We start from the raw sequence: 72,089 nt of genomic DNA, 5'->3' as shown, positions 1-72,089 counted from the left end.
TATTTGACAGAGAGAAATCACAAGTAGATGGAGAGGCAGGCAGAGAGAGAGAGGAGGAAGCAGGCTCCCCGCTGAGCAGAGAGCCCGATGCGGGACTCGATCCCAGGACCCTGAGATCATGACCTGAGCCGAAGGCAAGGCAGCGGCTTAACCCACTGAGCCACCCAGGCGCCCCTGGATAATTTTCTTAAGCTCTGGTCCAGCCCATGTCTTTTCTTCTCTTTTCCATCAGATTTTCTTTTCTTTTTTCTTTCTTTCTTTTTTTTTTTAAAGATTTTATTTATTCATTTGACGGAGATCACAAGTAGTCAGAAAGGCAGGCAGACAGAGAGAGAGGGAAGCAGGCTCCCCACCAAGCAGAGAGCCTGATGCGGAGCTCGATCCCAGGACCCTGAGACCATGACCTGAGCCGAAGGCAGAGGCTTTAACCCACTGAGCCACGCACGCACACCTCCATCAGATTTTCTAACACTTCTGCAGCTTTGAATCATTCCTAAGAGGCTTGAGAGTTTTCGTTTGTAAAACTGGGGTTTTTAATTCTATTTGGAATCTAAAGGGTCAACCTATGTTTTGGCAAACAGCAAGCCAACAACATTTGGGCTGGGCATTTTGGAGCCTGCTTGCCCCAAGGCGCTGGAGATCATGGAGATCTGGGGTCGTTGGGAAGCCAGCCTAAGATGATCTGGCTGGCATACGACTGGTCATTCCATTGAATTGATGACCTTTGGAAATTTCTGAGCAGTAGTAGGTGGCGGTACGACTTTGGTTTTATACTGATAACTGACGACTAACCGGATTTCACACAATGCTGCCGTCCTAATGTTTTGGCAGCTAAAAAGGGATGCTCAACATATTGAGTCCAAAATACACTACATGAAAATATCTCCTCTCCTTCACAGCTCCTGTTTCCATGCCATAGCATATTCAAATTTCATGCCTTACCACCAGCCCATACTTGGAGAAGATCCACAAGATCCAAACGTGCCATCGTAACATCTCTGAGATGGGCGAAAGTGTTGATAACATGCCAGAATCCGTTCCAGAAACAACTAGCATAGAATACACCTCTTAAGCTCTGAGTTGATGAATCTGGATTACACTTTACAGGGTTCAGAACAAGGTCAGAAGATAGGGTTGGGTAAGAGTAGCATGTCCTTGAAAGTAAGTGGATGTTGATGACAGACTGAAAGCAGAATGAGAAAGGCAGACAGAAGAGTCAGTTGGTAATACCCAGAGGCACGCAAGCATGTTACATGCATCTGGGAAGAGCCTGCTGTCTAGGTTTCTTTCATACAACAGACTTGCCAGGCAAGGTTCCTGGGCTTTGTCTTTGTGTGAATTCTAAGGAGGTGCTGTATTACATTATTTATAATCAGGTTTAAAAGAAATTCCTCATAATTGAAATATAAAATGATGACATAAACCTCTTATGACCTTAAAAACTGTATACAGTTAAATCACGTTTCCGTCTTGCTTTGAGCCATGGTCATATCTTCTATTCTCTACAGTTCAAGAGCCATTGATATAGAGTGGGTAGCAATTAGGATTTAACAGAAATACTGTTTTGGGACATAGTCCACAAGGTCTTATGTTAGATTCTTATCGTCCCTCCAAATTTTTGCATCTTATATTTTAACAAGCCCTTCCCAAGCCACTTAAGTTTAAACTCTGATGTGTCCTTTAAGGTTTGGCTTTAATGATAAAATCACATCTTGGGCACTTGTGCACTCTGCTTTTGGGAGTAGAGATGGTTCAGTCTTTCCGGAAGGTAATTTGGCATTACAAATAAATAAGTACTTCAACACCATAGTTGGACTTCTAGAAATTTAACCTGTGAAAATGATAGGAGATGAATGTAAAAATGAATTGACAAAGATGTTTGTTGCAGAGTTATTAATACAGGTGAAAAACTGCAAATAATACTGAATGGCCAAAAATAGAGGCGTTGATTAAAGCAATTAGAATAACGTCACAATTACTTATTGTGCAGTGAGTTATTACATAGCCCTTAAAATCAGATGAGAAAACGTGCATAATATATTGTTCAATGGAAACAAATTATACCAAAGAACGTGATAATGATCACAATTTTGTTTGAAATTGTGTTTATGTACTGAAAAAAGATTGAAGGTACGATCATCAAAATGTAAACCATAATTATCTTTGAATAAAGGAATAATGGGTGAATGGCTTCCTCTTTGGCTTCCTTGAGACATTATAATCTTTCTACAATGAAAGGAATCATTCCTTCACCAAAGGGCAAATGTGAGGTCAATGGTAGGGAAGACCCACGAGAAGCCAAACAGCAAAGGTCTAAATAAGATTTCATGCATGAATGCCCTAATATTCTGCACAGGGGAGAGTGGGTGCGTTTCCTCTATTGTTCAACACCTTACATTAGTTTCCCCTATTGTTCAACACCTTACATTAGTGAGGTACTTGTATTGCGATTGACGAGCCAACATTGATACATTATTAGGAACTGAAGTCTGTAGTTTACATTAAGGTCTGTCTCACTGTGTTACACATCCTGTGGGTGCTGACAAGTGTCTGTACCATTACAGCATCATTCGGAATAATTTCAATGTCCTAAAGATCCCCTGTGTCCCACCTCTTTATCCTTCTGTCTCTTCCCCCAAACCCCTGCCCACCACTGACCTCTCTACTGTCTCCGTTGTTTTACCTTTTCCACAATGACATGGAGTTGGAATCGTACAGTTTATAGCCTTTCCAACTGGCTCTGTTCACTAAGCGACATGCATTTAGGTCTCTACATGTCTTTTCATGGCTTGATAAAGCTTTTTTTTTTTTTTTTTTTAAATATGTGACCAGATTTCCACTTTAGGGATTTACCATAGGGTTTGTTTAGGCATACATCTATTGAAGGGCATCTTGGTTGCTTCTAGCACTTTTATTTGTTTTTATAGCTTTATTGAGATATAATTAATAGACAATAAACTGCACACATTGCAAGTCTACCATTGGATGAGTTTTCATGTACTTACATGCCAGCAAGACATTGCCAAGATCAAGGTAATGAATGTATCTACTGCCCCGAAGTTTCCCCACTCCCTTTTATAATTCCTTCTGCACACCCTTACCTGCCGCCTCATCCTCAAGCAAACACCCTGATTTATGTCACTTGAGATTGGTTTGCATTTTCTCAGAGTCGATATAAGTGGAATCATTCAGTATGAACCCATTTTGTTTGACTTCTTTTATGAAGCACGATGGGGAGACATTTTCTCCTGGATTCTGTACAAGTTTAAATTTCAAGAGGTTGGCAAGTCTTCTGAGGGTGTCAACTAATAATATGTAGCCAGAGATTTGTCCTAATGTCAACTAGCCCCTCATTAAATAGCTCCTTATATTTGTCTTCAGTTACGCTGAAAACAAAACTGTTCTTTCCTTCAGAGTCATGTGCAAATGAGTCTCTACTCTCTTTGGTACAGACACGAAGCATTTTCACAATCTGATACAATAAACCTTCCAAGTCTAATGAACCCTTGCCACATTTTGATATGACTGACAGGTTTTTTTTTTTTAATATTTTATGTATTTGACAGAGAGAAGGAGAGAGAGCACATACAAGCAGAGGGAGTGGGAGAGGGAGAAGCAGGATCCCTGCTGAGCAGGGACCCCCCATGCAGGACTCGATCCTAGGATCCAGGGATCATGACCTGAGCCAAAGGTAGATTTTTAACCAATTGAGCCACCCAGATGCCCCATGACTGACACTGTCTTAACTGAGTGAAGCTTTCAGCTTCTTTAGCTCTGTACTTTGACAACGGCAAATTATGGAAAAGCATTTTCATTGTATAATTAATTGGAGAATAAAAGTAGATTATATAAATGTGTGTATTATAATTCCAATTTGATTAAAAAGACTACTGAAGGAGTGAAGACTTATATTCATCTGCAATGATAAACAGCAAAAGATTAATTATAATTTTTTCTCAATGGTGCAATGATGAGTGATATAAGTTTTCTTCCTCATCCTTTTCTGTGTTTTGCAAATTTTCTAAATGACTTGTGTATTGTTACCAGAAAAGTGTGAAAAAATTTAATGTTAAACTCCAAATTTGGGCTTTTGATTTGCAAGAAATCAGCAAGTTATTTGGAATAGTTCCCATTTCCAACTACCTCGAGCCCTAAGGCAATGAAAGTCAGTATTTATCCATCATTCATTCGCTCAGTTACTCCTCCAACAAACGTTGTGATTCAGCTCCTACGTGCTAGGCTCTGTGTTATAGACATACCTTTTCCTTGGAAAGATCCCTCTACAGTTAGTTTTCTGGCTCTATTCACTGAGTTGAATGAGTCAGTCAAGGCGAGTGCTTAAGATTTCAACAGGAAGTAGGCCTTGAAAGAGACAAGAAATGTGCTGTTCTTGGTTCTCAAATGTGAATCCATTCCAATGACAAATGTCATTCTGAGTGATCTTATGGCGCTTTCATCAGTTACTGCAAAAACAATGAAGGACTTTAAAGTACTTTAGGACCTGGAAAACGGCTGTTCTTACAGGGTGCTTGCTGGCTCCATTTTTCTAGAGCTTTTGTAAAGTTAATGTTTACTTTATGATAGTTGTAGACTCTTACGCAGTTGTAAGAAAAAAGACAAAAAGATCCCGTGTATCCCTATCTCTCCATGTATCTTCCATGTGCCTCTTCACAGTACCACCTTTCAGAACTGTAATACAGAGCACATGTTCTGGAGAATTTAATACTAGAAAAGGGAAGAGAAACAGCTTTGACTTCTCATCAAACTTCAAACATAGTGGTCACCTCTCCCTTTCTTAGCGGGATTCTGCAACATTGGCGCTTCCTCTTACACTGTCTAATAAAGGCCTCCCTCAAGATAGGTCTTTCTTTACATCTTAAAATATTTAAATATTTCCTTAAAGGGTGATGCGACAATCACCCTAAATCTAGATTATTTTCTTGGATGAAGGTAACGTAGAAATGCACAAGGACATCAGGCTGTGGGGACTCTGGAGAGAATAACTTCACCTGAGAACATTAAGTCTGTTTGTAGGAAGAAGGCTGACGGGAGGAATACTCCTGAAGGAGATCATTCAGCTGTGCCTAGTCTCAAAGGAGCCCTGACCGAGGCAGGAGGAGGGAATGCACTCTCCAGCTTCAAACAATTATGGCGGAGCACCCAAGGGGGCTGCTCCTTCCTTTGTGAGGACAGACACAGTCACACGGAAACTCTGAAGAGTTCAGTTCAGGGGAAATATTTTGGAGAGGAAGGGGAAAGTGTTTTCAAGAGGAGCCCAAGCCACCTCTCAATTCAGAAGGAGATAAAGGAGTTCCTGGGGTCTTTTCAAAAGCAAGTCAGTCAGGAGACCACCTGGAGGTTTACTTGGAGTTTATCCTTAAAAGTGCAGTGCTTCCTTGTTCTTCTACATAAATTCCTTTAATTAATAAATAAATAAAAATAATTAATAATAATAAATTATAAATAAATAAAATAATTACTAATAAAAAATAAATAATTGAGCGCTTGCTACCTATCCACTTCTCGATGCTGAGTTGGCAGAGAGGTGAGAATTTTTTTTTTTAAAGATTTTATTTGATAGATAGCGAGGAAGAGAGAGAATGCCCACAAGCCAGAGGAGGGGCAGAGAAGCAGATCCCCCTGCTGAGTGCAGAGCCTGAAGCAAGACTCAACCCCAGAACTCTGGGATCATGACCTAACCTAAGGCAGAGGCCTAACTGCTTAACCAACTGAGTCACCCTGGTGTCCCAGAGAGATGAGAATTAAGAATGACTTTTAAACATGAGATGCTTAGAAAAAGATGACAGGAAAAAAAGCGTCCCTATTAGGAAATAGATTTCTCATATTTTACTCGTCCCGAGTGCCTGTTGTCAGGAAAGCACTGCACTGTGAATCAGGAGACCGAGGCTTTGGGGCTGACTAGATGGGTGGACCTTGGTTTTTCTCAATTGAGAGCCTGGTCTAAATGATTTTTAAACTTCTTGTCCAGATCTATAATTTGTGCCGTGATATAGGTGGAGTCAAAGGAGCTCCTGGTAATTGCCTGGCACAGGCTAACCTTCAGAGAAGTGGGCTCCCCTCCACCCCATTTGGAATTTTCCATGAGATTAAGCAGAGTTCAATGTATCACTAAAACTACCCTAAGGCTTAGAGGATGGTGTCTCCCTGACTTCTCTTCAGTCTCCTCCCCACCCATGTGACCCCACACCCTCTCTCCTCCTATACGCAGCAGTCTGAGAACGTGGTGAGTGTGACCTCCTCGCAAAAAGACAAAAAGCTTAGGAGCTTCGATGCCCAGGTTTACCACTTACCATCTTTTATGGGCTGAATTGTGTCTGCACCTCCCACCCCATCACCAAATTTATATGTTAAAATCCTAACTCCAGTACCTCAGAATACAGCCCACTTTGGGAATAGGGCCATTATAGATCTAAGTAGAGGTAAGACGAAGTCCTCCTGGACTAAGGTGGCACCGAAACCAATGTACTCCAGTCGTTATAAGTAGGAGAGATTTGGATACATATGGGTTCACGAGGGGAAAGCCATGTGAAGACTAGAGTTGTGTGACCACAAGCCAAGGAACCCACCAGAAACCAGGAGAGAGTCCTGGAATAGATCCTTCTCTACTGTTTTCAGAGGGAGGCTGGCCCTGCTCCAACTTCCAGCCTCCAGAACTAGGAGAGAATCAATGCCCGTTGTCCAAGCCACTCAGTCTGTAGTACTTTGTGTGAAAGCAGTCAGTCTCGGAGGAGGCCATTGGCTTGAGGTGGCTCTAAAGGGTTGGTGGTCTGTGTAAGCAAACCAAACCCTAAGCCAGAGTGAACTCTGGGTAGAGGTTAAGAACAACCAATCACAGACAGCCAAGGGTCCCAAAGAATGCAACCACAGAAGCTATAGCCAATCAAATAATTTCCTGGCTTTGTTTCTCCATTTTCTGTGGAAAAGACTTGCCCCTACCTCCTGTTGGGGGAGGGCTCCTAATCACTTCTGAATTGGGTTCCCGATTTGAATGGATGTTTACTCAACTCTTAAAAATTTCAAATGCTTCAGTTTATCTTTCAGTTCCTCACGACAGCCATAGCAAACTAATATACCATCTGTGCAGACTTGGGCAACTCACACACATTCTGTGAGCTCAAGTTTTCTCAGTGGAAATTGAAGACAGGGAAGGTTTTTATTTAAAAAAAAATTTTTTTTAACTCTTCACCCTCCAAGTTTCCCAGTCCCCTTATGCATGAACTTTGCTTTTCAAGTACAATTTTATTTTTGCTCAGGTCTTCAGTGAGGACAAACACGTTTCCACTGAGAAGAGGGCACACCCCTCCATCTTTTCTGCATCTTCTGCTGAGTTCTGACCTGGCCTTTGAACCACCCTGCTCAGAGGGAATCCATTTCCACAGCATAAATTCAGTAGCTTTTGTGACTGTACAAATATTACTTTATTATAAGCTTCTTCTATAACAAAAGCTAGACCAAAGCCTCCATGAAATTACCTTGTTTTGCCCATTTTTCTCCTTCTACTAGAACACTTTTCAGAAATGAAAAATTCATAACAGGGAAATTTACATTCGGCAGGCAGCTGTCTGCCATGATTTGTAAGAACATATTTCTTTTCTATGGCTTATGAAATGAATTAAAAGTTTAGAGTTATTCTTTTAGGCTGTGCGTGTGTGTGTGTGTGTGTGTGTGTGTGCACTTGGCTTATTAAAAAGTAACTGACTTAGAGCAGCTGAGATGAAATGAGAAGGAGTCATTTTTTCAAAGAAAATATCAGACATTCACCATGGTTAGATGCTTTTTGACAACAGTTATAAAATAATGAGCTTCATATAAGGCACCAGATTCAGATCAAATCATTTTTGAAGATTTATTTTATTTTTCTATTTTTAATGATTGCCTTCATTTTTGTCAGCTCTTAGAATGAATAAAAATGGTTTCAAATCTGATTTATCCATAGTCTCTGTGGTTTATTTAAGCTTTGTTTGCCCATGTCTTTGTTATAACTGATAGAGATTCCTAAGTTCCCAATAGTATACCTATAAACATATCATTTAATTAATCTTGCAGAGTCTAAGAAAGAACAGTTCCAGGGTGCCTGGCTGGCTCAAAGGAGTGTGTGGCTCTTGATTTCTGGGCCATGAGTTTGAGCCCCAGGTTAGGTTTAGGTGTAGAGATTACTTAAATAAATACAACTTAATAAAAGAGAACAGTTCCTTTCGTTTCTAGATAGTAACATTGCATTATGCATGAGAATATTTTCCATGTGCCAAAGTTAGAAGCACTGATTTAGTTCCCAGAAGGAAGCATATTATAGAAAGTACTTATAATTAGGTCCTTGGATCAGGTGTGTGTATGTGCATAGGTATGAATGTGTTTGCATACAGGTGTGCATGTATATGTGTGGATTAATTTTTTTTAAGATTTTATTTACTTATTTGACACAGAGAGATCACAAGTAGGCAGAGAGGCAGGCAGAGAGATAGAGAGAGAGAGAGAAGCAGGCTCCCTGATGAGCAAAGAGCCCGATGCGGGGCTCGATCCCAGGACCCTAAGATTATGACCTGAGCTGAAGGCAGAGGCTTAACCCACTGAGCCACCCAGGTGCCCCATCCCTTATGTGTGGATTAATTAATAAATCTTGGGATAAAGATTCATGGGGGAGGATTTTTCAGTATCCTAGTGGAATTCCCTCCCCCCTCCCCCTTCTTGGTTGTCTGTTGAAATAGAAGCATTATGGGTTACTGATTAAGAAGGTAATGGCTCTCCAAACAAATAAAAAATAAAATAAAGGGTCAGACTAATGATTTGCCAGTACAGGAATCTAAAAAGCTGACCGTGGTGTCACTGGATTCTTTTATGGAAATAATAACAATTATAGTCTCACTTCGCTGAGTACCTGCTATGTGCTAAGTTCTGCTAGGCAATTAATATTTGGTTCCATATTTAACCCTTAGAATTAAACTTTGTGGATATTATCATCTTGGACTGTTGGAATGGGAAGCTGGAGCTAACAGAAGGTAACTGCTTTGTCCAAGGTCATCGAACTAGGAAGCAGCAGGGTCAAGATCAATAAAACCAATCTTGAGTTGTGCCAAAGCCATAGTTTACTAAACTAGCAGAAAAAGTTTCTCTGCATAATGTCATCCTCACAAATCTCATTCTAAATATTTTTTAAGAAGATTTTATTTATCAGAGAGAGAGAGCAGAAGCAGGAGAAGGAACAGAGGCAGAAGGAGAAGCAGGTTCCCAACTGAGCAAGGAGCCTGAAGCGGGACTTGATCCCATGACCCTGGGATCATGACCTGAGCCAAAGGCAAATGCTTAACCAACTGAGCCATCCAGGCTCCCCTCATTTTAAATTTTTTAACTTAAAATTTAAAAGGATGATTAAAAAAAATAAGTACTGCATATGCATGGTCCAAAATTAAAAATGTATGAAGAGTATAAAAAAAATAAGTCTCCTTTCCCATCCATTTACAGCCAGCTAGATAGACATGGCCTCTCTCTCTCTCTCTCCCTCCCCCAACCCCCCCCCCAACCAAACAATTCTAGCCACACCTTTATAAACTCTGGTGGATCTCTTAGTATTAAAGTCCTGAAGAGTTTACATTTTCAGCCTGTCCGATTTCTTGCAAACATATAAATGATACTTGCTTAGATTGATCAGAAGTGGGCACAAAGGGGAGGGATTCCTTTCTTTCCACACATCCATATTTTGAAGGAGGAGTACCTGGATGACCTACCCAAGTGAGTCGTTGAAATTGTAAGGGTACACATAAAAAAAAAAAATTAAATTGAAAACCTGTTCCCAGGGTGGAGGATAGAAAACAAAAGGATAAAATAAGAACTGGAAGGCAGCAAAGAGCTGAGGTGAATATAAAGCTGAGTGATGCAAAATTTGAAATTAAAAAAAAAATGCATTTGATGTATAAACACAGCCCTAACTGGCATCAGACTATCCCAAAATGCAGGCAGGAGGGAAGGGTTGCCTCCTACCGAAATACCAGAAACCACACAGCACATTCCTAACCCTTTAATTCCTCTGATTAACAATTTACACCACCAAGAAAAGAAAAGCTCTTAGATGTAGAAAGCAAAATCCTTATCAGGACTGATGCCCAGTATTTAGAAAACAATTTGGACAGGGGTTGGGGGGGGTGGGGGGGGAAATAATCTCTTTTCCCCATGATGTGGCAGCAAAGAATAGATCAAAAAGCATCAGGCAGAGGAGTCCAGCAGGGACTAGAAACGGGGAGGATTTTCACATTCAGAGACACGGAGAAAAGAGCAGGCAACTGACTGACAGGCAGAAGAAAGATGTAAATGATTTTTTCTGTATTAACCTTAGCAACAGCTCTAAAAAATTTACTGCCCCATTGGATTGTTTATTAGGCTTTGAGCCATGTTTTCTTCCTTTGAATGTTGGGGAGCCCAGGCTGGCACCCTACCTGCAAGGTTTTGCACGCCCGCCCTGTACCATTCACTCACAAACTCCCTGATCTGATTCCATTCACTCCCAGGAACACTCACTGAATCCCTCTTCTGTGCAAGAAGGTGCTAGGTGCTGAAATGCAAAATGGAAGTACGCAGAACATTCTTTTTATCAAGATGCATCCCTCTACTATAAAACAAATCCCTTTCTAATAAGGCACTCTCTACTCTCAGGTTATTTAGCTCTGTGATACCCAGCCTCTTCTCTACAGGGTTCCAGAACCTTTCTTAGAATAGCCTATGATTTTATGGCTTCCGCCAGCCACAAATAGTCTCAATCTGCCCATGAGATATCTCTTCCTGGATTCTACTCTTCAGTGTCTAGCAAAGACTTTGGCTTTTGTAAATAAGGCAATATTTAATTACAGCTATGCTCACGACATGACATCTTTTTAGCTTTTCTTGGCTTGGTTCTTAGATGTCTGATTACTTGCACCAACTTCTCAGGAATTTTTGAATTATTTTCTAACCCTTGACTTGCTATATATTATATATATATATATATATAATATTTAGAGATTTGAGATAGGCTGGAAAAATGCATAAATTTGCAAAAGGATAAAATAAGAATCACAGAATCCAGGAACATGTGGGAAAGAAAATATCAAACTAGATAAGTAGTGTGTAAATCTGTTGCTTGACATGGGGACTGCGAATTGGCTCTAAGCTTCATAACTGACCAAGGCAAGGAAAGAAACACCATTGTAAGATCCGTGGGGACTAAAAGTCCAGGCCAAGCTAATTGCTATGTGGAAGCATAGCTTTTCTGGGTATTGAGCCCTGTGAGAAATCTCTCCCCTGGGTCCTCAAAAAATGGCACTGTGAGGTGTATTAGATAACATAAAAAATGACTTGGGAAGTCCCACCTGGTGGTTTCCCATGACACACCTTCCTATTGGCAGATGGCTTGATATCAAAAGGTAACCCTAACTTAATAGAGACAAAAGTAAACTCATGCTTTGAGCCTGTTATGGGCTGAATCATGTTCCCTCAAAATTAACATGTTGAAACTCTAATCCTCAGTACCACAGAATGTGACTGTCATATGGACGTGGGGGCATTTCAAGAGGTGAAGTTAAAACAAGGCTGTTAGGGGTGGTCCCTAAGGCAAGCTGACTGGTGTTCTTACAAGAAGAGGAAATTTGGACACATGAGGAGGCATCAGGGCTCGTGAGAACAAAAGAGAGATCATGAGGAGAGGCAGCAAAAGGACAACCATTTGCAAGCCAAGGAGAGATGCTTCAGATGAAACCAACCCTATCGGCACTTTGGGCTTGGACATCCAGCCCTCAAACCTGTGAAAAGTAGATTCTATATATTGTGCCATTTTGTTATAGCCACCCTAGCAAACTAATACAGACCCCAAAGGCAAGTCCAGAGGAAAGAAATAGGGAATGGAGATAGGAGAGGCATTTGACGTTGATGAAGCTTCATGAAAGCTTTATGAAAGAAGAGGAGGGATTTAAGTGGATTTAACATGCAATAAAATACTTGCTGACCCTCCCTGTATGGTTCTCTGTACAGAACCCCTGTCTTTGAGAGCCACAGTCTTGGCCATGAGATTTGCATTTGCCAATAGAATGTGGGCAGAAATGAGCAAGGTATACTAGTTTCAAGCAGTGGCCCATTGTTGACTTCTTTATTACAAGATGAGAAGTATCAGGAGAGTAAGGAAAAGATGTTTCTTTACCCTGAGTCCTGGGGAGAAGGCAATGTGGAGAGTAACCGGAGCTGATGGGTGGTAGACATTGTTTCACAAGCCAATGAGATTTTGAGGTCTTAATTGCTACCTGACTTAGCTTAAGCTAACAGATACAAAACTGATGAGTGATGTGGCTGTCAGGCAAAGCTCATGAGCTAATTTTTCAGTCATCTTTACTTAGGTTGTATCAGGAATATTGAATTAACTTAAAGGAAACATGAATCATGGAGTCAAATGGCAAACTGAATTTTCCAGAAAAAGAGAGTATAGGCTAAAGGGAGGATTTAAAATTAAGGAAGAATTTAAGATTTCCTTCACATGAAGGAAAAATGGAAGGTACTGAAGAAATTTAGTCTGAAGAAGAGGGAAGATAAGGAAGAAAATTCTGTGGAAAACGGAGCATACCCATTTTCTGGGTGGGGTGGGGGAAGTTTCCAAGGGTTTTTGCTGGAAACATCAGTGAAGGAAATTTTCACTATTTATATTTAAATTCAAATTATATTAAATATTAAATGCGTGTTAAAAAGGAAGAATTTCCTAACTGTTAGAACTGTTTCTTAAAGGAATCTCCTTATTAGAGGTGCTTAACCAGACGCTGCTAACATCTTATAAGAAATAGGAAGGAATTTGTTGTTGCTGATAATGTGGTGGGGGTCAAATGTGTAGTGTTGGATTGGACCAGTAATTTTGAAACACTTTTAGTAGTGTGACAAATCTTATAAGGAACCCTTAACATAATAGTGGTATTTAGTAGTCTAAATTTATTTTATATAGCCAAACTAATAACACTTAATTTGTATAGAGTCATTCCCTATAATGGTGAGACTCTTCAGATGAACATAAAAAAAATGAACTGAGGTTGTTTACTCACCAACTGTTATCATGTAGCCTCTCTTTGCTTCATACTGTTCTTAGCACTGGGAAAGGCTACATGGTTGTTTCTTGCTCTCCTAAAATTTATGACAGAATAGAAGAGACAGACTTTCAGCAACTAAACCAAGAAGTAGGATAATTTTAGACAGTCATAAGTGCTCTGAAGAAAAATAGCACAATGTGGTGGAGAGTAGGTGGCTGGGTGTAGACATAGCAGAGTGAGTGGTCTGGAACGACCTCTCTCAGGAGCTAACATTTGAGCTGACCCCCAAGTGACAAGGAGGATTCTGAAGAACATTCCAGGCAGAGGGAATGACAGAAGAAAGACTATCATGGAAATGAATGTGACATGGTTGAGTACTAGAGTCATGGGTGTACTCTGTGGTGGCAGAACAAGAGGGAGAAAGAGGTGGGTAAGGCACAGATCATGGAGGACCTTACATGCCAGTTCTGCTCAAACTATCCATGGTGAAGAACTTAAAAATTAATTAGAAAAATTTTTTCAGCCACAGGCCAACATGCAGTCCAGTGGTATTGGTCTGTAGCTTATGCTGCTAGGTCATGTCCATGCAAGTCTGACAACCCCCTAACTAGACTCTTGTTCAGTGAGATGAGTCCATTGATCATGTGCTTAAACATTGTGGCAATGCTATATCGCCATGATAGTTTCCAAACGCTGACTCTCAATTTCTCTCCTTATTGTATTTATTTTGATGCAGACCAGGAACACATGGCTATGGATCTGGGGCCCTCACTTTGATTGGCGCATGGAAATGACCTTGGATTTTACTCTAAGTGCACTGGGAAGCATATACAGGGTAGGTGGGAAAAAGAAGAATCAAAGACCATTAATAGGATTGTGGTGGTTCTCTTCCCTAAGAGAAGAAGACTAATGGAGAAGAAAACTGGGTGGAGAGAGCAAAACTTTACTTTGAAATGTTAATCAAGAAATGTCTAAATCTCCAAGTAAGAAATCAAGTAGGAAGTTGAATATATGCATTAGGGGCTCACGACTGAGGTCAGGGCCAGGGTTGTAATTTGAGAGTCATGATAGCCTGCAATTAAAGCCACAGGCTTGTTGAGTTATTATGAAAGCATTGTTATGAAAGAAAAGTAATCTTAGGACCTAGGCCTGGGGCTATTATGACATGAGAGTCATTGACTCTGTCAGTGACATTATCCAAGAACTTTGAATCTAATACTTATGGAACCAGGACATCACAACACATAGAACAGAATCCCAAAGCAGCACAATGTTGACAGGAACTGGATCAGAAGGTACACAGGGATTGAATGAATGGGCTCCAAAATTCCCTTCCAACACTGAGCTATTGCAATTCTGCTATCATTCCAGTTTTACACCCACAACATGGGGTGGGGGGTGAATAGTGGTCTCCAAGAAGTCATGCCCATATCTAGAACTTGTGAACGTGATCTTGTTTGATAAGAGGGTCTTTACAGATGTAATTAACTTAGGAATGTCAAGATGAGGACATTCTGGACTATCGGGGTGGGGGGGTCTACATCCAATGACCAGTGTTCTTATAGGAGACACACAGAAGAGAGGCAGAGACATAGGAGGAGAGGTTATGTCCCTATGACAGAGATGGGAATGATTCTGCTTCAACCCAGGCAATGGTGGCAGCCACCGGGAACTGGAAGAGGCAAGAAGGTGTCTTCCCCAGAGCCTACAGAGGGAGTGCAGCCCTATCAACACACTGATTTGGCACTTTGGCCTTCGGAATTATGAGAGAAAAGAATTTCTGTTATTTTAAGGCATTCAGCTCATGGTGATTCAGGAAATGAACATACATCCATCTTTCAGCTGACTCTATTCCAACATTTCCTTTGGAACCCTGCTTTATTTTAACCTTATGGTTCTCAGCAGTGGCTGCACATTAACACGGCTTCGAGAACTTACAACAAATACAGAGATTTTGCTTCTCTGGGCTTGGGTCTCAGTTGGCATCAGAGCACAGTCAGAGATGAGAACTGCCATTTAATGAGTCACAATAGCTTAATGCCATGGGGATGACATAGATGCACACCAGGGAGGAACATCTATATGAATGTTTCTTTAACCTTACGAATTTTCTTTGGAACATTCTGCCTTTATGCCCAAATATATTCTTGGAAACCGTCTGGCATCGGAGCACGTCGGCTGTCTACACAGACACTGATGGCACGAAGTCAGGCCTGTTTCCACCACGAAGGGGTAAAGATATGCTCTAACAGCAGCCATCACTACCGATCAGGACGCTCCCCTCGCTGCCTCCAGAAGCACCAGGGTGGGGAGGGGGGAGGCATTGTGTTCTAGACCAAAGCCTGACAACATTTAACTTTAACAGGAATCAAAAGATGTCACTTGCAAGGTCTTGCTCCCCATGGTCCTACTGCCTTCCTTACAATCAGATAATTATAATTTTGAATTTCTGGTGGCAGGCTACCCTGGGTAATTAAAAAAAAAAAAAATCTACCGCCTAGATGAGCTGAGTAGGAGAATAGTGCATTCTCGTTTGGAGGGAAGAGGGCCCTTAATTGTGGAACAAAGCAATTCCTTGTACGTTGGCCCTAAATAAATGTTTCTTTATTTCTGAAGTTGTGTGACCTCCTGCAGTGGTCTTTTTAGCACGTCAGGGAGCAGTCAGGAGTGAATTGTGGTTAGCAATGCACGCTTGTCTGTAAAGGCCTTTTAGCAACAACGAGGAGCTCACTGCGTCCATTGACTCCCTGGGAAGTCTGAGGTCACAAGCTTGGCTGGGGCACATGAGCCCAGATAATGAAGATGGTTTTGCCCTTTTGAAACAAAGCCAGCAACTGTATGTACTTCATTATGCCCTTTGGGTCATGTGCTAACAAAGAGGGTTTCTCTAACACTAATCCCCCTAATGATGGCTTCTCCCAGCCCTTACACAAACCCCACAAGGCCCCGTGGTTTGGCAAGGCAGACAGAATAAAGGCAGCACGGTGTTTGGCTTTTGAACTGAGTTCAAGGCAATTAAAGTTACGGGCTAAGAAGGAAAGGAGGGGTTTAGAAATACCAGTATAATAAGGAGTATGACTGCAGTACCCTGTAAATTATCGCAATTAGGCAAAGCCTGATTTAACGGGGGAAAGATGGTGAGAAGCGCTACCCTCGTTAAATCTGGCTGTGAGAGGCTCTTGGAATGGCATTAAATTTGTTTTAGTTGTTTGAATCACATAAAATAGCCCATGCGTGTGCGAGTACACACGTGCACTCACGTGGGTTCGGTGGATTTTTTGCATTTTTTTTTTTTAAAGGGGAGAGGAACAGAACGCAAAACCAAACAGTATCAACTCCTCCACCCCCCAAACCAAAAATCCACTGAACAAGTGTTCAAGAGCTCAGGACTGGAAGAGGAGGAGAAAGGCAGGGCGGAATCGGGGAGTGGAAAGGGAGAGGAGTTCTGCTGACAAAGCCATGTGCCCTCTGGGCTGGGGGCTCGTGCTCAGTTGCCTGGGCTGCGCACTCCTGCCGGGAGCCCGCGCGCAGTTCCCCCGGGTCTGCATGACCGTGGACAGCCTGATGAGCAAGGAGTGTTGCCCGTCGCTGGGTCCCGAGCCTGACAACATCTGTGGCTCCCAGGAGGGCCGGGGCCAGTGCACGGAGGTGCAAGCCGACACCAGGCCCTGGAGCGGTCCTTACGTCCTCCGCAACCAGGACGACCGAGAAGGCTGGCCCAGGAAGTTCTTCCACCGGACCTGCCGGTGCACAGGTGAGGGAGGCGGGCAGAGCCGGCTGTGCCCTGAGCCAGGTGGGGAGGCCCCCGTTGGGAAGGGAGCCCCTTCTCAGGACGAGAGGAAACTCTTAAGACTATCAGACGAGGCTTTCCGTGGCCCTCCAAGTTTGGTTTTCACAGGCAGCAAACTGATGATGCCTTGGTTCTACGTTTCGCACCCTCTGGTCCACCAGACGAGTATTACGTGGGCCAAGCGCGGTTATGTGAACTCATGCCAACATGCCATTGGCTTGTTTGTTGGAAGGGGGAAGCTAACGAGCTTCAGAGCAAGTCCTTTCAAGATGATTCCGTGGCCTCCCCTTCTGAAATGGGTTTGCACTTGTAGAAGGGGGGAGGGTGGTGCGGGGAGCCTTGGCATCTGCAAGACAGGCGTCCAAGGCAGGGGTTCCGCGGTCCTAGCCTCAGAGTTTCTTGTGTTTGGAAGAGGTCTTGGGCAGAGTACCTCTTGCTAGTTCACGATATGCCTGGGTTGTCACTTTGCCGCAGTCGGAGGGCTGGGGTGGGACAGGGCGTCTGGGAACTGGGGAGGGAGGGTCCTGGCAAAACAATGGCTTTTTCTGCTCTTGCCTGGGTTGCATGTGGGCATTTGGACGTTGGCTCCTTGTCCCTCTTTCAGACCTTGGGCTGTCTTATTACTCGTTTCTTTGAAATCCCTGTGCCCTTTTTATGCCTGGAGCTCTTCTGAGCCTTCTCAAGTCATCTTCAGTAGGGCCTGCCTGGGTTCAGCCGCCACGCACAGGGGCTGTAAACCCTCAAATCCTGGCAGGGCATTTGACGCACAGAAAATGCCCCCACAACTTTAGCAAAGCCGTTGGCCTCTCTTCTACATATAGCAGCTGGCTGCATGCCAAGTGTTCTTTTTTTAAATTATTATTATTAGGGGCATCTGGGTGGCTCAGTTGTTAAGCATCTGCCTTTGGCTCAGGTCATGATCCCACGGTCCTGGGATCGAGTCCCACATCGGGCTCCACGCTGGGCGGGAGGCCAGCTTCTCCCTCTCTCACTCCCACTGCTCGTGTTTCCTCCCTCTCTCGCTGTCTCTCACTGTCAAATAAATAAAATCTTAAAAAAAATAAATTATTGGGACGCCTGGGTGGCGCAGTTGGTTGGACGACTGCCTTCGGCTCAGGGCATGATCCTGGAGTCCCTGGATCGAGTCCCACATCGGGCTCCCAGCTCCATGGGGAGTCTGCTTCTCCCTCTGACCTTCTCCTCGCTCATGCTCTCTCTCACTGTCTCTCTCTCTCAAATAAATAAAATAAAATCTTAAAAAAAAAAATAAAAAAAAAATTATTATTATTATTTGCTCATGTTCTCATAGGATGCCGGTACATAGGGAATACAGATAATGGGACTATGTAGGGATATAAAAAGGTGAACTTAAGAATTGTACAAAGGACTGCATGTTGATGTAAGAATGTGTTAGTTTTTTTTAACATGCAGAAAATTCTGGCTGTATAAACACTTTGCAGTCATGTTAATTCTGCGATTCGAAGGAACTGTTTGTTTTGCATTGGGTAATCATTGTGACAGAATTTTAAATAGCATACTGAACATATACTATCCATTTTTTTCTGAGCTAATGGAGCATTGTCTTCTATAGACATTATTTCTTGGATTCTCCTGGCTTTTGTCTGAGAAGCAGCAGGTTTCATATTACCTGTGTGATTGAAACCACACTACACAGTAACTTATTTGTCTATGACTCAAAAATTATTCTAGAACACTTACTTCCAGGCCAAATCAATGATAGAGTGCTACCACTTACAAGGGTTGGGCCTCTCCATTTATGGAGTCCTGGGGTAGACGATATTAAGAAATCAGACTAACTTTTAGCTCTTCTTATCATCATCTGCTTTATATTTTGACCTGGTTAGCAAGTTTGTTTGTTTGATTTTTCCTTTTGTTTTTTAAAGGTGAGGATGGAGAGAATAGAGAATGGTCAAATAGAAGGGATAATTATAATCTCCCTTCCCAGAAGGCGCCTATAATATTTCTCCAGAAGTGACAGGAAGTTAGAGTCACAGTGACCTACTTCCTTACATGAAAAGGGATCCCCCCTGCTCGGAGGAGGATAAACACATTCCTAGGGCAAAGTAGGTCAGAAAGAGGGTTTGACCTGTATGTCCAGACTGTTAAGGATATCACATGTCTATAGGCCAGTCCAAGGAGGCAGAGCTTTCTCAGTGCCTATGGTCTCCATTGCCAGCCATTGTCAAGGCCATGGCTGCTCTTGAGACCAACTACCAGCCTATGGCTCTCCTCCTGTCCTCTATGATTTGGTCTGTGTAAACTCATTCAGAATCATAGCTTTTTCCATACCAACTCTGGTGGGCTCCACTTATATCGGCTCAATGGTCTTATTCTTTGAGTCTCAGGGCATCTGACCAAGTCGCAGTGGCCGAACTGGAAACCAATTTATTATAAACAGTAATCACAATTCTGTGATGTGTCGTGTGCCCCAAAGCAAGACATAGGATGTTCATTGAGCTTATTCTCCCCCAAAGAGTGAGTTGCTTGCCTTCCAAGGGTAGCATTTCCTGGTTTGAGAAGCAGTTTTCAGAATTTAAACCTGATCTCAAAACCTAAACCCCAAAGCTCTCCTCTATGTTATCCTCATATATATTTTTTTTTCAAATAGGGCTCCTGGGATTTTTCTAGGTCACCAAAATTTATTAAGGAAGAGATATAATGATGACCCTGAGTTTTGTTAATGCAATGGAAAAATAAACAGACATTTATCCATCAATGGGCATTAAGATTGTTTCCACATCTTGGCTCTTGGGAATTGTGTTGCCATAAACATGGGAGTGCTAACATCTCTATGAGATCCTGATTTCAGGTTTTTTTGGACAAATATCCAGAAGTGGAATTGCTAGATCATATGGTAGTTCTATTCTTAATTTTTGAGAAAGCTCCATACCGTGTTTTTCCATAGTGCCTGGGCCGTTTTGCTTTTCCACCAACAGTGCACAAAGATTCCAATTTCTCCACATTGTAGCCAAGTGGTATATACATCCAACTGAATACTACTCGGCCTTAAAGAAAAGAAGGCAGTCGTGTAGTGGGTGACAACATGCATGAACCTGAGGGGCCTTACACTGAGGAAATAAGTCAGTCACAGAAAGACAAATAGGGCATGGTTCTACTTATATGAGGTATCTAAAATCAAATTCATTAAATCAAAGAGTGGAATGCTAGTTACCTGGGGCCCAGGGAGTGAGACACAGAGAGTTAGTAATCAGTGCACAGAAAGTTTCAGGTAGGCAAAATGAACAAGTTCAAGAGAGTTAATGTTCAACGTGGCACCTAGAGTCAGCAAAGATGTATTGTACATTTAAAAACGCATGAACACAATAAATCTCATGTTAAATGTTCATACCACAATAAAATAAAATACCCCATAGTCTTCATGAACTTGAAGTTGGTAAAAGACATTAGCCTAACAAAGAGAAATAACAAAATCTGGAGGGGAACTCCCCCCCCCAACACACACACAAATGATGGGCTCAAATCCTCTAGAGAGAACTTCTCTGTTCTCTGGAGGGATAAATTGGAATCCAAAACCCACTGACCTTGATTGTCAGGAGGACCTGAATTTCAGGAGACCTTGGCATTAGCTCTTCGCCTTCTATGTCTCCCTTGCCAGCTGGCGTTTCTGAGAACATACCAGTTGCAGCTGTGTTTTTGGACTTTTGGAAAACATGCACAGCAAATAGTTTTTGAACAGTTGTCGGAGAGCTTCTTGTTTGTACAAGTGACTAAGTGCCTCCATTTTTCCAATCTCTGAAATGGGGATAATGATGAAACCGCACTTGTAAAATCTTTTTGAGCTCGGTAGATGAAAGGCTCCCTGTGAGTATAAAGTATTGTTATTAAAATAATAGAATCTCTAATTAAAAGGAATACACTATTTAGAGCTCCTTGTAAATTCACTAATCAGTGGTCCTTAAGCTTCTTTAGTCTAATAGCCTTCTGAGGTTGAGCTGTTACAGTTCATGTAGGAACGTGTACGGCTTGGCGGTTCTCATTCTCTTTTCTAACCCTAGCCCAGTCCTAAGTAGGTTTACGAATTTGTCTTTTTAAATTTAATTTTTGCCCAAGGACATACTCAGTGGTAGATAGATTGGTATCTCCAGATCCTTTCATTTTCTTTCTCTCCCCATTTTCCAGTAAGAAAATGCCATTTCTGCTAAGAGGCCATCTTGTATTTTATGATGCTGCTATTGGTAGGTTAGGGGAATAAATGGACTCAGGTCAAGTTGATGTAGGGAACCACCTGGGAATCTAAATTAGAGAAATAAGCGTTTTGTGTGCTGGGCTTTCATGTTGTTGCACTTTTCTGTTGTCTGCAGCATTTTCTTGAATACTTTGGACCATGTTTAGAAGCTCCAAAAGTAACAGGGGCTCAAACGCAGAATTTTTGGAGAGATGCTGGAAAAGGATTTTTTTTTGGGTACATTTCAGGGTCATAGGCGAGCTCACATGCAGACAAATTTTTTTTTTAATTTTTTGAGCTATAACTGATATATAAGATACAAGATATAAACTAAGACATAAGATATAAACAAATATAAACATATAAATAAATAAATATATAAGATATAAACTAAGGTATTATCTTAGCTTCATATGTACAAGTCAGTGACCCGACATTTGTATACACTGCGTAGTAAAAGTTCCTACCTAATAGTGTTGGGCATATCCCTTATACTTTCCATTACATCCCCATGACTTATTTATTTTGTAACTTAAAGTTTGTACTTCTTTTTTTTTTTTTTTAAAGATTTTATTTATTTATTTGACAGAGAGAGAAAGATCACGAGTAGGAAGAGCAGCAGGCAGAGAATGGGGAGGAAGCAGGCTCCCCGCTGAGCAGAAAGCCAGATTCGGGGCTTGATCCCAGGACCCTGAGATGATGACCTGAGCCAAAGGCAGAGGCCTAACCCACTGAGCCATCCAGGTGCCCCAAAGTTTGTACTTCTTACCCCCTTCCCCCGTTTTGGCTCCTTCCCTGTCCCAATTCTTTCTTCTTAGCCCTTCTATGTTGCTTTTTTGAGGACAAGTATTGTTTTGTAAAATGAAACGTCTTTGGTCAACGTAATTGTGAGGCAGCTCTGGTCTTCTGAGTCAGAATTAATTGTTTTGCCTTTTGTCTTCTGTGGTGCTTGGTTTATTCCTCTGTTTTCACTTCTCCCCAGAGTTAGACCTGACTGGTGGTTCATGGCACACACGTCTGTCATCTCCTGGATGAAGCCATGGTGCCTTATATCTGCATGTATCTTCTCATACCTGATGCCTTTTATTCCATTATTCATTGCTTCATTTCTCACGACCCTGACTGACGTTTATTTAGGCCTAGTGATGCTAGCCCTTCAGGTACAAAGAGGGGAAAAAACACAACATGGTTTTAAGGAGTCAACAGTGTAGTGGACAAGGAAGACAGCTGAAAACAAATATTTAAAATCCTGCTTGAAGCTCCTGGGTGGCTCAGTGGGTTAAAGCCTCTGTCTTCGGCTCAGGTCATGATCTCAGGGTCCTGGGATCGAGTCCCAAGTTGGGCTCTCTGCTCAGCAGGGAGCCTGCTTCCCCCTCTCTCTCTGCCTGCCTCCCTGCCTACTTGTGATCTCTCTCTTTCGGTTAAATAAATAAATAAAATCTTTAAAAAAATAAAATAAAATCCTGCTTCCAAGTGGTATCTAGTAAAAATAACAACACTCAATATAGAACTTATTATGTACCAGACACTGTTCTAAGCGCTTAATACGTTAACCTGCTTGTTTTTCGTGTTAACTCTGTGAGGCAGGGCTCTGATCCCAGTCTGACAGGCTTGAAAGAGTGAAATCCAAACCTACAAGCATGGAAACTTCTCTGAACAAAACAAGTGGGAGCACAGAGAGAGGCACGCGGAGCTTTGACGGCCCTTTAGGCTGTGGGTGCTAATAAATTATCTGTTGAATTATCAAAGGAGGGAGATAATTAGCTATTGATCATTTTGTTTCTAGCAACCGAAAATAATTGTGGTAAAGGAAGTGAAGGAATATTAAAACTCATGACATAAGTTACAAATTACTCAACCTTGACAAAATCCGGAGACAAGTTTTACGCATTTACATGTAGAAATGTATTGAATCGATCATTTTAAAATTGGGGTGTACAATTTCTTAGCATTTGGAAGAAGACCCTTACTCTCTTATTGTCAAGCTGTGGCTCTGTATTCACCTTCAGTCATCTGGCTCTAGGGAAATGGTGGACATTTGGGTACTTGGTATTGGTTACTTGGGTACTGGTTTTTGGGTACTGGGTTGCTCAATAAATACTTATAAATAATTTCTATTCTAGTAGCTTCCCTCTAATAATCAATGTCGATTTTAATGTTTAACTGAAACTGTTCCAAAACATGTTTCAGTCTTGGGACTAGTAGAATTTTTTCCTTTTAAGTGTTTTTTTATTACATTCTGATATGATGTTAAAACATAGAAGACTGGGGTGCCTGGGTGGCTCAGTGGGTTAAACCTCTGCCTTCAGCTCGGGTTGTGATCCCAGGGTCCTGGGATAGAGCCCCGCATCGGGCTCTGCAGGGAGCCTGCCTCTACCTCCCTCTCTGCCTGCCCCTCTGCCTATTTGTGATCTCTGTCTGTCAAATAAATAAATAAAATCTTAAAAAAAAAATAGAAGACTATAGCTGAGTTATGTGAGGACAGGTAGGATATTTTGAGTGTTTTGAGGAGCATAGAACCCAAATAAATTACCTTAAGAAAATTCTTAATCATGATATTTTTAATGACATTTTCTTTAACGATCCAAAAATCCACTGGGTTAGTAGAAAAGGAGGCCTAGACATTTTTCTTTACATGATACAAATGCTAGTCATTTTGTTTCATGTTATTGTAATATTTTCTTTGTAGAAATTCAAATAATCCTCTCTTTCCTGTGGTCATAGTATTTTTTTCCTTACCTCTGCTTTGGTATTTACCATTTATCAAAATTATTTACAGGACCGGTTTTCCTCCTAATCCACAAGGATAGGGAGAAAGAGGAAGAAGAATTTTTCTGTCTATTGGATTATCTGTCACATGCTTTATATGTTTTTGTTTTTAGTTAATTTTTCAAAAAAATTTCAGCTCTATTGAGGTACGACTATGAATAAGAATGTATAATTTTTAAGGTGCGTATCATGGTGACTTGGCTTTATGTTTCTTTTAGTCAGTCAACAAATATTCATTTTGTACAAGGCCAAGCACCGGCCTAGACAGTGGGATAAATGCTTTCTGGTTGCCCGTACCTGAGACAAGTAGATAATTACTGCTAGTGTGATGAATCCAGCGGAGGGGGTATGTGAGGGACTGGGGAGGCTCAGGGCAGGAACACCTGACCCTGACATGTAGAGTCAAGGATGACCTTGTGGACCACCCATCGTGAGGCTGAGAGCAGGAGTGGTAACCCAGGCAAAGCGGAATTTAAGGAGATGATGAGGAAAAGTGCCGTGGACTGAAGTGAGAGCCAGTAAAAGGGTCTGGGAGGAGAGGGACGGGGAGGAGGGGGAGAGAGGCAGGAGAGGAGGAGAGGGTAGGGGTAGGAAAGGAGAGGAGGAGGGGGAGGGGAGAAAGGAGAGAGGGAGGAGGGAAGCAGAGTTGGTTTCCCATGTTAATGCTTTAAGTAACCCCTCTAATCCCCTGGGAGATGAGCATTACCGACCCTGTTTGCTTCAACATTTTGCTCTAAAAATATTTGAATGTTTACTCTCTAACTTATCACCACCTAGGGAAGGAGGGGCTGGTCATGCCAAAAGCAGTAATCAAGGCTAAAAGGGGAAAAGTCCAGGACAAGCTGAAATAATTCCCACTTTAGATGCTAATCAGGAAGGAGCTTATTAGTTCATAGGGCTAGTACTCCTTCCCTGGGCTGATAAAGCAGGGACATTTGGGCCGTGGACAAGGGAGCCCTGCAGTGATTTGTACTTCCTGAGACTGTGGCAGCTAATTCACCTTTATGACCTGCCGGCCTCCATCGATTTTTGTCTTAACTCTCTCTCCTTTGTGAAATAAACCAGCTTTTGTATGTCAGATTTCCCCTCAATCCTTGGAAATCAGCCCATTTAGTTTGGTTCCACCTTGAGCTTGGCAAATGTTCTCTTCCTCTTCTAAGTCAATCAGCCACTCACTCTGTGTGGGCCCTGTTGTGTGGGCCAGAGAGAGCAGGGCTCAGCAGCATCGCCATCCCAGACTGCTGGGGAGCCCGGGGGTCGGGGTGTGGGTAGGAAACAGAAACTCATTCTCTCCAGTTCTGGAGACCTCAAGGCCCAGGTTGAGCTGTCAGCAAGGTGGGATTCTCCTGAGGCCTCTCTCCTGCTTTGTTGGCTGCTGTCTTCCCCCTCGGTCTTCACATAGTCTTCCCTCTGTAACTACTAGTGTCTAAACTGCCTCCTCTTGGAAGGACACCCATTGGACTGGATTGGGGGCCACTTAATGACCTCATTTTTAACCTCATTTTTAACCTAATTTCCTCTTTGAAGACCGTAGCTCCAAATATTGTATCTGACTGGGGCTTAGAACTTCAACCTGCAAATTTTGAAGGGACACGGTCCACCCATGACAGCTTGTGACACCTTTCCTATTGTTTTCTTGCTGGCAGTATTTCAAAGGAACTCTAGTACCCATCTTGGAGATTTCAAGAGGAGAGGAAGTGTAGGAAAATGGCTTCCTTCGCCTTCCTGCAAACACCTTCCTCTTCTCCTCCTTTCTAGCCCACACTTCAAATTCAGAAATTTCTTCCAAGCTACATAAACTGACTCCCTCTTCCATCCCCTCCCCCACTTTTTTTTTTCTTTTAAAAATAAACTAGGACATTTTGCTGGCTACAACTGTGGGGGCTGCAAGTTTGGCTGGACTGGCCACGACTGCAGTCAGAGGAAAGCCCCGGTTATTCGGAAAAATCTTCATTCCTTGACGGCTCAGGAGAGGGAGCAGTTCTTGGACGCCTTAGACCTCGCAAAGAACACAACGCACCCCGACTACGTGATCACCACCCAGCACTGGCTCGGCCTGCTGGGGCCCAATGGGACCCAGCCGCAGATCGCCAACTGCAGCATATACGATTTCTTCGTGTGGCTCCATTATTACTCTGTTAGAGATACGCTATTAGGTGGGTTATTTCCCTCAGCCGAGGGTATATTATTATAGTTTGGGACTGTGGGGGGATGGGTGGGGAAGTAATTTCGGGCAAGTTAATTAACAAGAGAACAACACCAAGAAGAGTTAGGCTTACGAAAATCAGACGATTATCCAATGCTGCCTGAAGCAAGGAGGAAGAACATTCTACCAGTACGTTGGCTGACATTTGGGAAAATATTTTCCCCTGGAGTTGGTGTGATGGGTTCAAAGTCTAAACTCTCCTCTGTGAAGCTATTAATCTTCAAAGGCAAAGTCTGGTGAAGCGGAGGCAAATTCCTTTTGATTCCAGAAGAAAACATGTCTAAATCTGGCCATGGAAGCCCTCTCTGACATTTTCCCTCAAATTAGAGGAATTAACAGAACATGTGCTAAAGCACATGAAGCTTCTTTGTGCAGAATTAGAGGGTTTGTGTGGAAAGTGCGTATCTCATTAAACATGCATGTGTTAGTCTTTAGACTTTTGCGTCATCATTCAGGGGGCCCGTAAATGGTGTCTTGCTTTTCGGATCCTTGGGTTTTTTTGGAGTTGTATTGTCACGGAAGAGCATTAGCTGCTCTGGCAATGTAGAATTCCTCCTGAATTAGCCCTTGGAACCGTTACAGTGGATGCCTGAGAAAATGGTGCCCTGCCCTTCTAGATCCCCCAGTCAGGGTCTGTGTAAGACTTGGAATGGGGCCTTGTTTGTTAAGAACTTCATTCATCTTGTAGGACCATCTATGCCCTCAGATATGTCTCAGTCAGGGATCACACAGACGTCAGCTCACTCCAGAGGGACGGGAATCCATTCCTGGGTATTCTCTGGAATCCTGAAGCTTTCTTTGGCTATACCTATTATCCCCACCTTTGGGGTCCCTTGTTGGAGCCAGGGTGAATGAAGACATCAAGCTCCCTTTGAATAGTCAGATTCTCATTGGAATTGTCTGTTCTTGTGTTTATCACTGGCTCCCCATTGCTTGATTTTGCCTCATTAGTTCATTTGGGGAACAAATGTTTGTTCTGAATTAAAAAGGACTACATAGCCACCAGCAAGTGATAGCATGTCTTTCCTCAGTGCGAGTCCTTAAAAATCTTGCCTCTCAGGTAAGCATCTGTCTTTCTTTATCGACAGATAAGGAAGCTTTTCTGGCTGTAAACCTTTATAGTTTTCCTGTCATCACTCGGAGGAATTTTTGCTTTATGAGAGGGTTGTCTCTCAGGAGGGAAGGAAGACTATAGTTTCTGGTCATACCTAGGAATTAAACTTATATTCGTGTCTGTTCAGCTGTCTGAAGTTATTATAGGTACTTTGAAAAAGAACTAAAGTTAGCTAAAGTTTCTACATAACCATCGAAAGCTTTTATGAAAGCAGAAGAAGGATGGAATGGGCAGGAAGGGGGTCATTAAATTGACCAAAGCTTTTCACTAAAATTGGCGGTTCCAGTGGCCAGCAAAATTGGTCTGAGTGTATTTTTCTCTGTTCTAGTCTTGGCGACCATGCTTGTCAGCTGGTGATTGTAACTGATTGATGGTGGAGGCAAAATCCATTGAAGTTCTTTTCAGTGACAAAAATGCCTGAATGAGGACTAAGAGCAGCCCAAGTTGCCTTATTATTAATTAATCCCTCCCTTATAAATGTGTGCATCTGCAAGGAGTAGGTTAGAAAATGTTTTTTGAAAACATATTTCATTAAGTTCTTAGTGATCTAATCCTTTGGATACTCTTATCTCATCTTAATGGAATGTTACTTAAAAATTAAGCATTTGATAGGGATTCTCAAAGTTGAAAGTGACCTAGAGGTGTCTGGATCTCTGAGGACAATCAAACTTTCGAAAGGTGGAGAATTTACCCTAGAAATGCTAGTTGCTTCTGAAATTGTTTTGTTGTTGCTGTTGTTGTTTTCAGAGCGATAAATGACAATTTTTTTTTTTTTTTTAAGTTAGAACAGCATGGATTTACTGGTTCCGAAGCTACATCCCACTGGGGTAAGATCTCACATTTAAAAAAATATTATTCCATGATCTTTAATATGTTTCCCAATTGCTTTAGGACCAGGGCGCCCATACAAGGCCATAGACTTCTCACACCAAGGACCTGCGTTTGTTACCTGGCACCGGTACCATTTGCTGTGGCTGGAAAGGGATCTCCAGGTTGGTCAAAACTCTGCATTTGGTATTTTTAGTTTTGCGTTTGGTCAAGACCCATATCAGTATTTATTTTTATTATTTTATTATATGCTTTCTTATTGTATTTGATATCATGAGATAAGTAACTAGGCATGCCCTTTGCTTTTAGCAACTTATTGGCAATGACTCCTTTGCTTTGCCCTACTGGAACTTTGCCACCGGGAGGAACGACTGTGATGTATGTACCGACCAGCTGCTTGGGGCAGCAAGACAAGATGATCCAACTCTCATTAGTCAGAACTCAAGATTCTCCAACTGGGAAATTGTCTGTGATAGGTAATGGTACACGTTTACCTGCAATGGAAATCCAGAGGCCATATTATCCTACGTCTGAGAGAAGGAAAGAGGCTGTGCATGTCTGTTTCCAGTGCCTCCTGGGTTCTTTTTACATGTTTCTGAAAATGATTTTCCTGAGGGAAGTGGGATTTAAAAAAAATTCTAAGCCCTTTTATTAAAAAACAAAACAAAACAAACAACCACCACCAACAACAAAAAACCAGAGGCCTGGAAATCACACTGGTGAATCGAATGGGCTTGGTTATCATTTCTAGATCAACTGTTTTAAAGCTAGAAATAGTTTCTACATTGGCCAAACCTTTCTTACATACTGATTGTATTCCAGGCAGTGTAATAGTACTGACAATACAAGAATGAATAAAATAGAGCTTCCCTTTTGGATATCGTTTTATACTTACAAAGGCAGATTGCTTGTAAACAAATTACAATACAATGTGAAAAGAATCATGACAGGTCTAAGTGTGAAGCCAAGAAGGGAGTCAAGAGAAGTCTCTAAGAGGCAGAGGCATACACCCCAAGCAGAGAAGTACTGAAGAACATATAAGCAAATGACCAGCCTTGCAACCCATGGGAAATTCTGTCCTCAGTGACTTTAAATTTCTTCCTTTTTTTTTTTTTTTTTTGGGGCACATATCTCAAAGAAAGGTCCCTTAAGAGGCTCTGCTGCTTTCCTTTATTATCTATCTATCTATTTATTTTTAAAGGTTTTATTTATTTAGTTGAGAGAGTGAGAGTGAGAGAGAGAGCATGAACCAGGGAAGGGGCAAAGGAAGAAGGAGAAGAAGGCTCCCAGCTGAGCAGGGAGGCTGAGGCGGGGGCTCCATTCCAGGATCCTGGGATCATGGCTTGAGCCAAAGACAGATGCTTAACCTACTGAGTCACCCCAGTGCCCCCTGTGTTCCTTTATTTATCTGTTTCTTCCAAATCATACTGGCTCCAGCTCCCCTGTCCTGTGTCTTTGTCAAGCTTCCTTGAACACACCTCTCATCTGCGTGTTCATGTGTTTGCAGGGGTGTAGGCCAATCTAGCAGGGATCCTCTCTTCTACACACTAAGTTTTTCCTACAGCCTTCTGGATAGTGCTCCCCAACATGGTGGGATTGATCACTGTAATAAAATTTTCATCATGACTGAGATTTTGATTGGTTGGTTTGGCCCAAAGTTATGACACTATTCACAAATTAAAGCATTCCATTTTCACTCTCCATACAACCCTTAGCCTGGATGACTATAACCGCCGGGTCACCCTCTGTAATGGGACCTACGAAGGTCTGTTAAGAAGAAATCAAGTGGGACTGAACAGTGCAAAATTGCCAACTTTAAAAGACATACAAGATTGTCTCTCTCTCAAGAAGTTTGACAGCCCCCCTTTCTTCCAGAACTCGACCTTCAGCTTCAGGTTGGTGCTCTGAACTCTGTTAGATGACATTTTAAAATACTTTAAGATTTTCATGCCTGTAGTTGTAATGAACTCGAAGGAAATCCGGATGTTGGGAGTCATGTATAAGGTTAAGTAATGCAGAAGGGCTTGACAAGTGAGGATAACAAGGAACCAGTGTTAGGAAAGTCATCAACCACCCACTATAATGAATAGTGTCATTTTAATATTTTCTAATTAGCTATTCAAAACCATAGGTACAGTGTTCAGAATCAGGTACTTCATTAAATATCATATTTAAAAAAGTACTTGCTCATGTTCTTTCTTTTTCTTTTTTTTTTTTTTAAAGATTTTATTTATTTATTTGATAGAGAGAAATCACAAGTAGATGGAGAGGCAGGCAGAGAGAGAGAGAGAGGGAAGCAGGCTCCCTGCTGAGCAGAGAGCCCGATGTGGGACTCGATCCCAGGACCCTGAGATCATGACCTGAGCCAAAGGCAGCGGCTTAACCCACTGAGCCACCCAGGCGCCCCTCTTTCTTTTTCTTTTCTCTTTAATGTATCAGCCATAGACCTTAATATCAAAGTCCGAGATCCCAGAGAAGTATTATAGACCAAATGCAGCTCAAGCTACAACACAGCAATGACATCACAATACTTAAAATGGAAAGGCCAACTAATAAATCTCTCCCTCTAAAAAAACTTTCAGAATTGTGGGAAATAAGTACGGATGTAAATAAGATTTTAAGCAAAGATGAATGGGGCTCCCGAAAGACACGATGGATAGATTCATGGTCTTCCCCCAAACCAGATTCTCTCTATCCTGTGTGTAAATCATACAGCTGGTGGGTTATTTGGGGGGGAGGGAGGTAAACTGAAAAATGCAGAACAGTGCCAAGTGCAGCAGAATTCAAAGTCTGTGTGGGGATTGGACACAGCTCTCAGAGTAGTGTCAAGGATCATATAAAGGCTGACATTTAAGATTGTTTGAAAAGGAACATATGTTTGCTTTTCATGGTAGTAAAAATGCTATCGAAATGGAGCACAATCTTCTTTTTTTTTTTTTTTTAAGATTTTATTTATTATTTATTTAAGAGAGACCGAGATAGTGAAGAAGAGTACAAGCAATGAGGAGAGGGAGCAAGGAGCCTGACACAGGGCTTGATCCCAGGACCCCAGGATCATGACCCGAGTCAAAGGTAGATGCTTAACCAACTGAGCCACCCAGGCAATCCTAAAATGGACTGCAGTCTTTATTGATTTAAGGGAGTGGTTATGGAAATGGGGGGCCCAGATCACCATAACCGGCTGCTTAAAAACACAAATTGTGAAGACCTGGCCCACACCTTCTGAATCAGAAACTCTGAAAGTAGGCCATGATTCCCATGTGATTTCTCCTGTGATCCCCACGAACGCTTAAATTTGAGGATCACTGAGTTAGGAGAAGGACAGTTTGAATTTCTGGAAAATTCAAACTGGGGAGGAGAAAAAGATAAGGATAAGGATAAGAGGAATATGGGGATACATTTAGAATGCTGAATATATTATAGTCAAGCTGAGGTCTATTTAGTTGAGAAACGGGAGTATGTGTTAATTCAAAATATATTTTTGATGGCAGACCATGTGCTGGGCATGGCACTAAGCTCTGGCAATAAAAATCGTGAGAAAACACAGTCTGTGTTCTCTAGGACTTCAGAATCTGGCATGGGAGAGAGATATGAAGGTAAAGAATTGTCACACAGTGTCTAAAAGAGGTATGATCCAACTGAGCAGGTGCAGAAGTAGCATTGATTAAGAGTTCCCTCCCTTTCTAGAAGATCAATGAAAGTTGGGACTAATTTGTAGTTAATTAGCTATGACAGTGCTTTCCATGTCCCTATCTCACCTCAAGTCAGAAGACTGTTATTTAGGCTGGAAACAATAAAAATAGATCTTTATCAGTTGTAACTGTTGTCACTGACATATTGATTTTCTCTCAGGAATGCTCTGGAAGGGTTTGATAAAGCGAACGGCATCTTGGACTCTCAAGTGATGAGCCTACATAACTTGGTTCATTCCTTCTTGAATGGGACAAGCGCTTTGCCACATTCTGCTGCCAACGATCCTATTTTTGTGGTATGTTGAAGGGCTCAGAATAGGTGAAAAATATTCTATGCAAGATGTTGGATTTATTTGTTTTTCGGTATGATTAAGGTTTGGTGTGTGTTTTATTCTCTTTGTGGACAATGGGATGTATTCAAACGTTAAATTCATTTTATTCTATGCCCTAGAGTTGGTTAGACAGCATTTAAAGTCTCCTTTTCAGAAACCCATGCTTTAGAAACGGTTAGTTTTGCAATGACACCAGTCAGGAGTTTATAGCCTAGAGTTGGATCCATAAGTTAGTAATAATGATATTATAAATTACATCACAATTTAGCATAATTTATATAATAAATGAGCATAATGATAATAATTTTTCAATAATAAAATGCTTGATGTTGAAGATGAGTGGTGGAACCACGGTGACCCTCGCATGAAGCCCAGCCACCTGGCACTTTGGAACAGCACACGAAGCCCACAGCTCTGTTGGTGTTTGGTACTGACCTCCTCACTTCCCAAAGCATTCTGCCTAAAATGGAGCTGCTCCTGCCGTCCTAATATTATTGTGTCCACTTTGGACTGAATCTTCCATGTAGGACACTTGTCAAAAGATGGTGTGGACCTCCCTGGTTATACAAGAGCAGGCTCTTTTATTCCTTCTGTGTCTAGTTGTTAATCAATGTAGCTTTAGCAGAATCCGGTCCTTACATGCTTTCATGGTTAGGTACCACCAAGTAACAATTTTACTGGAGATAGTGAGGACCACGGCCAATACCCACCCCCAAGGGCAGGAGGCCACCATGTGGAAGAGAACCTGGTAGTGCAGAACAGAAAAATTGGTTTGGATCGGTTTGCAAACTTGCGGGTATATTCATAAATTTCTTTTTTGTTTGCAAAGGAATAGATTCTACCCAAACTAATTTAGGATAAAACAATTAATTTATTGACTTAAATAACTGGGAAACTGAGGAGTGCTGCTGCCTTTAGGTATTGCTGAATCTGGGGGGCTCAAAAGAGGTCAGCTCTGTCTCTGTCTTCGTGGCAAATGAGCTAGCCACTTGCAGCCGCAGATGTGCACGCTACCAGTGCAGCACGTGAGGCAGGGCTGGAAGCAGCCATGTTACCATAGTAACAGAGAGCCGTCCCAGGATTGGCCAGGCCTGGATTACCTGCCTTCTATGAACCAATCAGTGTGGCAAGGGGAGTGAGGTGCTCTGATTGGCCCGAGCAAGATCACATGTTCACCTGCTGTCCGGGCATGCGTGAGGACCCAGCACATACCATTTTGGGGAACTCCCTGCAGGGAAGAAAGTTTGTGTTAGTCCGAGGAGGGATGGAGCGTGGGGTAGGAGGGCTGGACAGAAAAAAATGGCAAATGTCTTAAGTTAATAGAAAAACCGCATTTGATGTACCTTAATTTATTAACTGGCTTCGCATGTCTGAGAGGAAAGACAGCCAGTCCAGAGGGAGCGAGCTGGGGTTGGCACGGAGAAGCCTCACAGCTCTTCAAAAATCAACGTGGGATGAACTAACTCTCTTGGTATCTCTCCTGATAACTTTAAAAACAGAAGGAAAACCGGAAAGGAACTCGACCATGGGATTGTAAATGTTGGAGTCCCAAGCTCTGTTCACCAAGGCGCTCTCTGGAGACTAACCAAACGGGGGAGGCGCAGGCCTGGGCCGTGCTGTCCCGGCTGCCTTGGTCAGCCCCCTCCGGCCAAAGACCGCCAGGAACCCTGGGAGAGGACCACGTGGTTCCAGGGTTCCACGAGACCGAGGAGGGTGTATTCCCTGTCGTTGGGACGGACTGGGGAACCATGGAGTGGCTCAGGGGTAGAAAAGAATGAAGGGATTTGGGCTTGTGCTAGCTGATTTGGGGAGGGTGGACGGAGGCAGGGCTTTGCTCTGGGTTGGATGCTGTCAGGAAGCAGGGGCAATTCCATGACTTTGTACCCCAATAATCTTTAGTAATTGGTAGAGCAAAGGCAGTTGCTTGTATTAGCTGGTGGTAGAGCTACTGTTCATGTTAGGTGTTGTAGGGTTTGGACAATGTTCATATTTTGTCTACATTCAGGCGCAAACGTGGAGTTGTTTTGTTTTTGTCTTGATCCATTAGGATCATAGAGTGAGCTTGTTTGATGTTGGTGTTGCGTGATTGTTTACCCCGGAGCAGAACACCAGGGTAATCGTGATGATGGTGCCAGGCCAGCTCCAGGATGTCTGGGGCTGCTTTTTTCCCCCTTAAGTACAGTTCGCCAGAGTTGGCTTAGAACCTTTAGACGTCTTAAACATTTGTATTTCAACTGCTAAACCCCTACAATGTCTCTGCTTTACAGATACCTAACTGATTGACTACTATTTTAACTTTGTCTGTCTTGAGGGTTGTGTGTCTTGGATGGATGGTTTCAAACTATTTTAACACTGTTTGTCTTCAGGGTCGTGTGTCTTGGGTGGATGGTTGCAAAGCAATTCAAAAACAAAATTTCACCACTGGTCACTTTTTATTTTGCCAGCATTCTGAATTTAAATTATTATCTAGTATAGATTGTATTGTAGCAAGCAAACACTTTATGGTTTTTTTTTCTTTTTCCAGAATTTTCTTCACCTGAATATTTTAGTGGTGTATCTTAGTCTACTCAGGTTGCCATAACAAAAATAACATAGACTGTTAAACAACAGAAATTTATATTTCACGGTTCTGGAGGCTGGAAGTCCAAGATCAAGGTGCTGAGTGACAGTGGTTCCTGGTGAAAGCTCTTTTCCTGGTCTACAGACCACTGCCTTCTTGGGGGTGTGTCCTCACATAGTGGAGAGAGAGGCAATGAGCTCTTCGGGGTTTCTTCTTATAAAAGTACTAGTCCTATTATTTCAGGGCCCCACACATATGACCTTATGTAACCCTAATTACCTCTTTTGGTATCTAAAATCTCTGAATACAGTCGTGTTGGGGGTTACAGTTTCAACATATGAATTTGAGGGGATCATAATTCAGTCCATACCATCAGTTTATAGCAGTCTGTTCTTCTGGTCTCTTTGGGAGGCCACATGGCATGGTCAAAAAAACACTGTCAAATAACTTCTTAATTTAGTCCTGAATTGTGCAGTCTTGGGAGTCTCGTCAAACTGTGTGAATCCTCTGTTTCCTGTTCTGCAAAGTGCAGGTCACAGATCTTGATCGGGTGTTGGAGGAGAATGGTGTGCTCATTAATGCAACACTAAATAGATTAGAATAATATGAAGTGGCTTCAGAAACTGCCAAGTACAATACAAAAGTTATCATAAGACAACAATGTGTTTTATGGTAGTTGCTGGGAAAGAATCAGAAAACTATATGTTGGCTTTGAATTTCCAAACCTTAATTAAGTTTTCTTATCTTGTTCTCCATAACAGACAGTTGTGCCCTAAGGCAATTTTACTGACAAGAAATCCTTAGGTATTTCAAAGGGGATTTATTACTTTTTACTCCACCTAGTGTACACAAAAAGGAGATATGAAGACGGAGGGTAAAGGTATAGCTCACAATGCTCTGAGCTTGCCTGGTGGTGTGAAGGTCTGGGGAGCTTTCTGGATTCCCAGATAGATGAATGCCTGGCCAGAGTGAGCTATGGGGAATCCATAGATAAGGCAGGAGATGAACTATTCCTTTTTTATAAAAAGCATTTCTTCCCTCAGATTTGTGTAACAAAACATGGAGTCATCAGAAATGTGGACTCTTGATCCCAGCCTCCAGCAAGGTGGGGGCTTGCTTACATGCAAGATCTCCACAGCCATCTTGGTTCTTCTGTCGGATGCTTGCCCTCTTTATTGGTTCTAACTTGATGTTTCACATCTTTTTTCTAGCTATTATCACAGCCATTAGCTTATGCCAAACAGTACTTGTGTCTCCCTTCTCTGCCATCTACCTTTATGTCTACTTACCTATATTTCTCTAAATAAGCTTTTGTAAAACATAGGTTTTCAACTATCAAATTTATACACACAGATCACATTCATGAGAAAAAATGTTAAGTACTCCTTCACCAATACCCCAAAATATTATGAGTAGGACAGCAGAATTTTCTGGCAAAATCAGGATTATATGCCTCCACACAACCTTTCTCTCCTACTATAGAAAATAAGGGTGATGCTAGTGACTTGCTTTTCAACACCCTAAGTTTCAAGGATTGTTACATCTTATCTCTGTCTTTGGAGGATACCCATTTTGTGTGTAGGACTTGGCAACAGTTTTCTGTGAATGACCAGATAGAGCATGTTTTAGAGGCCAAATGATCTCTGTTGCAATAACTCAGCCTTGCCACTGTGGCATGAGAGCAGCCATAGACAATACAGGAATGGGTGAGTGTTGTGTTCTAATGAAACTTTATTTAAAAAACAGGTAGTAGGGCCTCCTGGGTGGCTCAGGTGGTTAAGTGTCTGACTCTTGATTTTTGGCTCAGGTCGTGATCTCAGGGTTGTGAGACTGAACCATGAACTGGGTTCCAAGCTGAGTGTGGAGTCTGCTTGGCATTGTCTCCCTCGCCCTCTGTCAGCACCCCCGCCCATGCTCTCTCACACACTCTCTCTCTTGTTCTCTCTGAGAGAGAGAAATAAAAAACAGGTGGTGAGCTCTGGTACACAGGCTTTAGTTTGCCAACTCCTGCTCTAAGGAATTAATGTCCCTTCTCTGCAGTATTTTGTTTCTCTATCATTCACGTTTCTCTTCCTGCTCTAGGAGAGCTCATGTGACTTTATGGGTGAGGAATTCTGTGACTTGCATGTAGTTCAAAATACTAGATATTTAATCATCCTTGCCTTCATTACTTTTTAATACCTTTAATATTTAAAATTTTGTTCTTCTTTGGTATAAGTTGTCATATGCAAATAAATAGACAAAAAGCCACAGCCTTTTTTTTTTTTTTTTTTAAGGCACGAAGTGTTTTGGCACTAGTTCCAGAACTCACACTTAAGGCTATTTACACCGAGTTTCACATTGAAGCCAATTCTGGCTTAAATAATTTTTGCCTATATTGAGATCCAGGTTACAGTATTTCGTTTAAAAGACTGATAGCTCCTGGAATTTCAAGTTCACAAGGCAATTTATGCAAATATATTGCATACAACATTTATTAAAAGTATTTTCCTGAAATCTCTTCAAGCAAGAGAGGTACAAAGTTGTATCTGATCACCATAATGAGTAAAAGATATAATGTTAAAATACAGGAAAAACTCTGAACCCAATCTCTGAAGTTCTAATAATTCATAAGATAATTAAAGGATATGCACACATTCATCACAGAAAATACGATTAGGTCACAGAAATGCTAAGTAGTGCTGTCTTCAGTATTGAATTTAGGCATAATCTAGGGGAGAAACAAAGGAAAACCAATACAGCCTAAAGTGAGAAACAGTTGAGTTAACTGCTGAGAAAGAAATTATGTTAGAGATATTTTCTTTCCAATTTCAAAGCAACTATTCTTAGGGCTGTATTTGGATGTTATCCTTTTAGAAAGGTACATTTGGCAAGTTCTCATTCTTTCAATTCCTAAGGGACTGGGAGATTCATAGGTTGTATGACTAATATTCACTGCATAGCTCGTGTTTTTGTCACCTTATACACTGAAATTCTACATGGAATGAGGTGTACATACAGTGTTACCATCATTTGTATTTCTTAACAATGACTAATAGTTGGGTAAGATAGCTCCATAAATTTAGGGGGAAAAAAACAAGAAAAGAAAAAGTGAGTTTCTAAAAACTAGACTAATGGAACTACATAAAGTTAATTCCCTTCTGACTCTACTGTTCTAGGCTATAATAAAATTAGTAAAATTAATAGGTCATAATAACAAGTATAAAATACTTGTGAATTGGTATGAGTTTAGTTTAAAAAATCCCAAAAGAAGAATATAGGACATTGCTTCTCTCCCCCCAAGAGTGAAGCACTTAAAAATGGATCCATTTTATTTATCTTTCTTACAAAAGAAAAAGCATATCAGTCAGTTAAGTATCCGACTCTTGATTTCGGCTGAGGTCATGATCTCAGAGTTGTGAGATCAGTCCTTGCATCAGGCTTCTCGCTCAGCGGGGAATCTGCTGGAGATTTTTCTCTCTCCCTCTAACCCCCCACCTCACCAAAATAAATAAATTTTAAGAAAAAAAAGAAGAAGTATAATTAGGCTAATACCTTGAGTATTTAAATTAGCCTTATTTTATGTTAATTTTTCATTTTTAATAGTTAAAAATTTTTTAATGGTTTCGAGTTATAGAAATATTGGCAAAAAGATTTTAATTGTAATTCCATCTGAACTTTCTGCTTATTTCCTCTCATATTCTATGCTTATACAGTTGTACTTAGAATGCACACTTTTTAAGTTGTTACATAGTTTCCTAAATATATTTTCAAAATTTAAAAATAGATAATGCAATAAGGAGTTCAAATATAAAAGGCATAAACTGAAGTCTCCATATCACTACCATCTCCCAGCGAGTTATTATCATTTCCCCCTAGTCTTCCAGGTTCATTTTATAAGTATACAAACAAATATGTTATCTGAATGGCAGCATACTTTAGACTACAGAAGTCTGTGGCTTCGTTATTCTTATTTGTATTTTTTATTTTTTCTAAATCATTCCATATCAGTTCATGAAGGCCATTCTCATCCCTTTTTTATGGCTATATGGTATTCTATAGTGTGGCTTTATCCTGAAATTTTAACCAATTTTGACAGTAATATAGGTGGTTTCTAATCTCTAGAATGGCAGACAGTGCTTACATGCTTGACCATGTAGAGTAAATCAAGAGAAGAGAATTACCAGCTCAAAGATGAAATAAATACATTTGAAATATCTGTAGATACTGCCAAACTGCCTCCGGAAGGTTGAATAAATGCTACATATATTTATTTATTTTTAAACAACTGAGATAAAGTTAATAATTCCTAAGGAATGTGACACTTTGGTGAGTTTTAAAAGAGCTGAGGTATTGGAGATGGTGGGTGGCCACTGCTTGGGCAGAGAGTCCCAGGGTGGCAAGATTTCTATACTCTTGGCCTAGGGGATAGTTTGGTTTTTTAACTTGGCATGGGCTAAAGGGCCCCTGAAGAAATTCTTTTTTTTTTCTTTAAAGATTTTATTTATTTATTTGACAGACAGAGATCACAGATAGGCAGAGAGAGGAAGGGAAGCAGGGTCCCTGCTGCAGCAGAGCCCGATGCGGGGGCTCCATCCCAGGATCCTGGGATCATGATCTGAGCCGAAGGCAGAGGCTTTAACCCACAGAGCCACCCAGGCGCCCCCCCCTGAAAAAATTCTTTCCAACTCTAAGCTTTGTGAAGATAGACTCATGCTCTATTGAGAACAACTAAACCTATGCTAAGAGATGAACTTCATACTCTTCGTCACTGATGAAATTAAGTAGTATAAAGGCAGACCATATTTATATACAAATCTAAAGTGGCTATCACATTGATTTGGGTTCATTCCTCCTAGAGTTTTGGTGATTCCTTAGACATGAATGGACTGGCAGTATCTCAGTTCTTATCTAGAATCTCTTCTGACATCCCCCTGGTTCTCTCTCTCCCACTTGCTTATGACATATGCTGACCCGGTGAGTTCTTTTAAAGCTGCCATACTAATAACAGAATCTCTTATACTCCTCTGCTTTCAGGTGTTCAAAGTTTAATCCTTAAAGTATAAGCTTTCTTCGGCATGGACTCAACTGATATTTCTTTTTTAAATTGAGATATAATCAACCTGTAAAATTAAGTTAGTTTCAGGTGTATAACATAATGATTCAATATTTGTATATATTGCAAAAACAGTCATCATAATTAGTCTAGTTTCTGTCTGCCACCATACATAACTGATCTTTCTTTTTATATACATGCTAATATATCTTACATACAATGTATTGCATATATTTAATGTATACTTTTGTATACAATGCTTTTATATAAATTTATGTAGAAAGGGTGCTTTTTATTTTTTTCTTTTCTTTTTAAAAAATATTTTATTATTTATTTGAGAGAGAGCATGAGCAGGGTGGGGAGAGGTAGAGGGGGAGGGAGAAGCAGGTCCCTTGCTAGGCAGGGAACCCGCTGCTGAGGTGGGTCTTGATCCCAGGCTCAATCCCATGACCCTGGGATCATGATCTGAGCTGAAGGCAGACACTTAACTGACTGACCTACCCAGGTGCCCCTAACCTTAGTTTTAAATGGACCTTCCCTATGTGGCTGGGTGTGTATTTATGTGATTTCCAAGTGATCACATGTGAGTTTTCAGAGGGGCAGAACATTATCATATTAAGACTCTCTGACCATAAGAGATGTCTTCTGGGTAAGAACACATGAATTCAAGTGGTGAAAACCACAGTGCACTGGTCTTTGGTGATGTACTGGTGTCTGTGGTCATTATGGCAGGAATCTGATTGTGCAGACATCTAAGCTTAGGTTAAGTTTGATAGTAACTTGATTCTCTAGTGATCCTGAAAAAGATAAACATGATTTCCTTGTATTTTATTCAAGTTTCTTTATGCCTGCAAGCACAAAAGCCATTGGTTGATTGCTTTTTTCTGCAAGGGTTACATTAGAGAAACTTTACCTTGAAAGCCCATAGAATCACATTTTCTTCGATACCGCCTCCAAGGTGGAAGGTTTTTTTCTTCCTGTACCTTTCCTTATGTAGTTGGAGCAAGAGAGAATGGGCTTGTGAAACAAAATTTGTAACCTCATTTCTGAAGCACTCAATTTTTAATGTCCAGATATAACTATGTATCTCTATAGCAGATATAAGGCAACCACAGTATTCTGTTATTTTACTTGTGCTTTTATTTATTACCCTCCCATTACATTTAGCCTTTACAGAGACATTAACTGAGCTCATGTTTGACTCATGTCAAACAAAGATACTATTAGGTTTCTCAAGAGCAATTCAAAGTATCTTGTTTCGGAACAATGTTCACAACTCTAACAAAAATACCTATTCTGCAGGCTGCACCACTTCTCTTTATGGCTGTGGATACGTTATTGCTTGCAGCATTTTGTTTATTGCATTCTTTGCATCTTCTTGGCACACACTTGCCTCTTTTACTACATTCTATAAATTGGGTGTTCTGTATATGGTTCCTACTAGAGCATTTATTGTATAATGTTTTATAGCCCTTTGGAGACCTATAATCTCTCCTTATTATTTTTCCCTCTTCTTTTATCTCTCCAAATTATGAATTGCTGCAGAGTCTTGTCCCCTCCTTAATTATTTACACTTTGCACTGGGTGAATTCTGATGTTTTCCAAAAGTTATTTGCCTCTTGCAGCACTGAATCTGGATCTTTCTGTGTCCTGAATGTCCCTTGTCTCTTTTTCTAATCACAATTTGATCTCTGACTTGAACTCACACAGTCCCTAAATGCTCAGGAGATACTGTGTGACCTTCTTTGGAAAATACACTCTGGAACACCCCTAGATACGTTTTCTGTGTATCCCTTAAGATTTGGTTCCTCTGCTTTGTACAGAAAACCTGTTATAGAAGCTTCCCCTCATAAAAGAGAGGTTTATTTTTCTCTTAATGTAAAAGATCCCCAGTGGCAGGCCATCCAGAGTCACCACAGACAGTCATCATAGACCCTTCTGTGTTTTTGCTCTACTAACCTTGGTGAGTGCCTTCTTTACCTAAGTTTGTTAGCAATTAAGATGGCTGCAACTCCAGGGGGGAGGGGGGTTGGGAGAAGGGGGGTAGGGTTATGGACATTGGGGAGGGTATGTGCTTTTGGGTAAATTGGAAGGGGAGGTGAACCATGAGAGACTATGGACTCTGAAAAACAATCTGAGGGGTTTGAAGTGGCGGAGGGTGGGAGGTTGGGGTACCAGGTGGTGGGTATTATAGAGGGCACGGCTTGCATGGAGCACTGGGTGTGGTGAAAAAATAATGAATACTATTTTTCTGAAAATAAATAAATTGGGAAAAAAAAATAGATGGCTGCTGCAACTCCAGCCATCACACCCATGTTCCAGGAAACAGCTAGGATAAATGGAAAGGGAAAAAGGACCACTTTTAAGCTGAGACCACCACCTTAAAGAGCTTTCTTAGGAATCCCACCCAGTGACTCCTAATTCAATCTCAGGGATAGTTTGATACATTCCTTCACTCAAAATATGAAGGAAGTTACAGAGAAAGGAGAGTGGATATTTGGTAAGCAACCAATAGTACATACTGTCCTTAGGCACTCAGCCTCTATTGCTTGGGCTCCATGCTTGTGGCAAAAGTTCTGTTCGAAACTGGCAGGCTCCCCAGGCTTTAGCTTGAGGATGAAACACAACTTTCTTGTCTGGGAGCCTTCTAACCTTCTCTGGAGTTCCCGGGATTCTGGACACAAGATACCTTTTCGGTGACTTACATCAACAACTAACAGTCAGTTCTTTTTCCAGGGCTGATCCCTTTTTCTAAGCTCTCCTTATAGGAACCATTGATCATTTACATTATCACGTGTCTTCCCAGGTTGTTGCTTATGCAATAAGCGTTATACCTCTATTTCTTTGGAACTTCAATTTTGTTAGTCAAACTTAAGATTTTAGAATTAAGAAAAAAATCTTTAATGTCTGCAAAAGCCCAGGTCTTAAAATTTGATGTTTTTGTTTTAAGATGATTATCTCTGCCACGAACTGTAAAAATCCATTTGGGAAGAAATTCCTTGAGTAAATCACTCAGTTCCTTTAACTATCCTATATGTAGCCATGTGAGACAATATAGGTAGAAAGTTCTTGCTGTTGCCTGATAGGGGTAACTAACTACAAGGAACCTTGGGTAAGATTTGAAAATAGATATTATCTAATAAATAAACAATAGCTACATAAGCCAGAAGGGCAATGCCCTTAAAGGGTTTGAGAAGTGCAAAGAGCTTTGAATTTAGGCTGAGAGAAATTAGGGAAAATGCTTCAGGACGAGGACCATTGTATTGGTCCTTGATAGACGCCAGAAAACAGAAGAAATCAGATTGTAAGCTGAAGAAACAACACCAGATAGAAAGGGGCCTCTTTTGTTGAATTGTACAGAAGACAAAACTACTTTGCGTGGCACTGTCTTCAGGCAACAAATCCTTATTAGACATCGACTCTGCCCAGGTTACATGCTAAGCTGATGCTTCCAAGGTGAAAAGACCCCATCTCTGACCTTTAGGAGTTAGGGTGTTGTTAAGGAAAATAGATAAATATGGAACAAGTTATAGAAAGAAACTAAAAAAATAAGTAACAAGTCATAGTATAATTTGGCCAGGGCTCTAAATGGAGTATAAAGAATAGTGGCGATAGGGTGAATGAATTCGTTTGAGAAGCATTTTTTTTTTAAAGATTTTATTTATTTATTTGACAGAGATCACAGTAGACAGAGAGGCAGGCAGAGAGAGAGAGAGGGGGAAGCAGGCTCCCTGCTGAGCAGAGAGCCCGATGCGGGGCTTGATCCCAGGACCCTGAGATCATGACCTGAGCCGAAGGCAGCGGCTTAACCCACTGAGCCACCCAGGTGCCCCGAGAAGCATTTTTTATTGGGATAAATACCTCCCTACCCCCATGTGACAGGCTCCGGGATGACAACACTTGGGACCCAGGGGAAGAGAAGGGAACAGTACCCTTCGGGCCTTGAACTTACAGTCTAGGGATAAAAGAGGAACCCAGCATAAAAGTTGGGCTGAACTCTCACATTTATGTCGTGTTGCAAAATTGGGGCTATAAATGTGGAAATTTTGCTGTTAATATTTTAAAACATAATAATTGCTGTATTTGAGAAGTACTTTAATAGCTTCATTGAGAAAATAAAAATGAGCACTATGCACATCACAGCATTTTTTAGACTTTCTTTTGCTGGCATAAGACCGAAAATTTAAATGAAAGTGTTATAAAATGAGTACCTAAAAGAGCCATCCCACTGAGAAAAATTTGAAAAGCCATTTTGGAGATTTCCTTCCTTCCTTCCTTCCTTCCTTCCTTCCTTCTTCCCTTCCTTCCTCCCCATCCATTTGTGTTTCAATACTGTTAAACACAATACTGTTAAACACAGCCTCTTCTTTCTCTTCTGTTAAGAACAAAATCAAAGATATCTATCTTATCATACTTGCCTTTCTCCCCAACTTAATACTTAACACTCACATATTGAAGGCATCTAATATTCTCAAACCAGTGTTAAATCTGCAAGTGAAATTTCATTTATTCACTTGACAAAGCGGTTGATGATCCTGTTTGGAGAGATGGCATGAAACCTTGAAAATGTTAACTAAAAATTTCAGTGCTTATGTCACTAAGATATGGTTGGGTATGGAGAAGTCCTTATGCCTAGAAGAACCCCAATCCACTCTAGAGAAAGCTTCAATCAGATTGACCTGATTGGGACAGACAGATCAATGTCCAATGCCATGTTCAATTTTCTTGCAGGTGCTTCATTCCTTTACCGACGCCATTTTTGATGAGTGGATGAAAAGGTCCAATCCTTCTGTGGATGCCTGGCCTCAGGAGCTGGCACCCATCGGTCACAATCGGATGTATAACATGGTTCCTTTCTTCCCTCCAGTGACTAATGAGGAATTCTTTTTAACTGCAGACCAACTTGGCTACAGCTATGCTATCAATCTGCCAGGTAACAAATACAACTTCTAAGGGGATAATTCCTTTATCTTCTGAAGAACCTTTCTTTCTTTTCAAACATGCAAACCAGGACCTTAAATTCAAGTATGCAGGTCTAGTTAATTTTATTAGTGATTTTCTAAAATATTTATATTAAGCAAAATGAGCCTTTGCACTACCAGCTAAACATCAGAAAAGGGACTGGTTTGATGATTGAATTAATAAATAATAGCATATAATAAATATATGAAAATAATCTGAATTATTATAAACCTGGCTATGGTTTGAAATGTCTAGCCAACAAAATAAAAATGCACTAGCCACACATGGATGGGGTTCATCAGGACTTGGAGAATCGTTACCTGAAGGAAGGACTTGGTTTATTGTGAAGAAAATAAAGCACTTACCGTGAGCATGAAGTTTAAGGGGAGACTAAAAAAACTCAGTAATTGAGATAAATAGAGTAATGTACTATTTTTAAAAAAATCAAAATAAATGCAAAAAAGATGAATACAATATCAACACTTTAAATAAAGACAGGCTGTTGTGATCATTGTTTGTTCACCCCTCCATTATTTTGTAATGAGACCAATTATTTCCAGTTAGCCCATGCCAGCCCTGCTGGGTTGCTTTATGAGGTTGGCGTTAGCCTGCCAACAATTCGGGCTACATGGGGCTGCATGTATATGTGTTCTTAATTAAAGTTCTTTAAATCATGCTTTTACACTGTAGATATTTTAGTAGCTTTTTCCATTTAGTTGAAAATGTGGGAGGATGTTTTGGTAAGTATATATATATGGCCACATATCTTTCCATTTGCTCAGGCCCTAATATAGCTCCATGGGTCACTTAAACAATTAGGACGGGCTGAGAAAGAAAAGGTAAAACAATCAATAAATATCTTATTTTGTCCAGAACTCAGAAAAACACACAGCCCATCTGCTGGTGAGTTCACCCCATGTATCTCTTCCATCTTCCCGAAATCTCTGTCTGTGGTGTAATCGTAATGACCTGTGAGCTCACATCTCTCCCTCTCTCTCTGACTTCAGAGTCTTCCAAGCCCTGGAATCTGTCCCTTGCTTTTCCTTCTTGTCCTGCAACTTTGCTTGTTTTCCTTACTGATTTGAAGTTTCCTTTCTCTGGACAGCTGAGATATCTTTTAAAACTTCATTCTCTTTTCTCTGGAATCAAACATAGCAACAATCACAAGGTTTGGGATGAGCATTTGCCCCTACGTCCATTCCTCTGACACCAGCCAATTAACAGGTATAGATTGAGAGTCTGAATATGCCCAGAATGTGTTAACTCCTCAGGAGACACAAATTCACGTTTCACGTGTTGGTCTGCCACAGAAACTGACAGTCTTGTCTGGGGAGACGTAAGTACGGCAGAAGGTTGAAGAACTGAGTGGGGCACTTGGGAAAGGCTTCCAGAAAGGGGTGGGTCTTGAGTCTGATTCAAAGAGATGGTGAATCTTCTGTAGAGGAGGTGGAAAGAAGGGAGCATTTTAGATTGAAGGAGGGCAGGGCTTTCAGCGCTGTGAAAGGTGTAGTCTGTATAGGGGACTGCCTGAAGAAGCCTGGCTGGAGAGGAAGGCTTGGGCAGAAGATTACCTGAATTAAGTCCAGATCTGTGAGAAGAGCCTGATTACAGAGGGCCTTAAAAGCTAGGCAGAAACCACAATGAGACACCGCTTTCCACACATTAGGATGGCTATTACTGACAAAACAGCAGGTAATAAGTGCTGATGAGACTGTGGGGTAATTGGAGGCCTCGTGCCCTGATGGTGGGAATGCAGAGTGGTAGGTAGCCTTTGTGGAAAACAATATGGCAGCTCCTCAAAAAACTGAACATCAGATTACCATATGACCCAGCAAAGAACTGAAAGCAAGTACTCACGTAGATTATTTGCAAACCTCTGTTTGTAGCAGTATTATTCACAATAGATGCAAGAAAGAATTCAACATCCATCGATGGCTGAATGGATAAACAAAGTGAGGCATATGTGCACAATGGAATATTACGCAGCCTTAAAAAGGAAGGAAATCCTGTCATATGCTATGACACGCACGAGTCTTGGAGATACACTAAATGAAAAAGCCAGTCACAAAACAACAAAAACTGTATGATCCCCCTTATATGAGGTGTCTAGAGTCGTTGAGTTTATAGAGACAGAAAGTAGAATGGGGGTTGCAGAGGCTGGAGAGCTGGGGCACTGGGGAGATCTTATGTCAGATTTGCAAGATGAAAAAAAGTCTGGCGGGTAAGTGGGGGTGATGGTTGCTCAAGCGTGTGAAGCACTAGGCCCCACACCTGAGCATTTCAAAAGGATTATGATGATGAAACACACGTTTCACGTGTATTTTACCACAATGAAAAGAACAATCATCTTTGGTTCCCAAACAAAGAAATGTCAGAATAAACATCTGCGTTTGAAGAAGATGGTTCTGGCAACAGATGTTGAATTGTCACAAGAGGAGAAAAATTACTATGATCTTGGAGGAATCCCTGCAGGATAAGGAGAGGGCCTTCTGGGGAATGGAGGAAAAACAAGAAGGAGGATTTTACATTTAGCCAAGTATAGGGTGAAGAACAAGAAACAGGTCAGAGAAACTGAATTTAAGGGCAGCTGGCCTAGGTGCGCCTGGGGGACTCAGTCCATGAAGTGTCTGCCTTCTGCTCAGGTCATGATCTCAGGGTCCTGGGATTGAGTCCCGCACGGGGCTCCCTGCTCAGCAGGAGGCCCGCTTCCCCCTCTCCCACTGCCCCTTCCCCTGCCCCTGCTTGTGCTCTCCCACCCCTCTTAAAAAAATAAATAAAATTGGGGCGCCTGGGTGGCTCGGTGGGTTAAGCTTCTGCCTTCAGCTAGGCAGAAACCTAGGACATGATCTCAGGGTTCTGGCATCGAGCCCTGCATCGGGCTCTCTGCTCAGTGGGGAGCCTGCTTCCCCCACTCTTTCTGCCTGCTGCTCTGCCTACTTGTGATCTCTCTCTCTCAAATAAATAAATAAAATCTTAAAAAAAACCTTAAAAAATAAAATAAAAATAAATAAATGAAATCTTTGAAAACAATTAAAAGAAAAAGAATAGCTAGCCAAGGATAAGGGAATTTTTAAAAACATGACAAATAGGCATAAGTATATTAAAATGAAATCCATTAATTTGTGGAGAGCACTTATAAAATATATCTGAGTAGAGAACTAGATTTATCAGGTGCAAGATTCAGATTTTATTCACGACTCTTTAAATGGGTACAAATTTCATCAGCTCCTGCTATTGAATGTCTCCTATTATAATAGCCAATCTGATCTGCCTTATACATTTATCATCCTATAAAAAGGTAGAGACAATAGTGGAATTTCTCCATCTGGGGCTTGTATATTTCCAGTTCCCCAGATACTACATTAGCATATAGCTTCACAAATGAATTTCTAACTCACAAAAGTAGTTATATACTTCCTTGGAGGGTTTATTCTGTGTAAGTGTGTATTGGAAGAAATTTAAAACATGCAATCAGCTGCATTTAAATAATGGAATGCCATTTCCTCAAGAAAACCAATTGTGGGTATGACAAACTGTTGGTGGGGGAAGAAGATAAATTTTATCCTAGCCAATATCCTGCTCTATCAACAAAAATGTACGCGAAAAGCAAATGAGTTCATTCTTCTCTTCTCTGAGAGTCTTTAGCTGATGAAAATCCCAACTGTTGACCCTTCTTTTCTGCTTTAATTTCAGCTGAAGAAACTCCAGGTTGGACCCCAACCCTCTTGGTGGTCATGGGAATACTGGTGGCTTTAGCTGGTGTTTTTGTGGTGCTGTTTTTCCTTCAGTACAGAAGACTCCGAAAAGGCTACACACCCCTAGCAGAGACACATTTAAACAACAAGAAGTACACAGAAGAAGCCTAGAGAGCTCACGGCTTCCCCTGGAGAGGCACCAGAAAAGCCACAGGTCTGACCCTGCCGATGAACGCGCTATTAGTCAGTTTCTTCCTTTAGCAGACGTTTGACACGGTTGCTGCTACTGTGGTGCTCGTTCTCAAGACAGAGGATGTGCAGCTGTAGTCGCTGGTTGACTTACTGTTTAACAAGCACAAACGGGAATGTTTGAGGCTATCTTGACCATTAGACAAAGGCAGAGCTGACAATTTGTGGTATCTGATAGTAAGTCCCTGTATTAAGCCTCCTCCTGTTCTGAGAAGACACACACAGACACACACACAGGCACGTAACTGATAAATAGGATTCATTTGATTTGGGAGGTCACTGTAATTTGAGACCTGGGCAAAATCATGGTTCATTTTTTCTTAACCCAAGTGTGTTCCTTTGTAAAGGGGCAAGCAAGGCGGGAGTGGAAGATGCTTCCTGCGTCTCCGTGAGCTTAGCTACAAACATCCGTGCTTCTAGGTGCCTTCCTGATTATCTTCCGGTGGCTTACTTTTCTTCTCTCTGTGTCTTTTCTTTTCCAGCCGTTAAAACAGCCTTGAAGATGAAAATAGGCCTTATTTTCCGAAGAGGATGGAGAGTAAATGAAGGAATGAATGATCCGTTTGGTTCTTTTTTGCAAATTCGACTTTCCAGAACTTATCAGAATCTGTAGTTCTTAACAGATATTCAATAGCTAGATAAACATTGATTCTATAGTGAAAAATAGATGAGAGATTAAATGATAGAGTTTTCTAGTTAATTAATATACTGTTTTAAGTCTCCTAACGTCTATAGAATCACTTTTCCCAGGAAAGGCTGGCTGGAAAAGGTTGTGGGGCTAGACCCCTGACGATCTGAGTAGAGTTTCATTGCTTTGAGGTCTCATTTGGCTGATCCTGAGCAAATTTCTTCACCAGGTAGCCTCAGATGGAAAATTATCCGCGTGTATTTTTAGGAGTTGACTTCCGATTTTACTCATGCTGTGGTGTTCTGACAGTTACTTAGGAATGCTAATCAGTTAAGCCTTATCATTTAAAAGCAAACCATCCATACAAAATATAACATTTCAGAATTAAATGGTTATGTTTCACTAAGTAATCATCATATCATGAGAGGTAAGAATGAAGCTATCTTTATTTACTAAGATGCTCAGACTTACCAAGATGATCCCTCCTTCTGAGAAGTTAGCGGTTACTGAGATTGAAGGTAAATTTCATCTGCTCATATCTGCTACCTGTGCTTCAGGGCTGAGTCCAAAGTTCTAGAAGGTAGCCTATCTGTCCACGCATTTCAGCTGCTGTCTACTGGGATAGATGTGTGCGAAGGTTGGGTGGGAAGGGGATTCTTGGAGCCAGCTGCTTTCTACATATGGGGGAGGGGGCTAGATTCATCAAAACAGTGTTATCCCTCCAAAATAAGATACCAAAAGCCGGAGAAAGGGACAAATCCCAGTCAGAACCGAATTGGAGTCTGAGCGAGCCTCAGAAAGCTATGGACACATCTGAGTGTGGGCTCAGCATGTGAGAGTCAAGATAGCCCAGGGTCCTTCATGGGCCGAAGCCCTGCTTGGGTCTCTAGCCACCCCCTACCACACGTAGATCTCAATTCCTGCCTTTAACAGTATCTATGGAAAATTCGGCAAAGTTTGATGAACGTACTCCACTCCAGAAGGTTTATGCTCCAAACTCAGGATTGTTGGGGATCACAGTTTTACACCCTAATTTTAAGCCAAAAGAGATAATAATGAAATGAAGATATAGTTGTGCATGGTAGGTGTGTTTTTGAAAAGTTACATTTAAATTAATTGCATGCTAAAAGCAGCAGGAGAGAGGACCCTGGATGGCTCAGTCAATTGAGTGCCTGACTCCTGCTTTCGGCTCAGGTCATGATCTCAAGGTCATGAGATGGAGCCCTGAATCTGGCTCTGCCCTCCCCTTCGAGTCTGCTTGAGATTTTCCCTTTTCTTCTGCCCCTCCCACTCATGTTCTCTTTCATTCTCCTGCTCTCTCAAATAAATAAAATAAATTTAAGAAAATAAAACTAAAAGTAACAGGGAAAATGACTTTTTATAGATGAACTATATGAATAATTCCATAAATTCTCTTGTCTCTCTGGTACATCAGAATTTTCATTCATCGTATTCCTAAGCAATTTATTTAAAGCCAGATCTATTCAAGGTAGAAATAGAGGGTAATCATTTATACTTGGCTACTTTTTTCTATAGCAGATGCAACTTCTTAAAAGGTACTGTTTTATAATGCCTTCCTAACAGAAATGATTTCCTAATTTTGTAGTTCATAAAAGAGGAATAAAATTTTCTAACATTTCCTGACATTACAGTCAGTTAGCGATGAATGCCTTTTAAGAAATTTAAAGGTAGAACAAACCTGTTAGGATGAACAAGTTAGTTTGTATTTACACTGAATCTCATGGAAATAAACTCAGAAAATACCATGAAGCATTGTAGAGTTGGTGGTATTTCTCAATGATAGGGGGAAAACTTCAACCTTGAAGAAAATGAATAGATCACTCTACATGCTTCTAGCCTCAGAATTAGAAAAACTGTATGTCTATGAATTACTGTTTCAAAAGAAATGCTGTTAGGAAGCTAACATTCAGAAGTGACTGAAATCTGATAGCCTGTTTCCTTTGTGACTTAAATTCTCATCTAATTTTAAAATTCTTTGATAGTAATTTGTGTCTTGCTTAGGATTTAACATTGTTAATTATAATAATCCTAATGAATAATTTTAATCTCATGTTAACAAGAAATAAAAAATGTATTAAAGAGGAAAATAAAAATAAATGTTTTGCTGATTATTGTTCAACTGTTGGAGGCTATTGTTTTTTAATTTGTGAACATCAGTTCCCATCTTTTTGGCACTCAGTATGCATACATGAGAATATATGTATATATATAATACATAAATACAAATGTATACATATAACCATATATGTATATACAAATATATATATAACATACATAATTACAATTTCAGTTTTGAAAATAAGGTCTTAGATAAACGGAGGCTTCTACTTTCTTTTGAGTTTCTTGGCAATTGCTACTTCCTGGCTCTCAGTTTTACAGGCAGAAAAACAAGACAGCCCTCTCCTCCCAGGCACGGAGTTCCTTTTGATGTCCCCACAATCTAGAGGCTGATCTTGGGTTGCAGGATGGGGTGGGGTGGCTACTTCAAGTCACTGATCAGGGAGGCAAAGTCCCACAGCAGCTAACTTGCTGATTCTCCTGGAAGCTCTCCAGTTCAATCATTTCATTGGAGACCCCGGAAGAAAACAATGAAGTAATGTAAGTTATGTGGAGTTTGCTTCTGCATTAAGAACGGAAGCTTCCAGAGGTCAGTTTAGACACCTCTCTGTACAGTTCCAATGCCATGTTATCAAAGCACTTTAAGTACCCAGAAAATGGTGGTGGTTAATCGATACAGGGACATAAAAGAACCAGTTCGCTCCCCAGGGGAGACATAATTATTGTCCCCAACGCAATGGTCAAACTCAACGTGGAACTCTTCCTATTTCTGCAGAACCTTACTCATCCTGACTATTTTATAAATATTCTTTAAGGAACGAACTGATCTCAAAGGAAAACTTTTCATTCAGGGCCTCTGGCATCTGTTTTAGCATTAGCAGGATAAAACACAAGAGAGTGGGGTCTTCAATTCCCGCCATGAAATTAGTAGCAACCCGTCTTTCAGTTCTGAGTTGTCTGGACACTCTGTGGACATTTACTCCATGCAAACTAGTGCAAGGGTACACGGCCCGCTATCTTCTTCTTCCCACCAGCGGTAGACCTTCATTCTACCATGTGTAGGGACTAAGATAGAAAGGGAAGACGTCATGACATCATTTTAGGGTCCTCCACTATCTGAAGTCTTAAAAGCCTGGTTTCAGGGGAAAGAGTTGGCGGCCAAATTATGAAGGCAGGCAAACCAGTGCCTTTCTTATGGAGAGGGACCCAACATGTTTCTTCAGAAACTGTCCACCGATGTCATGATCATTTGGCTTTAGCTACAAGGGTCATTCAAGCTGAAAATAACCCCTGTGAATGTGATTACGCGTTGGCAAGTAGTTTAATGAAATCTTGAAAACAACACACGAGAAAATTGTGAGCAATAGGATAAATTGAAGTTTCCCAGAAGAAAATAAAACACAACTCAAGGTTCCTATTCAAAGCATGTATGCTTCATACAGTCTCATCAAGACTGTGTCTCTTTGGCAAAAACCCTTAACCCACTTGTGTTGTTTTCCCCATGGACTCAAGTCAGACTTCATGCATGTAATATGACTGAATTTGGTGCTCTCTTCCAACCATTCTCTGCTAAAACTATCATGGTGTCTCCCAGGTGCGATTGTGTTCTGTGTCGTAAATAACGCCTCATAGAAAGGCTTACACTTGTCCTTCATTAAAATAGCAGAGCGTTCGCTGCCAGAACACAGTCTGATGACTCATTCATTTCCTAGGTTATTAAGCGTTTCTGGACCATCCTGAGGAGGAGCAGAGTGGAATTAGGCTTACAATAAAGCAAACCCTGCCCTCTTGTGTTTTATTAGAAAATTGCGCCACGTGGTGAAGTTCTTAGAGCTGTTTACCTCTATCCTGGTTAATCGCCTAGGTTGGGGAAACAAATACTGAAAGATTTGCCGTGAATTCAGAAATCAGAACAGATAAAGCATGGCATTTAGGAGGAAATGATTTCCTGTGCAGGCAAGGTAGTCATGATGAAGGCTCTTAGAATTTCCCTTTTAATATATTTTGGAAATGTTGAATGTTCAACAGCAAACCATTAAAAATTTGGGGAACCATTTCAGCCTCCAGGCAAAACTCTTTTATGCTTGTCAAATATGCACAGGGGATAATTTATCACACCATATTATTTAGATGCTCATACCATAGCTGGAGGTTGGGGAAATTTCTTTTTCAATTAAAAACTGTTACCAAGAAGCTGGTAAATTTTGAAAAAGTTTTTAAAAGTTTTCTGAAAAAATATGCTGGATCAGTGAATTGAAACCAGGTCTAAGTGTTTGGGTTCAGCTCAGGGGCTGAGGAGTGTTAGGAAATGTCCTTCACTGTGGAAAATTCACTTTTCAAGACTAAACTATTAGCAGGATGGTACTAAAAGCAAATAATTATTTGGGTGCCCAAGGTGGTTTATCTGATATTAGGTGATTGAAAAAGGAACTCAAAAAGTAAAAAAAGCATGTTGTCTAACGTTTCTCCTTCTAGTATATTTATCCAGGTAAAGATTAAAGGGGGAAATACAGGCAAGGGTTTTCTTTTTCTTCTTTTCTTTTTTTTTCTCCTTCCTTCCTCCCTCCTTCCCTCCCTCTCCTCCTTCCTTCCTTCCAAAAGAGAGAGAGAGAGAGAGAGAGAGAGAGAGAGAGAATGAGCAGAGGGCAGAGGAGAGGGAGAGAGAGAATCTTAACTAGGCTTCATGCTCAGGGAGGAGCCGGATATGGGACTCCATTTCATGACCCTGAGATCATAACCTGAGCTGAAAACAAGAGTCCGATGTTTAACTGATTGAGCCACTCAAGCAAACCCCGCCCCCTAACCCTTTTGTTTTGTTTTGTTTTGCTTATTCTGAGATGTTGTCTTTTCTTTTTTTAAAAGATTTTATTTATTTATTCGACAGACAGAGATCACAAGTAGGCAGAGAGACAGGGGAAAGCAAGCTCCCTGCCGAGCAGAGAGAGGGATGCGTTGCGGGGCTCAATCCCAGGACCCTGAGATCATGACCTGAGCCCAATGCCGAGGCTTAACCCACTGAGTCACCCAGGCACCCCTCTGAGATGTTATCTTTACGTGAGAAAAATGGATGCTTTAAATTTCCCATCTGGATCTACCTGTTACTCTTTCTCTGGTGGTCATTCCAATGTTCACTCCAGACATGGTAATGGTAGTTGTTTGCATGGAAAGTAGGAAAAAGGAAAAAAAAAACCAACCCCAAAATTCGGGAGTCAGATTTGAAGCACTTAGAATGCTGTCAGAAGATGAAGCCGTCTCTCGAAGGGAATCATTAATATATTCCCCACCGAAAGACATATTATTATATGACACACTTTGCAGATAAGCTAATTCCCAAAGCAGTTAATTTCTTATTAGTGTTTCTACAGAAGGTCTCATTTTCAGTATTTTTATTTGCTTCTTTAAATAGCAAGGGTTGACTTGACCATTGCCAGGGATCGGTTCTCTTCTTAAAAGAATATTTGTGTTTCAAAAAGTCTTGTGCTTGACACCAAGGAGGTACACGCAGCTCAAACACACGTGTGTCCGAGCTCCAAGCTGCAGACCTACTTATGCAAGCAAGTGATCAGCCTTGAACACGGACATGTAATCTCAGCCGTAATCCTGTGGAACTCTATTGTTCCCCTGTCTCTTCTTTGTGACACGCCTACAACTTCCAACCTTTTCGGCTCCACAATTCTCATTTGAGCTGCACGTTTTCTTTTCCTTTCAGGCGTTTTGCAGTTCCGAGGCTTGTAACACATTACAGACTCAAGGTCGTTTTCTTTCTCTCTGTGCACTTCTCGCCTCTTGATATCCTCTTATCAAGATGCCGGCTTCTTTGTGTTTCTAACACTTTTACTTGAGATAGACCCAACTCTTTGATCTTGTGCAGACTCTAAATCGTTTGCTGTCAGCCTCCGGGAGCGGAGATCTGCTGCGTCCCTGGTGCCCTGTCTCCTGTGCTTGACAGCATCATCCGGCATCTCCAACCATCAAAGGGCTCTTCCAGCCCAGTACCGTGCAAATTTGTCCCTTTTTTGCTTCAGTATGTCACAGTCTGCATTTTCCAGCTTAGCGGTGACAAGAGCAGGCCCGATAAAATCATTCTGAAATTGACACAGGCCGTCGCGGATGTAAATTCATTGTTTTTGAACTACAGCTGCTCAGAACGTCAGATGACAGTGAACTCACCTTGCAGCCATTAGATGGCTGCCTCGGACCTGGTTTTCCACTTGCCGGTGACAGGATGCAACGGGCGTGGGTTTTATCCCAGAGCAATCGGCTCACCTTTGTTGTAGCTGTCAGAAGGCAAGAGCTTCACTCTCTGGAGGGCTTGGCTGAGACGTCTGCGTGTGAACCTCACTATACTTAGACACAGGACAAAACAGATGCTGCAACTCATTTTCCATTTACAGCTGGAGCTTGTTCCCTTCCTCCCTATGCTAAAAAGTGCCACTGGAAAATATCTGTTAAAAAGCCCGCTATTTTTTCCCATTCAAACCACCAGTATGAGACTTGACCTTAATTATCTCCCTGTGTGAAATATCTGGCAGTCTAAGATAAGGGTTCTCTGCCCCCATGAATAGCACGGTATTTCCTGAGCCCTGTCAAAGGCCAGTGTTCAATACAATCTGAGCATAATTCTCTGTGTTGACGTTTGGCAGCTTTCCTTTAATGCCCGTTGGCCCTGGCCCTGGGTCAGTGGCTAGGGAAGGTTCCCAAGGGCTATTTTCTTTTCCTTCCTTCCTTCCTTTTTTTTTTTTAAATTTAATTTTGATTTTTCTTCAGTGTTCCAAGATTCATTGTTTATGCACCACACCCAGGGCTCCATGCAATACATGCCCTCCTTAACACCCACCACTGAGCTCACCCAACCCCCCACCCCTCTCCCCTCCAAAACCCTCAGTTTGTCTCTCAGAGTCCACAGTATCTCACGGTCCATCTCCCATTCCCCCAACTTACTTCTCCTCTCCAACTCCCGATGTCCTCCATGTTATTCCTTATGCTCCACAAGTAAGTGAAACCATAGGATAACTGACTCTCTCTGCTTGACTTATTTCACTCAGCATAATCTCCTCTAGTCCTGTTCATGTTGATACAAAAGTTGGGTGTTCATCCTTTCTGATGGAGCATAATTCCTCAAACTCAACACACACGAAACAGATAATCACATCAAAAAATGGGCAGAAGACATGAACAGACACTTCTCCAAAGAAGACATACAAATGGCTAACAGAGACATTAAAAAGGTTCATCATCATTAGCCATCAGGGAGATTCAAATCAAAACCACATTGAGGTACCACTGTACACCAGTTAGAATGGCCAAAATCAACAAGACAGTAAACAAGTGCTGGAGAGAATGTGGAGAAAGGGGAACCCTCTTACACTGTTGGTGGCAATGCAAGTTGGTGCAGCCACTTTGGAAAACAGTGTGGAGATTCCTTCTTCTTCTTCTTCTTTTTAAGATTTTATTTATTTATTTGACAGAGACAGAGATCACAAGTAGGCAGAGCAGCAGACAGAGAGAGTGGGGGAAGCAGGCTCCCCGCTGAGCAGAGAGCCCGATGCGGGGCTCGATCCCAGGACCCTGAGATCATGTCCTGAGCCAAAGGTAGAGGCTTAACCCACTGAGCCACCCAGGTGCCCTGCAAGGGCTATTTTCAATGGCAGAGGGGCACTTTAGGGATGAAATACCAACTGGCTTCAGCTGACATGCAAAGGAAATGTATTAAGAAAGTTTTAAATTTTATTCTCTAGATTAATTTTTTTGCAGTGAAATATAGATAACATACAGTTTGTTGTTTTAACCACGTTTAAATGTCCAGTTCAGCGGCATTAAGTACATCCACAATGCTGTACACTGTCACCACCAATAGTTTCCCGAGCTTTGTGGTCATCCCAAACAGAAACCCTTTGCCTGCTAAACAATAATCCCTCATTCCCCCCTCCCCCCAGCCCCTGGAAACCTTTATTTAACAAGTTATCCAGGAGTCTCTCCCATCTCCATCCTGAGACCCTCAGCTCTGCGTTTTGGTTGGGAAACTTATTGTCTTAAGTCAATGACTCTATCCCATACCTCTGGCTGCAGTGTTCCAGCCACGAATGTAGAACTGAAAGCCTTAACATTGGAAAGGAATCTTTGCTGGTTTCTGGGAAGTAAAGCCCAAAGACAAGGTCTTACGCCAGAGTGTTATGGTGTGAAGACATGAAGTCCGGAATCACAGCAGCGATTTTGTCTCCTTGAGGGAAAGTTTGAAGGTGAGAGGGCACTTTTTTTTTCTTTTTCTTTTTCTTTTTTTTTTTTAATTTAGGCCAGTTTAAGCTTGAGTTTCTCTTACAATATGAAGATAAACTCATCATCAGGGAATTTTTAAAAAAGATTTCATTTACTTATTTATTTATTTGAGAGTGGAAGGGAGAGGGAGAAAGACTTTAAAGCAGATTCTGCACTGACTGCAGAGCCCACTGTGGGGACTTGATCCACAACTGGGAAATCATCACGTGAGCTGAAACCACGAGTCAGATGCTTAACTGAGTGAGCCAAGCAGCTCCCCATTTTCCGGGAATTCAAAAATAAAGTGAGAGGAGCACCCGGGTGGCTCAGTCAGTTAAGCATCTGCCTTCTGAGTCAGCTCCCAGGTTGGAGGATCCTGGGGTCCTGGGATAGAGCCCTGCGTCAGGCTCCTTGCTCAGTGAGGAATCTGCTTCTTCCTCCCCCTCTCTGCTCCTGCTCCCCCCACCCCCACTTGTTCTCCCTCTCTCTGACTCTCTCTCTCTCTCTCAAATAAATAAAAATAAAAATATTTAGAAAAAAAAATGAAGTGAGAAAGCAGAGGAGCCGGTGTCCTTATTTTCAGACACCATAATTATGCCTTTATTGGGGAAAATTTTTTTCTTTGTTCCTTAAAGATTGCAAGAAAGACATTGGTGGGGAAGCAAGGGCTCCTCTTAAGGAGCCTTAAGGTAGGATCCCGGGCGAGTTGGTTTCATGCCACGACTCTCCTTGGCTTGAAGACAACTGCTCTCCTGCCACTTCTGCACGCGGTCTGGTGTCTCCCTTTTGGTGTCTACACTTCCTCTTCCTCTAAGGACACCAGTCCCATGGGATTAGGACCCCCAATTGCCTCATTGTAACTTAATCATCCCCTTTAAATGCCCTATCTCCACATTTGATTCTATTCTGAGGGACCCTGGGTTGGGATTTCAACATATAAATGGGGGCGGGGTATAATTCAGCCTATAACAGCCTGGAACAGAGAAGTCGCTCCGTCAAGGTCGAAGTCATTTGTCAGGTCTCTTTGGAATGCCTGGTGTGTGACACCCGTGCTGCCGGTGAAATCCCACGGATCCAGCTCCGCGATTGCAGCACCAAAACGCAAAAGCCGGCTCTGCGGGGTCTAAGAAGTTACCCGCAACACTAAGCTGGCCTCTGCTGGGGGCTCCTTGCTCTTTCCCCCTGGAAGGTTCTGTGCGAGTTCTTGGTGCTCCGTTGGGGGCCGGGTGTCACTGAGCCACAGATGGTTTCAACTGGCATGAAGACCTCTCACCACTGAGTCAGGAAAGAGCGGAAGGGAGAAAGCGACAGAGAGGGACGCTTCAAGGAGGCCAACCGTCCCGCTAAGCCCCAAAGGGCAGCACTGCCTTTTTCACTTGGTGGAGAGAGAGCAGGAATGTCAATGGTGTGTGAAATGTTAAATGTGAGTGAACTTTAAGCAATTGACATGGTGCTTCTGCTTCATTACCAGTTTCGTATTTCCCCCTTCTGAAGCCAGAGCAAATGTTCCCAGTTTCCTGCTCTTTTCTGAGACCTGAACTTGACTGGCAGGCTCAAGTTGGATTCACCGCAGACAGAGCTGGGATCCTCAGACCTGCCCTTTCCTTAGTTGGCTCCTTTGGTTTGCTTTGAGGTGGGAGAGAAACAGAAGGGGACTGAACAGTGGGGAGGGAAAGGGTTGACTACCTCCCACCTGTCTGGGTCTGGAGCCTGAGACCTTGCAGACCACGCCTCCTGCTGATCCACCTGTCCCTCCTACTTGCACAAGCCTGGATATTTGAAAGTTTCAGTGTATCATTTCAAATTTCCAGAGGTCATTTTTTGTTTTTCCATATTTTTTCTGTGTCTTTCACATACCTGACTGCTGTAGAACATTCTTCCCCAAATCATGCATCGATACCCTTAGACTGCCTTACATGGGATTTGCCTATATGGTCATTGAACCAAAGGAAATTGTGTGCCACTTCATGTGGCAGGGGAGGTGGGGCAGGGGCTGCCAGGCACCAGCTCAGTTTCCGCAGACTTCTTAGGTTCTTCTCCCTGCACTATTTGTGTACTGATTTGAATATTTAATTTCATATTTACTCCTTAATATTTTAGCAAAGTGAGTGGCAAACAAGAGCAAACAAACAAACAAAGAAATGAACACCAGTGGTAAGTTTCACAAGTGTAATACACGTGGGTGAAAGATGGAAATCAAGTGGGGATAGATAGATTTAACCCCAGCAGGACATAAGCTGGTAACTGTGGGTTTAGTTGCAAAAGAAAAGAATGGAAAGAATAATAAAAACCCTGAGAATACATCATCAGACATTATGTGGAAATGGTGAGGTGTTACTTAAAATTTTTAGAAATACGTTTCACTCCCTGGGAATGTATCTTTTCTGCTGGGCTTTCAACTTTAGCCTCTTTGGACATTTATCATCATTAGAATTAGATTTGGCTGCTATCAGGTGAGCAGTATTTGGCCAAGGCTCGCTATCTATCTATTTATTTATAAAGATTTATTTATTTAGTTGAGAGAGCGAGAACGAGGAGGTAGGGGCAGAAGGAGAGGCAGAAAGAGAATCCCAAGCAGACTCTCTATTGAGTGTGAAGCCCAATGTTGGTCTCAATCTCACAACCCCCAGAGATCAGGACCTGAGCAGAAATCAAGAATCCTCTGCTTAACTGACCAAACCACCCAGGTGCCCCTGGCCAAGGCTGAATTTAACCTGCAATTCTAGCCCCAGACTATTCTGTTTCATTAGGCTCTTCAGTCTATCAAAGTAATGTCCATGTATTTAAACTGTTAAATGTAAGAAAATAAACTTCATCGCAGCCCATTATATACTTACTGAACAGAAATTAAAGAAACAAAACAAATACAACTTGACTCCTTTATAACTCATCACTGTTACCAATTCAATTAACAGATAGAAATTATATTCCTAACTTTATTAAAAAGCCTCTTTCCAAAAATAGTAGGCATGACTGAAGTTATAACCTCGGGGTCCAGCAAGGATCATGTTTCTTTTTTTTTCCAGTTATATGATATGACTAACTAGTAAGAAATTCAGGATTTCCATCTCGGGCTTCTCCCCTTCTTGAATTGCTCAAAACGGCCAGGACTTACATAGACTTCAGTTTGACTTCATCCCTGAGGGAGAAAGCACTGGCAATTTGTTAATTGTTTTTCCTGCTGCTTCTCAGGATTCCACGTGTGGATTTAAAAAAAAACTGGTTGCAAACAATTCAGCCAATCACGCTGGCCCACGTTTTTTTAACGTTACAAAAATATTTTTGAAAGTTTTATTAAATGTTTAAAAGTAAATACAAATTTGACTTTTATGTAGCTTTGACTTAAATTTGAGTTTAATTAATAACATATTTATTTTTTAAAATCTGACACATTTTGAGTATGGTAGAACAAAAAGTTTTTAAAACAATATAGGAAAAATAATTTAAAATTCTTGTTTACTTTGCAGTTTTATGAAAATTTGTGAAAATATTGAATATTTTAAGTATGATTATATTGTACTTTTTAACCTTCCAATCTTTACTATCAACGGAACATAAATTATGTGAAATCGAAATGATAAAACATTGACTTTCCTAAAATTAAAAGAAAACAATTTTATGGAACATATCAATGGATGATTTATGAAATAAATTTATAAATTTATTACATCTTTATAAATTTTTTACTCATCCAAATCTTGCTGGCTGCAAGACCAATCATTTAAAATCATAATTGAATTTAGTTGTCTTTTATATTTTATTTACTTTCCATTAGATAAAAACCACAGTTTTACACATATTTTTCAATTTTGTGGTAATAAAACCATATTTGTTGTTTTGAGGAAGGGGTCTGGAAACTTTTGTCAAGAGACAGATGGTTATTTCAGGCATAGTTGGCCAGATAGTTCCTGTTGTAACTACTTGACATTTTTTCCCCCTTTTCTCAGGCTCCATGTCCCCCCCCTTTCAGTTTATTGAGATATTATTGGCATACAGCACCATGCAAGTATAAGGTGTACAGTACAATAACTTGAGTTAGACATATTATGAAATAATTATGAGTTTTCTTAGGACCCATTTTCTCATATAGAGATCTAAAAAAAAAAAAAGAAAAGAAAAAAAATGTTTTCTTTCCTTGTAATGAGAACTTTCAGGATTTGCTCTCTTAGCAACTTTGAAATAAACCATAAGGCATTGTTATCTACAGTGATCATGTTGTATGTTACACTCCTGCCACTTATTTATAACGGGGAGCTTGGACCCTCTGACCACATCCTGGCCCACTCTTTATTGAAAGGATCTGTGCACCCTCGTCCACTGTTGTCTTTTGAAGGGCTCCCTCCCTTTTCCTTTGCATGAACTGAAGTTGGGTGCTAGTCCTTTGGTAACACATGCATGCCTCTCCCCGGGGACCAGCTGTCCCAGGAATGAAGGGCTGGACATCAGACCAGTCTTGTTTCTGAACTCCCTGTCCCTTTCCCTGCGGGGGGAGGAGAGTGTTTCCCCTTTACAAGCTTTAGAGCTCCAGGTGTCCGAACACAGTCTTTCCTGGGACAGTGGCACCACCGACTTTTATTTCCAAAAGAAGCTGAACTTGGCTTTCATGGGGCCCCACATCCACTGCCATGGAGGCCCACATTCAGTGACTCATCTTCCCTAAGGAAGATGACACACAGATGTCACACAGGTGACGTTCAGGCATCCCTTTCTTTGAAGCAGAGAACACGAAATCAACCAAACAGAAGACGACACTTTGAACTTCTGGTGGGACATCTGGTTAGGTAACTCAACCCAGATGTCTGGTCCAGACTCTCCCAAGATTGTCAGAGTCATCCCCACTTTGTAAATGCTGGTTACTGAATTTCTAACAAAATTCCTTTGACTACTACGACAATAGGCTTTCTTTCCTGGTGAGTTCTTTACATAATTTTTCCCATCTCCCATTTTCAGTTAAAATGAGAATACTTCACAGCATTGGAAGATAGAGGGAAAGAAACAAGTTTTCCTTGTACCTAACTTTTTGTTTGCTTTCTCATCCTGGGGAGTAGAGGCAGAGGGATATTAAACATTCAAGTCTGTTCCCATGTAGACTGGGGGAAAGTCTGTGACTCGTGCTGTTTCTGTCTTTCCCTATTTCATTCTCCTAAATTTTTAATCATAGGGAGTAATTGTTGGCGATGAAAAGTAAGAGATAGAACTGTTAGTCACTGTGTTAGCAGGTAGTTTAGGTAGTGATCATGAATCAACGACCTTATACGGGACATAGATACCTCAGGTTGGGGCTATAGCTATGATGACCAAGTAGGCATAAGGAATGGTTCTTATCAATAGCTCATATTTATGTCAGAATAAGAACTAAATCTCATCAGATTTTCAGTAGGAGAAAGTTCGATTATATAATAAGCAGAGCTTGGACGGATGACTAGTCATTTGGAAAATTATAAAATTGGTTTCCTAATTGTATTCCTTTCACCCAAATAGATGGCAGATAGATGAAAATTCAAATTTAAGAAATGGGATTGTGAGAGTGATAGAAGAAAATGTAAGTTAATTATCTTTAGAATGTAATGGTAAGGAAGACCATTTCTAATTACCCCACCAAATTTAGAAAGTATTTTTAAGACTTCGCATTAATTTAAAAAATTGTACAAGATCAATAGGTTTGACAACTTTCAAGTGTTAAGCATTTATTTTTTGACCAATAAGTTTGTCTGATGTTGTTCTAGACGTGAATAAGCAAGTCCTACTTTCACTCTCATCCCCTTCCAGTCTATCCCCATACTGTCTATCATGACAGCAAGCCCCATTCAAAATCTTCCATTCACACCCATCTCACTGTGAGTCAAAACCTTACAATGACATATGAGACCCACAAAATCTGTCTCTTTCCTTCCCTCTTTGACTTCATCTCCTATCACTCTCCCTGTCTTGGTTATTCTATGTTAGCCACATGGGTTTCGTACCTGTTCCTAAAATAGCACCCTCTGCCTCAGGGCCTTTGCACTTACTGTTCTCTCTCTTTCTTCCTTGACACATGCCTGGTTTGTCCTCTTACTTGCATGATTTTACACCAAAGTCACCTTCTTAGTGAGACCTCACTGTCCGCCGTGTATAAAATTTCAGCTCCCCATGTTGGCACTTTATATCCCTCTTATCATTGACTTTTTTCTGTGTAGCTCTTAATGTTATCCAACATACATTCAGTGTCCGTCTCCTCCCACATTAGAAAATAAGTGCATAAAGGTAGAGATGTTTGTTCATTTCCAGGGCCCAGAACAGTGCCTGGAACAGAGAAGTCACTTAGCAAACATGGGTTAAATACTCGAATGACTAGGTGATACAGTTTAATTTCCTAAAGTCACTAATTTGAAGAGTCCAAGATGGAAGTTGGCACTCGGGAGGAAGTTCAGAGCTGAAACTGCTGGTCTGGGAACTCATCTGCAGGAGGTGACCACCAAGCCACTGACGCAAATGTGACAGAACCTGCAACATGGTCCAGAGGTCAGGAGGATGGGAGGATGAAACCACCAGAGAGGACACACTTGCTCCCTAGTTCCTGGGGGTCTGGAGGGCAACAAAGCATGGCTGGGGCTTCTGCTCTGGCACTCTTAAGACTGCCATCCAGGTCTGAGCCACACCCGCAGAAACGATGCAGTGATGACTGTGTGCTATTTTCTGTGTGGGTGTTCATTTGTTACGCAGTAGTGGATGACCAGTACATGGGTTCAGAACTTCAGAAAGCTCACCTTTGCTTTTACAGGTCGTAGAGTTTATGTTGATGCTGAACTGGGGGAAGGCTGGCTCCACTCTCTTGTCCTCAGTTCCTCACCACCCCCCACCCCTTACCAACATGCTGCTGTTTCCCAAAGCCAGCATGGGAGAGAGACCTTCCACAGGACAGACATTTCGGTCCTATGTAATGTGATCTCACATATGCAGCCATACACTTCCTCTCACTTTTGTTGTTTCCTAGTGGCTAGAAACACATCACAGGTGCCACACACACCCAAGGGAAAGGGAAGACGCAGCTGCATGAAACCAGGACCTGGGTATCCTGGGGATGACCGTCGCGGTGCCTGGCAGTCGGTTTCAAATAGAAACACAAATGATCTTGGAAAGACACTTGAAATCTGCAAACCTGAACCCTCATTTAGTAACCATTTCTGGCTCCCTTGCACACAGGCTTCAGAGTCCCCTGCCAACATGCTCCCCTATCCTCTCCCTCACTCCCCGCATTCACTGTTCCTGGCAGTTGACTTCCACTTATTTTCTTAAAGTTTGGACTCAGATTCCTGCCTTCAGAGTTCAAACAACAGTATCTTACAGATAATCTATCTTCCCTTCTCAAAGGTACTCCCATGGCTGCTTCCAAAACGGGATTTTTCGCTCCTTTCTTCCTTCTCTTGTCCTCTTTACCAGTTTGCTCCCACTTCAGTCAGGCATTTGAGCTGTTTTCTGCTGTGCCCACTGGAGATCCCCTTTTCCTCAAACCACTGCCTATAGGCCCCGTGGGTCTTGAAAACCTTGCTCATGCTCATCTCTAAAGTATTTCCAGCACTGAGCTCATCTGTGTTTCTCCTCACTCATACCCAGACCTCAGATTTTTTCTCAGATTTCTTTCATTCTTTTCTTTCTTTCTTTCTTTCTTTTTTTGTAAAAGAGATCATCTCAGTGCCTTCTCAAAGGACTTCCTGAAATTCGCTCTATGAACCCTCAGTTAAGGCCCAGAGCTTCCTTTTTGTTAAACCCAACCAGACTGGATGACCACATTCATTATTCCAAGGGTTCCTTATTCTCCAGGAAATGGGTCCTTATTTTCACAACTTCCCTGCCTGGGTAGTGAATGTCTTCCATACATAACTCTAGAAGCTGCACTTGGCCTAGCCCAGTCTGGGTGCACAGGCCAGCATCATGGGTGTGTGACCTGTACCCCACAGGGTCCTGTGCTCTGAAGGGGCCCTTGCTCACTTCAATGCTCTGTTGTCACCATCATTGAACTTGAGGTTTGTATGTGAAGTGTGATGGGAGGGCACAACATGCACAGGAGAGAGGCGAGGCATGCTCTGTGTGTCTGCTGTGCCTTGTCCCTGATTTCTCATATTGCCTTGGGGATGCCCCATGAGCACAAACTTCCTGTGTCCCCACTTGGAACTCAGCAAGACCCAAGGTGGGGACCCATAAGCATGAGACACCCTGGGACTGGTGAATCGGAGCCCTGCTGGCCCCAAGGGCCACACCTTCATTTGAGTGAGAACTCGCTTGGAATGCACAAAGGGGGTGATGGTGTTCTAAGTAACACAAATGGCCAGGGAACCTCTTCATAGCGTTTCTGACTTGCGTTACTTTGCTATTCGGCAAGCACTCACCCTCACGGGAGGACCTGGAAGGAAAGGGAAGAGCAGAGCCACCCATAGCTCCTTTTCCTCCTGGCTTTCCTTTTTGCCAGGAAGCCGAAGGTAGAGGATGTTGATGGAAGGTGTGAGAATCAAGAAGTGAAATGGAGGGGAGTCGGGGTGGCTCAATCGTTAGGCGGCTGCCTTCGGCTCAGGTCACGATCACAGGGTTCCTGGATCGTGTCCTACGTCCAGCTCCCTGCTCAGTGGGGAGTCTGCTTCTCCTTCTTCCTCTGCCTCCCCACTGGCTCATGTCCCACAGCCCCCACCCTGTCAAATAAATAAATAAGATCTTACAAAAAAGAGAAAGAGAGAGAGAGAGAGGGAGAGAGAAGTGAGATGGAAACAGTTGAGTTGGTCTGGTGTAGTGTTTTCTCTGTCTCGGTAAGAACAGATTACAAATATACCAACTAAGAAGTACAGATTATCTAATTTCGATGGTTTCCACATGAGAGTGAAATGTGCTTGTATTTTCATTTCAAACTGTCAGTGTACAGTAAGTATAAAAAGGACCAATAAAACTCATGCTGTATCTTAATTCGTTTAAAACTAGGAACAACATTCAATAGCAAAATAAAAAACAAAACAAAACACCATGATGAGTTGGGACAGAGATCATGGAAGAAAGGAAAACCGTTTCTATTTGAGCGCTGAGAGCTGTACCTTTTCCATGCATGAGGCATCCCACGTTTTCTCTGTGTAGTGGACCTGGCACATTCCGCAGCTGCACCTGCGGGGGGAGCTGGCTGAGGTCGGAGACAGATCCGGTGTTCTTCAAAGGCACGCAGGGCATCAGTGGAGTCTGCAGGCCAGCAGGACCCTAGAAGAACATGTTCGAATATTCCTTATGATGGTTCACTTCTGTCTCTCATATGCCTTAGAGCAGGGATAGAGGCAAGCCAAGGTATTGATTTTCTCAGCCCTCAGGGCTGTGGGTCTGGCCAAAGCTTGTCAAAAGCCTCAGGCAGGGCCCCCCTGCACTCAAGTGGTCTCAGGTACCGGCATCAGAACACCACATGTTATGGAGGGAAAGTTGCCTTAGAGAAGCCCGGTTGTGGGCCAGATCAAAAGACATTTTTAAAAATCTGTGTCATCTCAGATGTCAGGGAGCAGGCTAGCAGGATACCCCTTCCCTAAAATGGGTGGGACTTCACCTCAGAACCGCTGCCGTGTTACCAGCTTTAGTTCGAGCCCGCTGAGAGGGGAGAGTACAAAGTAAGCAATTCTTATTTTGGTTTGATGACACATACCTGGAAGTGACCAACCACAACAGTACGGCTGACCGCCATCTTGTCATGTAGACATCATGAAAAGAAAAAAAAGAAAGGAAATATTTTTTTCTCCTTGTGCTCAGAACTCTTAGGATTTCCTCTCTTCACAGCTTTGCTTTGTACATGCAGCCATACAAGTTGGACATTCTATACTTAGTACTTACTTATCTTAGAACGGGAGGTTTCAACCTTTTGACCACTTTCCTCCACTTCTCCTTTCCACCCTCCATCTCTGCGAACCACAAGTCTGAGCTCTGTTTCTGTGAGTTTCATTTTGTTTTTAGAGTAAGTGAGCTCATACAGTATTCGTCATTGTCTGATGTATCTTACTTAGCATCGTGCAGTTGAGATCCATCTATGTTGTCGCCAACGGTAGGATTTTTTTGTTTTGTTGTGTTTTTTTGTTTTTTTTGTTTGCTTTTGTTTTTTTCAGCTAGGATATGCTCTGGTACAGATAAAACACAGTATTTATCCACTGATGGAAATGAGGGTGTTTCCATGTCTTGGCTATTGTAAATAACACTGCTAAGATCACGTGAGTGTAGATACCTCTTTGAGTTCGTGTGACTGTTGCCTTTGGATATATTCGCAGAAGTGGAATTGCTGGACTATATGATAATTTTCTTTTTTCTTCTTCTTCTTCTTCTTTTTTTTTTTTTTTTTTTTTTGAGGCCATTTTGTACTGTTTTTATAGGGACCTCACCAATTTCTAGTCACCTCTAAGTGCACCGGGGCTCTCTTCTCTCCACTTCCACACAGGCTTCTGTTATCTTTTGTCTTTTTGATGATAGTCATTCTGGCAGATAGGAGGTGATGTCTCATTGTGCTTTTAATGTACATTTCCCTAATGACGAGTGATGTTGACCATCTTTTCAAGGATCTATTGGCTTTTTGTAGATCTTCTTTGGAGAAACAGGCCTTTTGCTATTTTTAAATTGAATTATTTGTTTTTTTGAGGGGGGCTATGTGGGGTTTTTTTTGTTTGTTTGTTTTTGCTTTTGAGTTGTTTATATGTTTTATATATATGTTTATATGTTTTATAGTTCTTTATATGTTTTAGATATTAATCTTTTTTTTTTGAAGATTCTGTTTATTTATTTGATAGACAGAAATCACAAGTAGGCAGAGAGGCAGGCAGAGAGAGAGAGGGGGAAGCAGGCTCCCCACTGAGCAGAGAGCCCGATGTGGGGCTCGATCCCAGGATCCTGGGATCGTGACCTGAGCCAAAGGCAGAGACTTAACCCACTGAGACACCCAGGTGCCCCATAGATATTAATCTCTTATCAGATATATGGTATGCAAGTATTTTCTCCCATTCTATAGGGTTAGGTTGTCTTTTTACTTTGTCAATGGTTTCTTATGCTGTGCAAAAGCTTTTTAGTTTGATGTAGTCCCACTTGTTTATTTTTTATTTTGTCATTTGTGTTTTAGGTGTCATATCTAAAAAATAATTGACAAAACCTATGTCAAGGAGTTTTTTTCCCCATATTCTCTTCTAGGAGTTTCACTGTTTCATGTTTAACTTAAGTCTTCAATCCATTTCGAGTTAATTTTTGTGAATGGTACAAGATACGGGTCCAGTTTCATTCTTTTACATGTGAATATCCAATTATCCCATGACTATTTATTGAAGAGACTGTTTCTTCTCCATTGAGTATTCTTGGTTCCCTTTAAAAATACCAGTTGACCGTATATGCTTGGATTTATTTCTGGGCTCACCATACTGTTCCACTGATCTATTTGCCTGTTTTTATGCCAGTGACATACTGTTTTGATGACTATAGCTTTACAGGAAAACTTAAAATCAGGAACTGTAATGCCTCCTGCTTTGTTCTTCCTTTTCAGGATTTCTGTGACTACTTGGGGTCTTTTTAAGTTCTATGTAAATTTTAGGAGTGTTTTTTCTACTTCTGTAAAAAATGCCTTTAGAATCTTGATAGAGATTGCCCTGAATCTAGAGATGGTTTTCAGCAGTATTCACATTTTAATATTAATTCTTCCAGTTCATGAACATGGGATACCTTCCCATTTCCATGTACAGATCTTTCACCTCCTTAGTTGAATTTATTCCTAAGTATGTTATTCTTTTTGATACCATTGTAAATGGGACCGATTTCTTTCTCAAAAGTTTAATTGTTAGTGTATAGAACTGCTACTGATTTTTATGTTAATTTTGTATCCTGCAACTTTTTTGAAACCACTGATTAGATCTAGCAGTTTTTTGTGAGTCATTAGAAGTTTCTAAATGTAAAATCATGTTGTCTGCAAATAGAGACAGTTTTACTTCTTCCTTTCCAATGTTTATGCTTTTTATTTCCTTTTCTTGCCTGATTGCTCTAGCTAAGACTCCAGTACTAAGTTGAAGAGGAGTGGTGAGAGTGGGCACCCTTGTCTTGTTCCTGATCTTAGAGGAAAAGCTTTCATTCTTCCACCATTGATGTTAGCTGTGAGCTTGTCAACATTATTATTAACTGTTATTATTGTTAATAACTGTTATTATGTTGAGATGTGTTCCTTTTATGCCTAATTTGTGAAGAGTTTTTATTATGAATGGATGAATGGATGTTTGGATTTTGTCAAATGCTTTGTTTCCCCCATCTTTTGAGATGACCTATGATTCCTTTCTTTCATTCTATTAATGCAATATATCACATTGGTTGGTTTGCATACGTTGAACCATCCTTGCTTCCCAGGGATAGATTTCATCTAATCATAGTCCTTTTAATGTGCTGCTGAGTTTGGTGTGTTAGTATTTGGTTGAGAATTTTTGCATCTGCATTCATTGGGGATCTGGGGCTATAGTTTTCCTTTCTAACAGTGTTTTTTCCCTGGTTTTGGTATCAGGATAATGATATCTCATAAAATGAGTTTGGGAGTGTTCCCTCCTCTTTGATTTTTTGGAAGAGTTTGAGATGGATTGGTATTAATTTTTCTTTAAGTATTTAATAAAATTCACCAGGGAAGCCAACTGGTTTTGAGCTGAAGTAAACAATTCTCATTATATATAGTCAGTTATTATTCATGGTCGTTATGTTCTACAAAATTGCAGCAAACCCCGAATTAGGGAAAGCTGAATTATTACCTCTGGGGGAATACAAGTTTAGATTCCTACAAGCCCCTGGCCACAACATTTTCATCAATGGATCTATATGCAATTTTGTTTTATGTGTGTTTCTGCGTTGAGACATCTTATTCAATATGAACTGTTGATTCATTAACCTCAAACTCACAGTCAAAAACACTACAACATGCCTGAACGAAGCTTACCTAACACATGTTATTTTTTCTGGAAGACACATCAAAGACTTCTTGAGTCTAAGAATGTCACATAGTTGGGGCGTGGGTGGCTCAGTGGGTTAAAGCGTCTGCCTTCGGCTCAGGTCATCGAGCCCTGCATTGGGCTCTTTGCTCAGCAGGGAGCCTGCTTCCTCTTCTCTCTCTGCCTGCCTCTCTGCCTAATTGTGATCTCTGTCTGTCAAACAAATAAATAAAATCTTAAAAAAAAAGTCACATAGCACTTCAGCACCATGAATCAGAGCCATTTAAACAGCAAAATCACCAACAAAGAGCACAAAAATGTGAAAACACAGCACTAAATAGACTGCGAAAATGACACTCGTTTTGAGTAGGAGAGCTGATAGGAAAAAAGCAGAGCGTCACCTTGTCCTTCCTCACGTGGGATGCATATGTCCGTGTCTCAGTATTTTCACTGATTGGTACATGTGCACGTCTGTGAACGACCATGGAAACACTTCAGTGCAAATTCAGGGGTTACAGTAAATTTTAGCAAGTCGGTAAATTTGCAAAGAATGCCATCTGCAAATCGCGAGGGTCAACTGTGCGGGGGAGAAGTGCAAAAACACCCGTTATGTACTTAATTCTGGTATTTAATATCGGATTTCAAGCCGACAGATTTTGCTGTCTTCACAGAATAAAATGTCAATCAAAGTGGAAAGATAAACAGCAGGCAGCGCCAGGGCGGCGGGGCGCCCTCATGCCATCCAGTTCTCCTGAGGATGAAGTTCAGGGTGAGATGGGAGAGCAAAGGTTGTTGTCCTCGCTGTCCTCGCGGTCGCTAACAAGCCGCTCCATCACAGTCAGTCTAACTCGGGACGGGCACATTTTTCACGGCGGGGAGAGGCGCTTGCAACAAGGCGAAAGACTGTTCCAGAGTTAGTTCCTAGGGTTGGTCTCGGGGTTGAACAAAGAGGAGGAAGGACTCCCAGCTTACTGGCCTGAAGAGAGAGCAAGTTTGAGTTGCCCTTCTTCTCCGGTAAGCTCTGGATTTGCCAGGGAAGGAGTTTGTGGGGAATCGGAATCCTAGGGACTAGGAGGTAGGTTTAAAGGTTTAGGTGCTCACCTTTTCAGGGGTTTTAAAGGGAAGTTTGCACACTGGTTTTGGGGAGGGAGATTTCGGCTCTCACACTGTCTGCTTCACCAGCTGTGTGTTGATGACTACGACCTCGGAATCCCGCAAAGAATGGGGTCAGGGGAAGGCGGCTCTGGCCCCTTAGTGAAGCTGGGGACTTCCCTCGTGCCTGACACCCCGTAGTTCTCCTGGTAGCATTTCCTTCCTAGCCAAGGAGGCAGTCCTGCAGACCACTCCCAGCAGCCAGGGGGCTAACAGATAACAGAGTGAAGCACCCCACTGCCCTCCCCGTACCCCCCACCCCTAGACCGGGGCCAAAGCAGGGGGATTTTGCTGTTTTTTTCTGCCTGACTCACGGCCCCTTACACTTGAGCTTTCCTGAATTTGGATCTTCCTCTCCTGAAATACAAAAAGACTTCTTAATAACAGCAATAAGGCACATTGAGAGGGAAATGAGATGCCCAAGGATTTAGGGGTACTTAACTCTTTTCCTTTTTTTCATGCTTTACAACTGTGATTAACTCAGCACAGACCACCCTCCACCATCTCTTATTGCTTAATTAAGAAACATCTCAGAATTTTCTCCCTATTAGTTTCAGGCAGATT

The 72,089-nt window shown here is 41.6% G+C and overlaps 1 protein-coding gene across 2 annotated transcripts; it reads left to right on the top strand.

Annotated features, from left to right (window-relative positions):
- Positions 1 to 16,041: 16,041 nt before the first annotated feature.
- Positions 16,042 to 50,299, top strand: DCT (dopachrome tautomerase). Of its 2 annotated transcripts, XM_044250692.1 has the most exons (9): positions 16,042 to 16,803; positions 25,672 to 25,971; positions 28,027 to 28,127; positions 28,273 to 28,439; positions 29,679 to 29,858; positions 31,816 to 31,951; positions 44,314 to 44,515; positions 48,238 to 48,453; positions 48,971 to 50,299. In XM_044250692.1, exons 1-8 carry the CDS (start codon positions 16,509 to 16,511, stop codon positions 48,408 to 48,410), a joined length of 1,554 nt encoding a protein of 517 aa, XP_044106627.1. In that variant the 5' UTR covers positions 16,042 to 16,508; the 3' UTR covers positions 48,411 to 48,453; positions 48,971 to 50,299. The 2 variants fall into 2 exon arrangements, with proteins under 2 accessions (XP_044106627.1, XP_044106628.1); XM_044250693.1 differs by lacking the exon at positions 25,672 to 25,971.
- The last annotated feature ends 21,790 nt before the right edge of the window (positions 50,300 to 72,089 follow it).

Source organism: Neovison vison, chromosome 5, assembly GCF_020171115.1.
Source record: "Neovison vison isolate M4711 chromosome 5, ASM_NN_V1, whole genome shotgun sequence".
NCBI classification, from domain to species: Eukaryota; Metazoa; Chordata; class Mammalia; order Carnivora; family Mustelidae; genus Neogale; species Neogale vison.
The sequence above is the reverse complement of the archived record's forward strand: the minus strand, read 5'-3'. Positions and strand labels throughout refer to the sequence as shown.

Bases quoted from the DNA above. Each gene is read 5' to 3' on its own strand.
- DCT (XM_044250692.1), top strand. From the start codon at position 16,509: ATGTGCCCTCTGGGCTGGGGGCTCGTGCTCAGTTGCCTGGGCTGCGCA. The intron at 28,440-29,678 runs GTAATGGTACAC...TACAACCCTTAG, and splicing joins TGGGAAATTGTCTGTGATAG to CCTGGATGACTATAACCGCC. The intron at 44,516-48,237 runs GTAACAAATACA...CTTTAATTTCAG, and splicing joins CTATGCTATCAATCTGCCAG to CTGAAGAAACTCCAGGTTGG.